The following is a 72,089-nucleotide window of genomic DNA, read 5'->3' as shown; positions in this document are numbered from 1 at the left end:
ATTCATCTGTTTCACCTTAGACTGGCCTTCAGCAGCAGCTGCCTTGAAACCGCTATCCCATTCCGTTAATCTTGCGTTGATTGCCTCTATTTTCTTGTCGACATATGAACGAATGTTTGGTTTGTGCTTCATGCCATGAAAATGAATACTCTGCACACGTACGAATTTATCCATAGCCCGCAATATACCCAATCATTTGCGTAATGGTATATTATCTTGTATGCAGGAGCTCCTGGAAGTTTTGGCTGTATCGACTCTCATTCAATTTCCTCGTTTTATCAATAAACAGAAAGCTGTAGTGTGAGTTATTCCAGCAATCCCCACATAAGGTAACGAATTCGTTGAATGACATGCTTGTTCCCAAATGCACTTAGTAAATATGTTATGAACTCATATTGCTCTGCACGAAAGCGATAATGAGGTTCGAATTATCCCTCACCAACTGCGTCAGAATCCTGGAGTATGTCTGGCTCAAATAAAAAACATCGACTTTCATATGGTGCCCGAAACAGGAATATTTCCCTATCTCAACCTGCCTTTTCGCTGCGATATCATCGAATACGAATATGATGTTGGCTTTACTTTTTCAGGCTGTAAAATATCGCTGAACGTCTGGTTCCTTCCTTCATTGACGCCATACAAAATTTCGTGCGGAAGCTGATATCTGGGGTGAAATAATGTTTTTGAAAATCAATACAAGTGCTTATAGCGTTTCCCATCATTGTGTATTAACACTGACAGAGCAACACGTCCGTCTGCAATCTGAATGCGCGACAAATACAGCACATATGTTATCAGGAAGTAATGCTACGTTGTTTTTTATCTTCTGCTTTCCACTGTCATAGGAGGACGAATCGGTTATTACGTACAGTGTCTGTTAACAGTCAAGTGTACTCATCTAAAATCGTATGAGTGTGCATGTTGTCTATATCCAAGCACTTTTAAACAGGTACCGGTGCATAAATTGCGCAGTAGTACAACTATCATTATTTTGAAGATACTCTAGCGTGGGTCAACCAATAAACAACATCCGTATATCATTAATGCCCAGTTTCTAGTCTTGTCTATGGGATAAAAAAAGTAAGTCATAGATACGTTTACTCAAACAAGGACTGACAATTTAAATAAAAGGAGTTCGGCAGAAGTACGCCTCACCATACATTTTAGAAATTGATCCTATTATAACTGTGACCCTTCGTTGACATCTTATTGAACAGTGACTCCTCATAGAAATCTTACTTAGGCAGAAATAAGCCAAAAGCCCTGAATAGCATTAATCATACAATGTTTATCGGTACACATGCGACAGCTTGCGTACCTAATATGTTGCAAAACGCCAAGTATAAAAATGGGTTCCGGTGCTCATAATTCGTTGTTCTATTGGGGATGAAAAGTAGAGTCAAGTATTTTGGAGACCCGTTGGATTATGGGTCATTTGTATACCCAACAGAAGGATAGTCTTAGCGTCACTATCCTAATGTACAGGGTGAAAGGATGAATATTACACAAATCCTCCTGCTTCGGCAAGTGGAGCAAATCGATTAGTTCTTTTTTCATTTCATGAGATCCGTGGTGGGCTTGATAGAACTTATGGAGGCACATTAGTTTCTCGGAAAACAATAGGTTTTTTCCTATATTTTCGCTGTCACCGACGGACCAAAATCGAGCGGTAGATTACAATACGGTAGTGCAGAGCAAACTTGAAATTTTTACGATATCTTCCTAAGATCCCGATCTCGAAAAAACTTAAAAAAAATTTCTTGATATTTTTATCCATTGTCAAGTTACAGAGGTTCAAGTTATCCCACTTCTACACTTAAAATCTGGTGTGAGGTAAAATCTAAATAATAAATAACCACAGCAAATTGTCCAAATTTTAACGGTTTATTCCCTAAGCATTTACCTAGGAGAGCCATCTCCCCGTTTACAAACGTCTTTATCCGTTATCGAGAAGCAGTACAAAACTTCTTTATGCATACCAAAACCGAGTTGCTGATTCCGAGAAGGCTACGTACGGCAAACGACTGTAATTTTTACGATGCATTCTTAAGATACCGATCTATAACAAGCTTTAAAATTTTCTTAGTGTTTTTGTCTGTTTCAGAGAGAGACAGGTTCACATTTACTCTACTTGCACACCGAAAGTACGTACGTAAAATCCGATGTGAAGCGAAAACGTAGCTTATAAAGTTACGTAGCATGGGGCAATATGCTGTAAAGTGTTTCCTTTGCCATCTGGGAACCCTATGCTGTACTACTAAAGCACATACAAAGGTTTTTTGCGTGTAAAATACGGCATGAGCGGTAAAATTACTTTTTCGCTATTCCAGTTTCACGTGAGTTAACTATGTAAACTTTACTGACCAGTACATTTCTCTTCAGAAGAGTTACATAGAAAGGTGCGAAAGGGAAAATTAGGAAACCAGAAGAAAACCGTCCCATCTGAGCACAAGAAAGACAAATGAGTTCCTGTTTATTTAAAATTCCCTAACTCAAAAGTGGGGTACCAGCAGCCTCATTCTGTCTTCCTGAACGCATTCACAATTTTTATCAAAAATTTTAGCGTGCGAACATATCTGCGCTTTTCTACGATGAGAGAGAAGATGAAAATGGCGGAGGTAATGAGACGGAAAAGTAATAAATACTGGAAGGTGGTAGCAGACAGTGGCTGTATTACAGAACGTGCGCATGAGACAATGACAGTTTGAGAGAACGAGAGGAACGCAGTGGTAGTGGAACATAGTTGAAAGTGGTGACGGAACAATGCTAAGAAAAGAGTGGAGACAGTGCTAGTGTGGAGGAGTAAAGAGAAAGGAGAAGGGGGAGAGAGTGAGAACCAGTTATAATGAGAGACATATTGTATGACAGTAGGAACTAGGAAGTGAGAGATAGTAACGGTGAAAAGAGACAGCGGCAGTGCGATTGAAGAGCGACATTATGAGCAGTGAGAGAGAAAAAAAGGGGGACTGTGGCAGAAAGAGGAGACTGTAGTAGTAGCATCGATCGAAGGGGACTGTGGCTGTCACCCAAGAAACAATAAGAGAGAGAGACGCACAAAGAGATAATTGCAATCTTTTAAATAAACATGAAAATTTTTGTGCTCCGATAGTAGTATTTTTCTGCTGGTTTGTTATTACTTCAGAAATTGTTAGTCTAACTGAGGCAATGAAAATGAAATTTTGAAATAAATATCTGATTTGTTGGAACAATTTCCATGCCAAATCCTCACATAGATTAATACAGCTCGAACCAGCTCCTATGCTTAATATAGTTAGAATCTGCTCGATTACTGAATCTGCAGCATAAACTGACAGAGAAATATTACCAATCTGATGAATTAATGAAACAACTGAAACGTCCCCTTAGTAAAATCAGTGAATTACTGTGCTGATAAACCCCTTACGTTATTTGATTTTCAAGCAACTGAGCAAAACTGAACGTACACAGACATTTCTCTCTTTACTTATTCTGATCGTCACTAAACTGACACACTATATTTTTAGCGCAACGCAATCTGACTTTCAATAATCCCTACAAAAGAATGGCCCTGACTAACAATAACCTATGCCTTTCATGAATCACTTACCTCACAAAAATTTTCATTACTCGAACTACTGCAATACAGCGAGCGCCAATACTGCCAGGTAAATAAAAGATTCTAACTACTAAAGTCACTAACTACTGATAGGCATAGTTAGCAAATGAAAGATTTTGATAAAGAACAAACAATGTATTTACCTTAAGAGTGTTGAAAAGTCATTTTATATATATATATATATATATATATATATATATATATATATGACCTATATATATATATATATATATATATATATATATATATATATATATATATATATATATATATATATAGGTCATCACAGAGCAGACCACTGTAGTCCTGTTAGAGATTACTGTATTGGTGGGCCACCAGAGGTGCAGAGCCACTGCAGTCCTTGTAGAAGTAATGGTATTGGTGGGTCATCAAAGGTGCAGACCCACTGTAGTCCTTGTAAAGACAGCCAGCAGCCATCTGTTGGTGCAGTCTGTCGTTTTCATACAGAGCGCTACGTGGCGTTACCAACATAAAAACCTAAATAGCCTACTTACACAACAATTTCCTACCTGCCGGTCGTGAGTTAAGCTCGGAACGCCAACTAATCAGAATGTTGAGTATTGATCTGAGTTTAATTGTCACTATGTTGCACGGTTCATAAGAAAAACTGATGTGACTGACGCTCGAACAACAGGGACTTACATGCATCGAGAACAGAAAATAGTGCATTGAGAATGGCTAACTACTAGCCGAAATCTGGATTTGCGTAATAAAATCTAAAAAGGGACGACTGATTGCCGCACTCTATAATTTATAAGCCACATAACGGTCGCTGAGTGCACCCACTTTCGAAATGAAAGGTAACCTGATAAAAACTAATCATTTAATCATCATCATCATCATCATTGAAGACTGATTATGCCTTTCAGCGTTCAGTCTGGAGCATAGCTCTCTTATAAAATTCCTCCATGAGCCCCTATTCAGTGCTAACATTGGTGCCTCTTCTGATGTTAAATCTATTACTTCAAAATCATTCTTAACCGAATCCAGGTACCTTCTCCTTGGTCTGCCCCGACTCCTCCTACCCTCTACTGCTGAACCCATGAGTCTCTTGGGTAACCTTGCTTCTCCCATGCGTGTAACATGACCCCACCATCTAAGCCTGTTCGCCCTGACTGCTACATCTATAGAGTTCATTCCCAGTTTTTCTTTGATTTCCTCATTGTGGACACCCTCCTGCCATTGTTCCCATCTACTAGTTCCTGCAATCATCCTAGGTACTTTCATGTCCGTAACCTCAACCTTGTTGATAAGGTAACCTGAATCCACCCAGCTTTCGCTCCCATACAACAAATTTGGTCGAAAGATTGAACGGTGCACAGATAACTTAGTCTTGGTACTGACTTCCTTCTTGCAGAAGAGAGTAGATCGTAGCTGAGCGCTCACTGCATTAGCTTTGCTACACCTCGCTTCCAGTTCTTTCACTATGTTACCATCCTGTGAGAATATGCATCCTAAGTACTTGAAACCGTCCACCTGTTCTTACTTTGTTCCTCCTATTTGGCACTCAATCCGTTTATATTTCTTTCCCACTGACATTACTTTCGTTTTGGAGATGCTAATCTTCATACCATAGTCCTTACATTTCTGATCTAGCTCTGAAATATTACTTTGCAAACTTTCAATCGAATCTGCCATCACAACTAAGTCATCCGCATATGCAAGACTGCTTATTTTGTGTTCACATATCTTAATCTCACCCAGCCAGTCTATTGTTTTCAACATATGATTCATAAATAATATGAACAACAGTGGAGACAGGTTGCAGCCTTGTCTTACCCCTGAAACTACTCTGAACCATGAACTCAATTTACCGTCAACTCTAACTGCTGCCTGACTATCCATGTAAAGACCTTTAATTGCTTGCAAAAGTTTGCCTCCTATTCCATAATCTCGTAGAACACACAACAACTTCCTCCTAGGAACCCGGTCATATGCCTTTTCTAGATCTATAAAGCATAGATACAATTCCCTGTTCCACTCATAACATTTCTCCATTATTTGCCGTAAGCTAAAGATCTGGTCCTGACAACCTCTAAGAGGCCTAAACCCACACTGATTTTCACGCAATTGGTCCTCAACTAATACTCGCACTATCCTTTCAACAATACCTGACAAGATTTTCCAACAACGCTGATTAGAGAGATACCTCTGTAGTTGTTACAATCTTTTCTGTTTCCATGTTTAAAGATTGGTGTGATTACTGCTTTAGTCCAGTCTGATGGAACCTATCCCGACTCCCAGGCCATTTCAATTATCCTGTGTAGCCATTTAAGACCTGACATTCCACTGTATTTGATGAGTTCCGGCTTAATTTCATCAACTCCAGCTGATTTATTGCACTGCAATCTATTGACCATTTTCTCCACTTCCTCAAATGTGATCCTATTTCCATCGTCATTCCTATCCCATTCTACCTCGAAATCTGAAACATTATTGATCGTATTTTCACCTACATTGAGCAACTCTTCAAAATATTCCCTCCATCTGCCCAAGCCATCCACAGGATTCACCAGTAGTTTTCCTGACCTGTCCAAATTACTTGTCATTTCCTTCTTACCCCCCCTTTGGAAGACTGCTAATTACACTCCAGAATGGTTTTCCAGCAGCTTGACTCATAGTCTCCAACCTGTTTCCAAAGTCTTCCCAAGATTTCTTCTTGGATGCTGCAATTAATCCACCTCTACATAATAAAACAATCGCTGAGAAAACAATAACATCTTACCCCGCATCGGTGAGCAGAATAAAAATAGAGAAACGACATGTGCTTGTCGTCATCACTTCTAAAAACATAGCACTATCTAAAATATAACAGCGTAGCCAATTTCAATACCAAAATAATGCACTCTTTCTCTTCAGCTGAGCGGCAGCAGAAATCATCATACAACAGCATGGCCTCTTCCAGATACGCGCTGCCTATCCATACAAACTCACGTACAACAATTCAGCGCCGACGCTCACAATAACATGCAGTACCACTTACACTCCTGGAAATGGAAAAAAGAACACATTGACACCGGTGTGTCAGACCCACCATACTTGCTCCGGACACTGCGAGAGGGCTGTACAAGCAATGATCACACGCACGGCACAGCGGACACACCAGGAACCGCGGTGTTGGCCGTCGAATGGCGCTAGCTGCGCAGCATTTGTGCGCCGCCGCCGTCAGTGTCAGCCAGTTTGCCGTGGCATACGGAGCTCCATCGCAGTCTTTAACACTGGTAGCATGCCGCGACAGCGTGGACGTGAACCGTATGTGCAGTTGACGGACTTTGAGCGAGGGCGTATAGTGGGCATGCGGGAGGCCGGGTGGACGTACCGCCGAATTGCTCAACACGTGGGGCGTGAGGTCTCCACAGTACATCGATGTTGTCGCCAGTGGTCGGCGGAAGGTGCACGTGCCCGTCGACCTGGGACCGGACCGCAGCGACGCACGGATGCACGCCAAGACCGTAGGATCCTACGCAGTGCCGTAGGGGACCGCACCGCCACTTCCCAGCAAATTAGGGACACTGTTGCTCCTGGGGTATCGGCGAGGACCATTCGCAACCGTCTCCATGAAGCTGGGCTACGGTCCCGCACACCGTTAGGCCGTCTTCCGCTCACGCCCCAACATCGTGCAGCCCGCCTCCAGTGGTGTCGCGACAGGCGTGAATGGAGGGACGAATGAAGACGTGTCGTCTTCAGCGATGAGAGTCGCTTCTGCCTTGGTGCCAATGATGGTCGTATGCGTGTTTGGCGCCGTGCAAGTGAGCGCCACAATCAGGACTGCATACGACCGAGGCACACAGGGCCAACAGCCGGCATCATGGTGTGGGGAGCGATCTCCTACACTGGCCGTACACCACTGGTGATCGTCGAGGGGACACTGAATAGTGCACGGTACATCCAAACCGTCATCGAACCCATCGTTCTACCATTCCTAGACCGGCAAGGGAACTTGCTGTTCCAACAGGACAATGCACGTCCGCATGTATCCCGTGCCACCCAACGTGCTCTAGAAGGTGTAAGTCAACTACCCTGGCCAGCAAGATCTCCGGATCTGTCCCCCATTGAGCATGTTTGGGACTGGATGAAGCGTCGTCTCACGCGGTCTGCACGTCCAGCACGAACGCTGGTCCAACTGAGGCGCCAGGTGGAAATGGCATGACAAGCCGTTCCACAGGACTACATCCACCATCTCTACGATCGTCTCCATGGGAGAATAGCAGCCTGCATTGCTGTGAAAGGTGGATATACACTGTACTAGTGCCGACATTGTGCATGCTCTGTTGCCTGTGTCTATGTGCCTGTGGTTCTGTCAGTGTGATCATGTGATGTATCTGACCCCAGGAATGTGTCAATAAAGTTTCCCCTTCCTGGGACAATGAATTCACGGTGTTCTTATTTTAATTTCCAGGAGTGTAGGACTTCCCACGTCTGACCACAGCAGACAGACGGACTGCGTAAAATTGCCTCTTCTTCTTCCTTTCAAATTGTACGTGTTCACTTAGCACGACCCGCCCTGGACGTTCATAGACCCAATTACAGACCCCAAAGAACACACGTAAAACTTAAGTGCTTCCCATGTAGCAGAGATACATATCAAAACAGGTAAACATGCGATCGTAAAATAAAGGCAAAGAGATCTCCTAGAACCAACGCGAAAAATTCAAATGAAGGTTGGTTGAAGAAACAGACACCTTACAGCTACAAGACCAATGTGATTGGGCTGTTTCGTCCACTCGGTCGTGACGACGACTACACAGTCACATTAGCATTCAGGGAATTTTGTACAAAACATACGTAGCTCTTAAACTTATGTTTATAAATTAACATTTACATACTGCAAGGCATATGAGAAGACTTAAATAAAATCACAGTTCTGCGTCCATATCTGCCACACTGGGTTCATATATTTCTACATTCCACAATGTCTCATAGAATCAGTTGACCTGCAGCTGCCACCGTAGTTGACACTCTGCTGCATGTAGTATTGCGTATCTTATACACATTAGATTTTTAAATGTCTGCTGTTGTTGATGTGAGCATTCTCGGTAGTTAAATATTTTAATCGTTCCAGGCAAGCCTCCTACTGTGAATATATGACCTCCAAGTATTACCCAGAAGTGTCCACATTTCTATGGTACAAAGCAGAAATCATCTAGTCGAACCCACACACTCGCGAGTAATATCACTCTGGCATCACTAAATAGCAAATCTTCTAAAACCACCAGATAGAACTTTCTGTCCAATATCATACCCACACTGAAGAGTTTCCAGCTGTCATTGTTGAAACTGTAGCTACCGTTAAACAACATAATTAACGTGTCATGCGACTTCATCTCACCTGCTATGCGCCTTGGCATCTTCCCCTTTGACGATTCTCTTATGGCTGGATGAACTATTTATCGATTACTGCTAAAATATATATTATTAGCAACCGTTCTTGCAACTTCTAAGAAGTATATTACCTTTTGTTTCGGTATAAAAGGGGTATACGCTGAGCTTTATTGGTAGGTCATCCGCAGAAATACATGAGGTTATGATCCTACGCAGAGAGGTGGTGCTATTTGTTAACCCATCTGAGGGCAGTGGACGTGTATTTCAATATACGACCGCTGACGCATCTTTGAATACAGCTATTACATCGCTCTTAGGGAAAAACAGTGACAGCAAATCTTTTTGATATACTCAAGAAATCGGCTTAACCAAGATGTTCTGGATATTCCCGAGTATGTTATGAAGCTTTAGCTGGAGAACTATGGTGTCTAAGAAAAATACAAAGATCATGCTATTGCCTGTTACCTGTTTAAATCGTTGAAAACAAAAAATATCTGTAAAGTGCTTTTGGAAATTTATAGGAAACGTACTGAAAGACATCGCGCTTTGAATGCTGTAGACTATTATTTATTTGTTCCATAGCTTATACCTTTCCTGAATGATACCGTAATTTTTGAAAGGGCCTTACTCCAAATTTTGACAAAACGAGTTAAGAACGGTACCAGATACACTGATACACCTTTCTGCATGAAAAGGACTTTTTTCCAGGTATTGTAAATGTGTTTTTGCGACTTCAGTACAGCGACGTCAGTTTTGAAACTGCTTTACTCCTTGAATAATATGCCCTTTCAATGGAGATCATCTAATCAAATGCCTAATGCACTATGCGTTACGTTTAGCTTTCGTTGTTCCACTTCTAAACTGTTTGCATAACATGAAAAATGATGAATCTGTAATGCATGTATACCATAAAGACATTATGAAGAAAGGAGCAAATGAAATGTGCTTCTTCCGATTTGATCATGTGAAAGAAAATGTACCAGAAAATGACAAAGAACTGAGTTTGTTTTCTGACGGTTGCATTAGGCAAAATAAGAATCACTGTAAGATTTTAATATGTCCATCTTTGGTAATCACTAAACATTTTGATAAAGTGGAACAGTGTTTTCCCATTCGTCGACATTCGTATAACGTACAAGACACGAAATGTTCCCATGGTGAAATAGGTAGCCAGCGGAGTTCATAGACTTTACATGGTGACGTAATACTGTAAAATCATTCCAAGTGCTTCCAAAGATCGTAAGCTCACCACAAAACTAGCGGAAACTAAACATACTCACAACTTCTCTAAATTGTAGCCAACATACCCTAAAAACTGTTGTCGAAGAAAGCAAACAAAGGCATGATCCAAACTGCCAGAAATTCAGAGGTCAACGATGTTCCTTCATGTATTTTGAACATAATACAAATAAGTTACAGCTAGGTATTGCGGCATAATTCGATCTTTTATTTCTGGAAATGTCCGTTGTTTTTCATTCTGAAAAGGCTTACACTGGACCAGTGGGTACAGTGGCTATTAACAGGTACAAAATGCACCATCTTCGACCTTTACTTTATTATAGTCAGCATGTAACGGCCTGTATGTAACATTGTTGCTGCTACTGCTGCAGATGATCATCAATGAAACCATTCTGTATGTACTTTGACTAAAGTTACAACACTATGAAATGGAATACATAACAAAGAAACAACATAAAACACTACTAAAAAGGTAACTTGACCATACATCTGAATTACTTCCTCAAGCAAAGCATCTTATTCCAATACTTTTGGACTTCTTCAAACAGATTTCAAAACCTAGCAACTGCAGTAATGGCAAAATATCCATTTTATTCCGTTCCTTAAATACTGGAAAGCATACATTAACCCATAGAACGTTTTCCCTCGTTCCTGAAAACTTAAGATTTCGGTGTAAGATCCTTTTAGAAATGATTGTATCATATGCTATTTCCCACAGATTTCCCTTAATGGCTCAATAGTTTGAATATGATGTGTTTCTTTCTACGTATGTGCCCCGCTATAAACAGTATGACGTGCCTGCACGATGCCTGTTTGATTAACCTCTTCCTGCCGGCCGCTGTGGTCTAGCGGTTCTAGGCGCTCAGTCCGGAACCGCGCGACCGCTACGGGCGCAGGCTCGAATCCTGCCTCGGGCATGGATGTGTGTGATGTCCTTATGTTAGTTAGGTTTAAGTAGTTCTAAGTCTAGGGGACTGATGACCTGATATGTTAACTCCCATAGTGCTCAGAGCCATTTGAACCATTTTAGAATCACTTTCAGTCACGTTGTCTGCGTTGGCACTGACAGTACTCCTGTGGGAAAGTAGTTAAGAGTTTGTGAGCTGTTGGATTTCCAATGGTGGCTGCTGCAGTTGCAGCGGTACTGGATAGTCGGAAGCCATGTGGGCAGCTGCTGCTGTGGCCGTGTGGGCAATAGTATATTGATCATTTGAGTTTCCTCATCCAGCAGTTCCGCTTCACAGAATCAGAGGTGCGCACTCTCCTGGAAAATAACGAATATAAGAATAAACTATTATATTTATAAGTGACAACATTAACAGTAATACTATTAATAGATATTTACTTTCAAATCTATCAGTCTTGTTCTTGTTATTACGCCTGATGGCACTGGCTGGCTTCTACTAATGCTTCATGGTAATCCTTCCACTATGACACACGAAATTCGAATAAGGGGGCTTGGGCAACTGGGTTAATAATATGATAATGGAGAGTGCAACGGAGAACTCGATTCCCACTGTTACAGGGTTCCTAGTCTCCCAGAAGGGTGCGTTGGGGAGAGGGGCGAATTGGCAGGACGAGAATAGCTCTGGGTGACCATGAATATAACTCGCACAGCTGCCATTGATTGCTTGGGGGAACAGGGGGAGGGGGCTGAGGAATGATCTTGAATATAAGTAGCCCAAGTTCGTAAAGTGACACCAGAAGTGACGCTGAGATATGATAGTTGGTGGCAAGAATACATCCTTGACAACTATTGAAGTTATCCACATATACGTGAAAAAGGGAGAAAAAGAAAGATCTGAGAATAGCAATAATCTGGAATGTTCATAAGGAAAGAGTATCGTTATTGAAGGTGATATTTTGATTAACTGCTGTGATAATATCAGATATCAGCTTGTCAGTGCCTTACGTTTAGGCCACAACAGTCAACTGCAATTACCTTTATAAGTGACACGTGATAAGGAAGCATATAGATTAAGAGATGCTGAAGAGCTCATCATTGCTAAGATAGCGAACTGAGTTCGGCGAAATGATAAAACTTTAATGCGTTCTTCAAGAGATATTTCCTGTGCTGAAAATCCCCTCTCGTGATGGAATATTGCGTCGCAAGTATTTTTAAATATTATCTTTGTCAGATACTACAGAATCTGATTTTCTCGTATCTTAGTTCACTTCGTTGTTCAGTGTACTACGATCAGATTAGCAAAACTCCTTTAACAGTCGAGTAAATCGGTCGTGCGTGCCTTTCTAGAAACTGAAAGACATTTGCAAGAAGAGGCCCTTGCCAAGAGGAACTTGTCCGAATATCGGTTGGAAACTTGGCTGTTTTTCCATCCTCTCGCATTTAATTACCTTTCATTGGCGCTCTGGAAAGCAGTAGAAGCTCGAAGTTAAAACTGTAGCTCCTGACGTGGGTGGTTTATGTTCCTGAATGATTTTTCATCCTATAATAACGCATTTATTGTATTACTGACTCAGTACAGTGATTTGTAAGGACAGCACAGTTGCAAACTATCTTCACATCAATCAGTAGGAAATTCCGATTTAGGAGAAATTTCTTATTTCCACTTACTGGAAACTGCTGCGGACACACTTTGCCACAGTGTTTGTGGTGTCATGTGAGATTCTGGTGATTTCCTCTGATGTTTCTTATTGGGTAATCCATATACCAAGGAGGACTCTTTAATGGTTCGTAATAAGACTATGAAACGGTGCTCATTTTTGGGAACTTATTATTTAACTACATTGATAGTAAACGGTAAGTTAATAAGCATATACTAAGCCCCATAGGGTCAAAGCAGTATAGTATCTGTATACCTATAATGGCTCAAATGCAGACCTACAGACAATCAGTTTCAACAATGGATAACAATAGTAGAGCTCCATTTTAATCTTCTTGCACGGACTTATATTCACTAAATATCTAAACAAGAATACACTGGCCAACAAAAAAAGTTGAACATAGACAACACATTGTCGGAAGCCAATGCAACTTTGTATATGTACAGGCCCTCGGTGGGTTTGTAAATCGTTAGAGATGCAGTTCTGTGTGTAGAGTAGAACATTCGCGTTCAGAATTTTTACCATACCTGGTAGGAAAACGAAGTGGTGTGAACAGCGTAACATACTGAAACTTCCAGACAGATTACAACTGCGTGTCGGACCGAGGCTCGAACTCGGGATCTTTTCCTTTCGCGGATGAGTGCTCGACCGACTGAGCTACCCAAGCATGGCTCACGACCCGCCCTCACAGCTTCAATTCTGCAGTACCTCGTCTCCTTCCAAAGCTGTGAGGACGGGCCGCGAGTCGTGCTTGGATAGCTCAGTCGGTAGAGCACTTACCCGCGAAAGGAAAAAATCCCGAGTTCGAGTCTAGGTTCGACGCAGAGTTTTAATCTTCCATGAAGTTTCATATCAGCGTACACTCCATGCAGAGTGAAAATCTCATTCTGGAAACTTCCCCCAGGCTGTGGCAAAACCATGTCTCCGCAATATCGTTTCTTCCAGGAGTGCTAGTTCTGCACGGTTCGAAGAACTTCTTTGAATTTTGGAAGGTAGGAGACGAGCACTAGCGGAATAGAAGCTGTGAGGACTAGTCGCGAGGTGTGCTTCGGTAGCTCAGTAGGTAGAGTAATTGCCGCGAAAGACAAAAAGGTCTCGAGTTCGAGTCTCAGTCTGGCACACACTTTTAATCTGTCAGGAAGTTTCATGTCAGCGTACACTCCACTGCAAAGCGAAAATCTCATTAAGCGTAACATACTGAGTGACTACTATAAAGGAAACGGAGATGCCGCATACTCGTGTGCGACAGTGTTACCACTACCTGAACGATTTTGAAAAGAGCTTCATTGTGGGTCTCCATTTGGATCGCTAATCGAATCGTGTAGCATCCAGTTTTTTGGGCTTCCGATGTGACAGGCCCGATGCTTGATAGCATAGAAACGTGAGCGTAGGCATACTCTTTATCAAGGTTCAGATCGACTGCGTCTGACTCACATGGGAGGATCGCTATACTGTACACAAAGCGCATCGTAAACACTTCTTCTCTGCACCCGTGCCGGCCGATATGGCCGAGCGGTTCTAGGCGCTACAGTCTGGAACAGCGCGACCGCTACGGTCGCAGGTTCGAATCCTGCCTCGGGCATGGATGTGTGTGATGTCTTTAGGTTAGTTAGGTTTAAGTAGTTCTAAGTTTTAGGGGACTGATGACCTCAGAAGTAAAGTCCCATAGTGCTCAGAGCCATTTGACCCATTCTGCACCCGCCATCCAAGGACAGGAAATGAACTCCCTGCAACATTCTGTGTCATCCCACACCATTGGTAGTGGTCGAGCAGCTGTCAGATTAGGAAGTTACCGTCCCATACTTATGCTGCCGTTTACATCACAACACAAGCAGCTGAGTGTGGAGCGGTGCCGTGACCAGGACGTATGGGCTGCTGATGAATGAAGTCACACAGAGTTCAGCGATGAAATGCAGTTCCTCATTGCCTCGAATGACTACCGTCGTCCAGTATAGCGGTGAAATGGCAAAGGATCCTATTCTTCTAATGTTATACGGAGGAACAACTTGTTACTGCTGGCGTCATAGTCTGTGGGCCATGACTCCAGCTGAAGGCTGGAAGTGACTGAGGAGAATGTGTTGACTAAATTGTATGTCACAGGCATCTTGAATTTTCATGTGTTATCTCTCGTGGGACAGTATCGTGGTGCGAGGACACTTGGCATGTGTCTCTATGAACTGTCTGCGTGATCTTGAATACTTTCGTGGACATCAAAATACCCAGATCTGTCTCCAATAGAACACCTGGGACGTCGAAACCTTCCCACTTCCAGTGTCCAGGATATGAAGGAACACTTACAATAGTAGTGGGCCAGCCTGACACAGGATAGGATACATCAGCTTTGTGACACCGTTCACTTCCGAATCACTGCTGTATCCTGGCCAGATGGGTTGCTATGCCATACTGAGAAGTGGGCACATATTGCCAACCTTTATAAATTTAATTTTATTGTGTAATCACTGCTAATATCACATATCCTCTGAACATGTGAAGTTTCATATCATCTCCTGGTTTCCTTCCGTGTGTTTCACTTCTTTTGTCAGGCAGTGTGGTTTGGAAGCAATCTCCTTCATCACAAAGTAATTTAAGGTGATTTATTGATTTTCATACAGTTATTAACTGAAAACTGTTTTTCAATGTATTAACCCTTGAAATGCCAAGGCATTTTCAGTGACGTGTATTACCTATGCTCACCATGAAAATACAATTATTAAGTGTTGTTACCTTACATTAATAACGTACTTTTACAGAGGTACTGGTGTGTAACTATGGTCCAGAACCTGAAAATATTTTTAAGGGCACTCTTAGACATACCAGTGTACTACTGTGAGGATGGGGGAGGGAGAGGTGTACCTTATGACCAGCACAAAAAATATTTCCAAAAACGCAATTTCCTTACTGTGGGTGACCTTTACTCACAACATCCTCTCTAAAGAGATATTCATGTGTAAAGATAGTCATATGTAAATATGGTCCTGCAGGTTAAAATATTGAATACAACATCCTCATCACATTTACTACTAAAACTTACATTTCTCGGTTAAGATTATTCGAAAAATTTGAATCAGCTATGGAATCTGGTAGAAGACTTCATTAAAAATAATAACTATTTTTAATTACCGGACTAGATTACAATGTCTTCAGAAGGCGGGCATAGAGTATCCCTCCCCCCTGGTACTGAGAAGGTTAATATAAATCGGCTGTGTATTTACTACTGTGACGCTAGCTGTTACAAATGTTAGGTCCTAGAGTATATATGTTAGACAATTTTAGGTGTGATATGTGACAACATACAAGCAAAATTCGGATACGAAATTGGAAATTTTTGGTAAGGCCTTAAGTGGCCAGACTGCTGAGGTCATCGGTCCCTAAGCTTACACACTACTTAATCTAACTTAAACTAACTTACGCTAAGGATGACACACACACCCATGCCCGAGGAGGGACTCGAACCTCCGACAGGGGCAGCTGCCCAGATCGGATATGAAAGAAACGATTGCCGTACTACGAAAAGAGTAAATTGTTTCACTTCTCAAATCACCAACAGGAATTTGCTATCTACTGCTTCTTCTAGACCTATGTTTCTCTTGCATTACTTCTAACCTGACGCACTCAGCTTGCACGGCCTCATCGCCTTGGTCTCTTCTTGTTGCTTGGAAACCAGCAGAGTGTTGTCTTGGTCCATCTGCCTGTCTGTTCGCTTGGCTGAATTTCATTTCCGTTGCATTCATAATTACACCTCGCACTCTACTCTGTTCCCTAAACTTTTGTTGTTTTCGTCTCCCTCTGGGTAATCCAGAACATGCACCTCTAATTACTCGTTAGGGAACAGAAAATTTTACAGGATTTTCGTATCGAATGTCCACATCTCGTTCATGTAAGTTCAATCTAATGATACACGCTGCTTGTGTCCTATGTTTTTCGGACTCCTCGGAATCTTTGTTTTGATTTTATGTAGCGCACCAAAGCCAAAGCCACATTTACATTTATTTCGTTTGAGCCCACCAAAACGTTATCTACAATTTCTTGTTGAAAGTCACGACCATTAACACAAATAAAATTCTTCGCCTCTGGATTGGTCAAGAAAAATTTACTAACAGTGACTATGCAACGATAATTCATTGTCTCCCTCAATTATTTCCGCAGCGGCTTCTGGTAGCCATTTTAATATAAAAATAATGTTGTTAGTTAGGATATACGTAAAGTGTAAAATATAACACTTTAAATCGCAAACCTTTGCCCTTCTCTCTGTTACACTGCGCATTTTGGTCTCTGTGGATCAGTCATCACAGTTCATTTACATTTCATATCTACCTTACTGCTGAGTGAGATAACATCATAGAAAAATGCATTGCAGTTTCTGCTGAAGTTCTAAAAATCATGTATCGATAAAATGAAAGACCAGAAAGAAAAATGACCATGTGTGAGAAACTGAACTAAAAAATTTGGAAGTAGCGTTCCTTGACGTTACGTTCATGCCCAGTTTTGAGAAGTGCAGTCCATAATTGCACATAACTAAGTCGAAGTCGCACTTATTTATATGTCGACGAAAACACTTTGGAGATATTGAAAAATTCCTTCCGTCTGTGGCGCGGGGCGGACAGGGATTCAACCTCCGCACTGCTACAGTGTTAAATGTCTACGTAAGGGTCGCACCGTCGCTTTGACCCGCGATCCATGGTTAAGAATGTCACCACTCCTATATGAAGCCCAGGTGCCCTGCGAAACCGAATTACTTTCATAAGACTCCAGACCACTAGACTACAAAACGAGCACCCAGTCAAGGCAGTACAAAGTCTCCAACTGTTCTCTAGGAATCCCGCAAAATGCGGTAACGGTCTGAAGTCAGACAACAGGAGGACACACACAAAAACACAACAGTTCAAGTTTCCACTGGAAGAACGGTACTTATTGCCTTCAATTAGTCCTAGCAAGACCACCTCCTACATCAGACAACACTTCCAGACAGGGGCCGCTTCCTGCAGGCCACGTATACGCACGCTAAATTGCAGTACTTGCCTTGAAAGCTGGCACATAACAAAACCAGTATGCACAATCGTTCCCGGTAATAAACTTGACAACTATAATACGTTGAAACAGCTTTCTTGTAAGTGATTGAAAACTATTTTGCAAATGTTGTAAATCGATACGCTGAAAATATCAGGGATCTTGCACAGTAAAGAAAGATGTAACGTGAGTGATGCAAAACCTGTGGAGTACCAGAGACCGCAGCTGAATTACATTTCTTTAGTGAATACCTGTTTTTGTTAAAACGAAAATTTATTAGTTCACCGCTTTCACGGGGGTAAAAGACAAAACAACGATTCCTAAACACTACATGCGAAATATTTTGTTAAGCCTTTTAAAAATAATGAAATCCTTTTATATCCACAATGTCTGTTTTTACGCAAAGTAAGAATCCACATTTTATGATTGCGGCGTAATCCAAACAATATGTGTCGTAGTGTATTAGAAAACGTTGATTATAGAGAAAGCTCCTGTAGTTGGTTGGATATTAATATTCCGTCGTCTTAAAATCTTTATTCTTTTACCTAGTTTTACTTCTAAGCACCAACATTCAACCAAACTTTTAACTCACGGTAGTATCTCTGCAAGGACTGTGAAATAGTACAATTTTACAACTGAGATTTTCGTCGGTTTGCCTAATCGGTAGGCTGCAAAAGAATACTCTTGAGTTATATGGAGTTCACTGCTTATGTTTCTACAAAATCTGATCTGAGACAAAATCTCGTGAAGAACGAGAACCTTTACGGATGTAGAATGAGTCACGATTTACATCAACAACAGATAAGGGAGCTGTAGACCTTAATCTGTTCCGGTATTAACATTTATCTACCTACCACTGTATTGATTAGTATTATTCGTGCCTACACTAGCTAAATTTAACTAAGAAAATCAAAAAGCAAGCTGCTACATTGAACGAAGATGCTGCCTTCACAGTTATACTAAACAGTTGTTGATTATCTCCTACTGATAGTTTGATATTTACTTTCTTACGCCTGTCATTATCAAACAAAATATCTGATTCAATCTGTAAATTACTATTTGACATATAGCTTTACAAAGTACACTCTTGCCATGTGATAGAACTTTTTAACCCTTTTATCCAGATCTTCAGATAATTTATAAAAAGCGTGGGTGATTAAGTGATTTTTTTCGTTTACATTGGTAGGAAGTCCCTATGCATAACTCCATCCTGAACACAGCACAACAAGCCATAGTGTACATGAAGATTACTTTGTATCTCTTGTCTCAAGATTGTGTACATCACAATTCACCTGAAGCTTGTTTTTGTTGGCTGCAACAAAAACTATTAAGAAGTACATGTATTCGGGAGTATGTGAAGAGATCCAAGAGTTTTAAAAAGCATTCTCCTCAGTTTATGGTTATCTGCTTTACAGGATGATTTTGCAGTTCAATTTCGGAGAAAGAACACTTGATTCATTTTAAGTATCCTCCCTCATAGGATAATTCCTTATCATGTAAACAGCCTCAGTTTAACAGGACCATTGTCAGTTTCATAGAAATGCATTAACTTCCTTAGGATCTGCAGCAGGCTAGGTGGTATGTGTTAGAGAATAAAGAGTCAGGGACAATGGTTTCTGGTTACTGAAACTTTTACTGTTGCTGGCATTTTGAAAAAAAAAAAGTTCAATAGCTTCCTTAGGACAGCGATGAACACAACAGAGAAATGAAAGAACTATTGTTAATAATAGAAGCATTTAATTTATGAATATTGGTGTCATACAAAAACAGCATTTATGCAAAACTTATATCCTTGTACTGCGGAAATTTATTACTGTATCACTTAACACACATCTTTTAGAATCGATTTAATTAATTCAGTTTTTGCTGCAGTAGAAATATTGTATGAGGGGGAAGAAGAAAAAAAATTGTTCAGTTATCTTAAAAATTAAAATATAACACGGTTGCATACTGAAACAGATATAAGGCATTAATTTCTCACTTGTCGGAAACAGAATTTAAGGAAAATAAAAAGAAAGTTTGCAAAATGGCACTCAATTTCATTAATTTATTTCACACAAACAAAAATAAAAACTACATTTCAGTTGTAGGTGACTTGACTTCTGGACCTCTAGGTGCCACCACACATTTACATAATTCTATTTGCAAAACACTCGCAAAATCACTGATCACTGAACATAACTATTTTTGTGTGGACACTTCTAATGAGAGCATGGTGTAGCTTCTTGCTGTGGAGTCTCACTGCATCATGTTACCTTATTTTGAAATGCTCAATGAGTACAGCTTTTTCTCAGTTGATGACTGCTGTTATCAAGAGGACGACTGTTTGAAATATGGTTATTCAGCAGAAGGAAAACATCATCCCTTATATCCTGTATAACTGAGGCAACAAAGTTCTTAAAAGGGTTTTTCACATTAAAAATAGACATTTGTTTAATAGTTTCTGGCCCATATTGCACAGATAAACATGATCATTGGATATAATAGGCAAGCCACCTCTGTTTTTCTTTTCAAGGTACCAGTACTAGAACATGGTGAAATTTGCTGAACGTGGCACTCCAGATTTTGTTCAGTTTCCTAGCTAAACACAAAGTGTTAGAACGTGGATGATGTATGAATCGTAGTCGTTATTTATTACAATGGCAGAGCAATTAGCACTAATAGTTGAACCAATCTGAAAGAGTATGGAAAATCTCTTGGAAGCAGCATCAGACTGTTGGATTGATATTCTGCTCCTCCAGGACTAATCACAGCATTGAAAGACGCTTGCAGCAGGTCTTGACTGAGTTTATATGCCAGCACTAAAGTCCTTCGCGGTGCAGATCTGCTTCTGATAGTGTCATACACAATAAAGACAATTAGTTATACCTATACCACCTGTTCTTGGTTGGTGAAGCATTATAGTTCCCTCAGCAGATCCTTTTAACGTAAACTGGCAGTCTTTTACTTGCTTCACATACCGCCATCATAAGCGGCAAAAGACGTAAAATATATATTTGCGTAAAAACCGGGCATTATGGTTATAAATGGATTTAATTTATTATAAAATTATCACAAAACATTTCACACGTTTTGGTGAGGAATCGCTAGAAAAGTAATGTTGCCCGCCAAACTGATATTTTGTCTTCCACTCACAGTGCACAAAAAACAGGTATTCAGTGAAGAACTGTAATTCTGTTGCTTGCAGACGAAACTGTCAGTACGTTTCACCTGACCACATGTAAAAACGATACCCATCCCATTAATGTTAGGAATTTCAGACAAATCTGGCTGACTGCACTCTTACATGTGTAACAGCAACAAGGCAAACTATTTTACTGCAAAAATCTCTGCGTCATTCCAGCTATAAAAGAAAAAAACTTCAACTACCAACAACACTCCGCACAGTGCGTAGTAACAGAAACTCGGCTTCCTGCCCTGAGTCACATACCTTACATGTTTGGTTCGGTGTAATGACGTCACGTGCAGTCAATATTATCTATGGTAGCGAAGTCTCTGTAGTTACATCTGAAAGAGGTTGAGCTCCATGTGACTGCGAGAAAAGCGCAAGTATATCAGTGTAGACGTCGAAGGAATGTTGACTACGTAAGTAGCAAGGCTCTGTTGATGCAATTAGCTACTGTACAATGTACGTTAAGGGGCTCCGGAAAGGCTCAAAATCATGAAAAGTTCAATTTTTACTTTTTTGCGTTTTCTGAATCTACAGACTATTACCTTTTAATAGATATATAATTTATTCAATTCCGAAGACTACAACTATTTTTAACTATTTTTAAATTTTTTTTTGAAATGTGTTCTACATGGGCGTGACCCACTGTGGCGCTGTTAAACTGCTGTCAAATGGTGTTATTATTAACGTCCGTGTTCATCAGGTACATTTTAGTGATGTGAGATAAAGTATGTGTTGTGGCTAACCTGTGATGGTTCAATATATATCGCTGGTGTGATTGTCGATTGTTTCATGTTTATTTACTCTGTCGTTATCTCGAAAATATTCGTAATTAATTATGTTTCTTGAGTCTCTGTTTTGTTGAAGTATAATAATGAGTAAAAGTAAAGTTATTAGAAATCCTCGAAGGCCTTTAAGAAAAGGAGAAATGTTGGAAAGCCAAAGGTATGTGTTATTACTGTAAACAATAAAGACGATAACCAAGTGAGTGAACCTAACCTCTCAAGTACACCTGCCCATAGCAGTCAAAGTGGGAAAGAAAATACTTCACAGAAGAAGCTTGGTTCAATGAGTGAAAACTATGAATGTTTTATGGGCGAATCGGATGTCAATGAAATATTTGATATGTCGGTTCTCAAAGGAATTTTTTCAAACTGTGTAAGATGTATTAATTGTAGTGAAGTTGGTCTGGAACTCTCCATAATAAAGCACGTAGGACTTGCTAGTGAAATACAACTGAAATGTGATAAGTGTTCATACATGACCACCTTTTGGAAAAGTGTTACAGTAACTGCAACTGAAGAAAATGGTAGCAAAATCTACCAACACAACATTAGATTTGTTTATTCCTTGCGTTCAGTTGGTAAGGGTGCTACTGCAGGTGCAATTTTCTGTGGCATCATGAATCTTCCAAATCCCCCAACCAAGTTTACGACCTATAATAAATTAATAGGGTCTAAAGTAGAAGATGTCTGTATAGAATCTATGAAGAACGCTGTGGAAGAGGCAGTAATGGAAAATAATGGTAACAGAGATTTGACTGCAGCGTTCGATGGTACCTGGCATAAACGGGGACACACATCTCTTCATGGTGTAGTATCTGCCACCAGTATGTATACAGGGAAAGTTTTAGATGTAGCAGTAATATCAAAGTATTGTAGATGTCCACAAAAATATAAAGGTACACATGAAAATAATTGCAAAGCTAACTATAGTGGCAGTAGTGGAGGAATGGAAGTGGCTGGTGTTGCCAGTATATTCCAGCGTTCTGAGGCGTGTGATAAAGTGCGATATGTTAATTACCTTGGTGACGGTGATTCTAAAAGTTTCAAACATGTTCAAGGACTGAAGCCCTATGGTGATGATGTTGTAGTGCAGAAATTTGAGTGTATTGGACACGTACAGAAGCGAATGGGAACAAGACTTCGGCGACTGAAAGCTTCGTACAAAAAACAAAAACTCAGTGATGGTAAAGGGTTGGATGGGAAGGGAAGGTTAACTGACAGTGTAATTGACAAAATACAGAACTATTATGGAATGGCTATTAGGCAAACTACACAAAGTGTCGACGAAATGAAGAAGGCTGTTTGGGCTCTTTTTTTTTTATACTTCTTCAACCGATGAAAATCCCCAACATAGCTTGTGTCCCAAAGAAGAAGACAGTTGGTGTAAATATAACAAAGGATTGCTAACTGGTGAAGTGTACACTCATAAGCATAGTCTGCCTCATGCAATAATGGAGGTGATAAAACCTATTTTCAGAGACTTAGCAGCACCTGAACTGTTGAAAAAGTGTATTCACGGAAAACCTCAAAACCCCAATGAAAGTGTAAATAGTGTTATATGGTCGAGAATCCCCAAGACTGTATTTGTTGGAATAGAAACACTTCACTTTGGTGTGTATGATGCTGCTGCGACTTTCAATGATGGTAACTTGTAAGGTGCAAAGTATTTAGAAATATGGGAATGAAGATAGGTTCTAACATGGTACGAGCAATGCTTGCTTTAGACAAGGAACGCCTTCGGGCTGCAGACAGGGCTGTAAAGAGTCTAGAAATACAAGCAAGAGTAAACAGGAGGAGGAACAAGAGGAAGCTGGAGGAGGAGTTTGCAGAGGATGAAGATAATCCACCCTATGGACCTGGAATGCACTAAAAAGTTAATCCAATCTTTGTCGCTCGATTCCCAAAACTTTTATTTTCTCATACTAATTACATGTTTTCTAAGGATCTTCCAAACATATTTGTTTCAAACTTTCAGTAAATGTTACACAGTACCTTCTGCATAATTTAACACGCCTTTTTCCAAAAAACTGTATATTTTTGAATATATAAATAAAAAATTGCAAAAAAATGTTGTGAATTTTCATTACAATTGAAAAAAAATCATCATTAATAACTGAACTAAAATTTTGTAAAATCCCTGTGTTAAGTTGTAGCCCATATTCCAATAAATAATCTGTAAAAAGTTCAATTTCCTACCTCCAATACTTTGTGAGGAAAGATGTAATTTATAAGCGTTATTTTAACATTGCAAGTATAGGGCGTTCCGGAGCCCCTTAAAAGAAAATATCTTTAAAGAAATTATTGTGGGAAGAGTACTATTGGGCCAAATCATATTAAAAGTTATCCACAATGAGAAAATGAAACTTTAATGCTACTCCCGTGATAGTCACAAGGAACAGGCAAAAGAAAACGAGATAGAAGGAAAATAGCAAGTAAACTGTTTATTATTTAAAAGTAATTTGACAAAAAATGTTAAAGCATTTATCCCGCTGTGAGACAAGACTGTCTATGCCTTCAGGCAAAAGTGTTTGCGGTTGTCTACGAGACCGTGATTGTACACGCAGCAAATGGACGCCCACATATTGCCAAGGTTGTATCCAGTACACAACTGAAGTTTCCCTTGGACGCTCTTACACATACTCCATACAGTCCCGGTCTCTCCTAACGCGATTTCCATATTTTGGTGCCCTGAAGAAAGACGATAGCCGTCGATATGCTTCGGACGAAGAGATGCACGCCTGGGTACCATCATGGTTCTGTAGGAAACCGCAAACATTTTTCCATGAAGGCATTGTCCGTTCTGTCACACAGTGGGGTAAGTGTATTAAAAGGTATGGCTAGTGCTTTTGAAGTAACAAACAGTTAACTCATATTTTTCCGTCTGTCTCGTTTTAGTTTGACTGTCCCTTATAATACCAAGAAGCATTATGATATGTGACACACCGGCAACATCAGCAACAAAGGCTCCGCGTGGCAAGCACGTATTTATTATGACTATTCGCAAAGGGCAGAGTGCGAGATCTTGGTGAGACCAGTTCCTTATCAAGTAGACACGACGGCAGTCATCGAAAAGTTCAGCATTGTACCAGATTGGTATTGTTCATATGAAAATGTAGTGGGAACTTAAATGGAAATCTATGCATGAAAGGTGACGCGTTTCTAGCGTAAACTTTATAGGGAATGGTATGCACCTGGTTTACAAAAATGACTTTACGACAGTTATGTGGCTACTATTTTATGCCTAGCGTGGAGACAATGTAAATAAGAAAAATGCCGAGGATTTCGACCTTTTCCTCGACTTTATTTCTCTTCGACACAAAACGTTACAGAAACATTCGCTACCAACAGAGAACATTCCTTTCTGTCCTACGAGTACTCAGACACAACAGTCCCTATTTCTAAATTATTTTTTCCATAGCAGAAAGACAGTTGTGGTATGAGTTCCCTCAGAACGTGAGAGCAGATTCTTATTTATATATTCAAAACTTTGCAAATGAATCTGTTTCTAAGCAACAGTGAACAACGAAAGAGGCCATATTACAAGTAAGTGTTTTACTTCCCTCTACCCACCCAAAAAATACTGTCTCAGTTCTCAAAGTTACGGAACCTCAGACATTTATTTACTTTCACCGGGTGATTGTCATGTGCAGCAGCTTTTGACCAAGTTAAGGGTGAATTAGACTTGTTGAGAACGGGAAGATTCCTTGCTGTGTCTTAGTATTCTGGACCTAGCAAACTGCTTTACAATTCTCCCATAATCGGTTTCTTCCCGCATTCAGTATCTCTCTATTTAAAACACACTTCCTCTCATCTTCCTTTTCCCGAACAATATCCGGCATTCTTACACGGTATGCATGTTAATTACTGGATCTGACACTGTTAGTGGTAGAGGGTGGTCAAAAGCCGCTTCTGTCACCTCACATTCCCAGCCGAACCGGAATTGGCGTATCCCACCTGTGTCCGTCTATTGATAGTGAAAGTGTGCGAACGATTGCCATATGTTTGCAGTGTGTGAAACTGAGAACGAAAGTGGCTACCAGCACAGCATCCACCCAGCTGAATGTGGGAAATAGCCTAAAACGTCATAGATGATATTTCATAAACATGTTGCTCCACTGTGAAGAACACTATGTGACGGAAGCATCCGGACACCCCCAAAAACATACGTTTTCATATTAGGTACATTGTGCTGCCACCTACTGCCAGGTATTCCATATCACCGACCTCAGTAATCATTACACATCGTGAGAGAGCAGAACGGGGCGCTCTGCGGAACTCACGGACTTCGAACGTGGTCAGGTGATTGGGTGTCACTTGTGTCATACGTCTGTACGCGATATTTCCACACCCCTAAACATCCCTAGGTCCATTGTTTCCGATGTGATAGTGCAGCGGAAACGTGAAGGGACACGTGCAGCACTAAAGCGTACAGGCCGACCTCGTCTGTTGACACACACACCGCCGACAGTTGTAGAGAGTCGTAATATTAACAGGCACACATCTATCGAGACCATTAGACAGGAATTCCAAACTGCATCACGATCCACTGCAAGTACTATGACAGTTAAGCGGGAGGTGACAAAACTTGGATTTCATGGTCGAGCGGCTCCTCAGGAGCCACACACCACGCCGGTAAATGCCAAACGACGCCTCGCTTGGTGTAAGGAGCATAAACATTTGACGATTGGACAGTGGAAAAATGTTGCGTGGAGTGTCGAATCACGGAATACAATGTGGCGATCCGATGGCAGGGTGTGGTTATGGCGAATGCCAGGTGAACGTAATCTGCCAGCGTGTGTAGTGCCAACAGTAAAATTCGGAGGCGGTCTTGTTGTAGTATGGTCGTGTTTCTCATGTTGGTGGCTTGCACCCCTCGTTGCTTTTGAGTGGCACTACCTCGGCACAGGCCTACGTTGATTTTTAAGCACCTTCTTGCTTCCCACTGTTGAAGAGCAATTCGGGGAAGGCGATTTCATCTTTCAACACGATCGAGCACCTGTTCATAACGCGCAGCCTTTGGCGGAGTGTTTACACTACAATAACATCCCTGTAATGGATTGGTCAGCATATAGTCCTGACCTGAATCCTAAGGAACACCTTTGGGATGTTTTGGAACGCTGACTTCGTGCCAGGCTTCACCGATCGAAGAATGGGCTGCCATTCCCCAAGAACCCTTCCAGCACCTGATTGGACGTATGCCAGTGAGAGTGGAAGCTGTCATCGAGGCTAAGGGTGGGTCGACACCAAATTGAATTCCAGCTTTACCGACAGAGAGCGCCACGAACTTGTAAATAATTTTCAGCCAGGTGTCGAGATACTTTTGATCACATAGCGTGCTTTGCGTTCGGCTATTTAAGCGGTTGCTGTGGGGTGGAGAGAGTGACTAACAAATGGTTCTGGCAAAAGTTTGAAACCTATACTTACTTTCAGAATTACGGCCCACATTTTCGCGCGTGATCAATTTATGGGACTGATATCGTACTAGGATGCTTTTTTCTCTTTAAAATATGAGGTCAATTAGGTGACGTTTCCTTGTATGTCCAAACAAACTACACACCAAGCTGTGACTGATACACAACCAGCTACGGACAGCGAAAGATCCATCAAGCTACTTTGCTTGCTCCTTCCTCAACTTCGTGCCGTGACCATCTACCTTGATAAAGCAATGGTAGTCAGACTGCGACCCACGGACCGCATACGACCCGAATCAACCGCTCGTGCGGCCCAGGACAAATACACTCCTGGAAATTGAAATAAGAACACCGTGAATTCATTGTCCCAGGAAGGGGAAACTTTATTGACACATTCCTGGGGTCAGATACATCACATGATCACACTGACAGAACCACAGGCACATAGACACAGGCAACAGAGCATGCACAATGTCGGCACTAGTACAGTGTATATCCACCTTTCGCAGCAATGCAGGCTGCTATTCTCCCATGGAGACGATCGTAGAGATGCTGGATGTAGTCCTGTGGAACGGCTTGCCATGCCATTTCCACCTGGCGCCTCAATTGGACCAGCGTTCGTGCTGGACGTGCAGACCGCGTGAGACGACGCTTCATCCAGTCCCAAACATGCTCAATGGGGGACAAATCCGGAGATCTTGCTGGCCAGGGTAGTTGACTTACACCTTCTAGAGCACGTTGGGTGGCACGGGATACATGCGGACGTGCATTGTCCTGTTGGAACAGCAAGTTCCCTTGCCGGTCTAGGAATGGTAGAACGATGGGTTCGATGACGGTTTGGATGTACCGTGCACTATTCAGTGTCCCCTCGACGATCACCAGTGGTGTACGGCCAGTGTAGGAGATCGCTCCCCACACCATGATGCCGGCTGTTGGCCCTGTGTGCCTCGGTCGTATGCAGTCCTGATTGTGGCGCTCACCTGCACGGCGCCAAACACGCATACGACCATCATTGGCACCAAGGCAGAAGCGACTCTCATCGCTGAAGACGACACGTCTCCATTCGTCCCTCCATTCACGCCTGTCGCGACACCACTGGAGGCGGGCTGCACGATGTTGGGGCGTGAGCGGAAGACGGCCTAACGGTGTGCGGGACCGTAGCCCAGCTTCATGGAGACGGTTGCGAATGGTCCTCGCCGATACCCCAGGAGCAACAGTGTCCCTAATTTGCTGGGAAGTGGCGGTGCGGTCCCCTACGGCACTGCGTAGGATCCTACGGTCTTGGCGTGCATCCGTGCGTCGCTGCGGTCCGGTCCCAGGTCGACGGGCACGTGCACCTTCCGCCGACCACTGGCGACAACATCGATGTACTGTGGAGACCTCACGCCCCACGTGTTGAGCAATTCGGCGGTACGTCCACCTGGCCTCCCGCATGCCCACTATACGCCCTCGCTCAAAGTCCGTCAACTGCACATACGGTTCACGTCCACGCTGTCGCGGCATGCTACCTGTGTTAAAGACTGCGATGGAGCTCCGTATGCCACGGCAAACTGGCTGACACTGACGGCGGCGGTGCACAAATGATGCGCAGCTAGCGCCATTCGACGGCCAACACCGCGGTTCCTGGTGTGTCCGCTGTGCCGTGCGTGTGATCATTGCTTGTACAGCCCTCTCGCAGTGTCCGGAGCAAGTATGGTGGGTCTGACACACCGGTGTCAATGTGTTCTTTTTTCCATTTCCAGGAGTGTAGTAACCAACAGACTCATAAAAAATCCTCCACTAACGTTAAAAGCGTCTTAAGAGTGTACTTGCAGTTTTCTTGCCCAATAATAACAAAAATACGGTATCGTGGGCTTCGTGACTGTGGGCTTGGCGACCCGAGACGTCAGCGTAGTGTTTCCGACCACAGATACCGTAGCCGTGAGTTTTCCGACAGTCAAAGGAATTTGCAACAGTGGGGAAGACTCTTCTGGCCGTTTTGGAATGTCAGTATACTGTCACATTTTAGCAAGTCTTAGGACTCGGTATGCAGATAGTACATAGGCATGTTTAAATGGGATTTTTTAATTTTTTATTTTAATCTTCTTTTCCCCACAACATTACTGCAGCAAATGATTCATCTCCTTATGAATTTTAATTTCTCTCTCAGTTTTTTGCAAGAAAGCCGGAGAAGTTCAGCATCATCTTCGAATCCTTATAAATTCATATGTCCTTTGGCATTTGTCAATATCTCTGCACGTTTTCTTTTTTTTTTCTTTTTTTTAAAAGGTAAGGCAATGGCATCTTTTCATAATTTGAAATTTGCCGCTTACTGCTCCCTCCTTCTGCTCATTTAGCAGAAAGTATATGCACAGATGTTTTTGATTTACTGAGGCATTTAGTTTCCTATATCAACCTGCGACAGCATTTGTGGCACTGTGCTGCTGGTTAAAAGCTTCCGACATTTCAATTTGTATGCTAGGATTTTCCATTCATTAATTTCCCATACACTCTGCAAATTTCATCACCTTTTATCTACAGGAATTTCCTCAATTATTACCAGCAGCGCTTCGTCAACACTGTTTTATGGAAGATGTACCACTGCAGAACACATACGGCAAAACAGTCGGGCTTCTTCACTCTCTCTGTATTCCTCCGTTAATCCCAGTTCTTGTATTTCCTTTCAAAGATATTGGATGAAGTCAAAACGGCAACCAGAAAAGGATGTTTCGTAGAACACTGTTTCCATAGCTTGAAATGTAGCCATATCGAAGTCTAGCACTGCAATTCTCAGCGACCACCCAGGTATTTATTTTTAATCAAGAAAAATGTCATTCATACGTATTTTAACTTTTCTGTGTGAATAAGCAAATAAAACTGGAAATGACTTCGTCTATTCTTCTGTGCCTCCCATGTCAAACTGTACAGTGCACAGTTGTTGGAACCGTTTCGAACAGCAGTCAAATGTCTCGTCCGTAATAATAACAGTTCCTTTTTCACACTGAATTTTATCTTCTCCTTCGCATCACCAGGATTCTTTTATCAGTAACGGACCCATCATATGTTTTCAAGGAAAACCATCACCTTCACTTAACTGCAAAATTTTTTCGCTCATTTGAATCGCCGAACTAATGCCCAATGCTAATACCTTTCCTTCTTGCTTTGCAGAATGGAGTCTTCGAGCTCTCTTAATCTCTCTACAAACATGAATTCGTTGCTTAGTTTGCTAATCTGTTCCGTCAGGTGGTCAAGAATGTTGCTGTTCAGCCATGATCTTTTTTTTTGGCAATTTTGAAACGGCATCACATTTTCTGTGCTGTCAGTAGCGATGACTGTCCTTGAGAGGACACTGTTCTCGTCCTTTCCACTACACACAATACATAAGGCTCAGGCAGTTTAGTCCTATGAAACTATACGGAAGGGACGACTGTCGGTGAGGACCGTGTCTGACAGTTTCAACACATCTGCTGTTGGTTAACAAATGGCCTAAGTGAGCTGTGCGGGAGGCTCTAATCGGAAAAAAACAATGGTGGAAAACTGTTTGCTAGGAAATACAAGTTGACTCTTACACAGATTACAGCAACCAGCTACTTTTTACAATGCTATTTATTTATTTAAATAGCGCCTTTATCTGTTTCGAACCGATAGGTTCATCTTCAGACTGCTAGTTCACGTCTTACATTACTTTTCGTGTTTTGCCGGCCACCGTGGCCTTGCGGTTCTAGGCGCTGCAGTCCGGAACCACCGGACTGCTACGGTCGCAGGTTCGAATACTGCCTCGGGTATGGATGTGTGTGATGTCCTTAGGTTAGTTCGGTTTAAGTAGTTCTAGGGGATTGATGACCTAAGATGTTAAGTCCCATAGTGCTCAGAGCCATTTGAACCTTTTTTTTTTCGTATTTTGTTTCCCCACACGACAAAACTTCCTTAGGGTGGTGGTGCCAATGAAGAATCAGCGCCATTACGTTCCAGTACAGGTTGTTTATCACCTTGCAGCATCTACTTTATGTGCATATATACACACAAAAAAGTGTGTTACACTGTTTTCGCTGCTGCAAGATAATAAACAATGGAAAGTAAAGGCGCGGATTCTTCATTGGCACCAGCACCCCAAGGAAGTCTCGGCATGTGGAGAAACAAAACGCGAAAAATAATGTAAAACGTGAACTAGCCGTCTGAAGATGAACCTATTGTTTCGAAACCGTCAACAGCGCTGTTTAAATAAATAAATAGCATTGTAAAAAGTGGCAGGTTGCTGTAATCTTCTGTGTAAGAGTCAACCTATATTTTGTGCACAGCCACAGGCTCAAAATGTCAGTTTTGGACAAAATTGCTTGGTAGGAAACCGTGTGATACCTGCAGCACCTAAAAATTGCTGGAAACCCACGTAGCTAAAAGTGCCTACAGGGACATTGATATTTTAAAATTTTCTTAATCTTAATTGAAGTTGCTGAAGACCGTGATTTAAGTGAAGTGAGCCGCTTACCTCAGGGGCAGACGAAGAGAGACAAGTATCGCGGTTACTGCCGTGTTAAGAGTTGGAGGATGTGAGAGGAGTAATATTTTATTGTACGTCATCCTATATTGAGAACTCACGGGCGTATTCGACTCGTACCATTCAGCTGCTATGATATTAATTTCAACTGGAACTAACCTGGAATCGCTAAGGGACATTACAGACATGGTAATCTTCGAATACGGTACATATTTATAGCAAGGAATAAGATATTAATTTAGGCTTTTGTAATACAACGCAAAGATTAAAATAAAAATTTTCATTCAAAACAGTTAGCAAATATTAGTGACCGTGTATCAGACTGCATAATGTTATTTTTATTAAATAATTAATCATCCGCTCACAAAGAAAACACAAAACAGTTTGTCAGCCAATTAGAGTGTCAGAAGTTTTTGGTTGCTCTAAGGTGCCAGCAGTCTGAAACAAAGAACAGTCGACGCAAAGTCTTCCTAATGGTGGCGACTTTTAACGATCAGTACCTGTCGGGCCAGTGGATAACTCACCGCAGCCTAACTATAACTAATCTATTAATCTATGCAGAGTACCAATTAATGATAAGATCGATACATATGCAGCAGGAGGTGTTGACACACACTGCCAGTAAGGCTCTTGAACAAAATAGCTTTGATCACCGCTGATGTAAAGACCATCTACATGTTAGTCTATGATTATGAAAGACATAAGTTCTTACAAGTTTTAAATATTCCAAATGAATACATTGAACAATGGCACTTAAATATCATTTCATTATACTCAAATGTTGCCATATAATATACTTAAATACACATGTTGCGGAATGGCAATATCTAGTCAACCGGGCAAATAGATTGTCTCTTTCTGGTTCCCCCATACATTTTCAGCCTAGAACATTACAGATGCCAATTCGCACATTTCCTATTAAATAAACGAAAAACATTAAAAACAGTAGACTGAAGAATGTTGCACCTTGTAACGCTTTTTGTGTGGTATCGATCTCTACACTGTACACTCATCCCGGTAACCGAAGAAAAAATGTCAGCAGACATAGTAGCAGTAAGTCTGGTTGACAAGTTTACACTATTATGCAAAATGCGCTCGTAGCTTGAATAATAATATTACCAGTAATATCTGACATGACGACAGGGGCGTACAGACGCCAAAGGTGAAGTTCCATTATTCATATAATGACAATCACTGATAAACCACAATCGCTACTATGATCGAAACTACATAATAAAACAATACCAACCGACAGCGAAATGTACTGATAGTGTGTCTCTGTTAAACAATGGCTTGTAAACAACCTCTAAGGCCACCAAAACATGGAAACAACATAAACTTACATGTGACACAAAATTTACGAAATTCATAGAATGAAAACTAGTGCTGAAGTTTATAACCCATTATAAAGCTCAGGGACGGAGAATCCGGTAAAACTAACACTTTCCTTTAAACTTGCTGGACTGAGCATTATTCGACATGAGTACGAATTTTATTACGTTGTAAGTAACTTATTTAAAATACAACTGATTTATGCCTTTGTAATACTCAGAACTATACATATATTGTTTCCTCAAGGATGTTTTCACAGTCTAAGGCGCTGCAGTCATGGACTGTGCGGCTTGTCCCGGCGGAGGTTCGAGTCCTCCCTCGGGCATGAGTGTGTGTGTTTGTCCTTAGGATAATTTAGATGAAGTAGTGAGTAAGCTTAGGGACTGATGACCTTAGCAGTTAAGTCCCATAAGATTTCACCCTCATTTGAACATTTTTTTGTTTCAACAGAATCAACAAACGTGAAAAACAGAAGGCAGTTTAAAGAAGACGATACTGAAAAACCTAAGTACAAACTTTATTAACATTAATGTAGGAATTCAGCCATCCTGCGTCATCGGGTCTTCGTCGTCCTTAAATCATGTCAATTGTGGGCACACAGGTTATCTAGACAGGAGTGCATAGCGAATATTACAACCTTGAGGGTAGTGTACCCGGCAACACCTAGTTTCCTGGTCGGTACTTCCGTATACAGATCGATTTTTGAACCACATGAAGGAATAAGCACTAAAGGCCGCCAAAAGCAGTTTCTGCCATTTTCTAGTGTTGTTGTCGTTTTGTTGTTAGAAATGAGGTTTTGTTTTGTGCATCATTGGTAAATATTTCGCATACTGCACATTTAAGTACGGTATAATATATTAGAACTATTTGGGATTTAATACTAGTTCTTTGGATACAGATTTTATGATGAGTAAAATGCTACATACACTCCTGGAAATTGAAATAAGAACACCGTGAATTCATTGTCCCAGGAAGGGGAAACTTTATTGACACATTCCTGGGGTCAGATACATCACATGATCACACTGACAGAACCACAGGCACATAGACACAGGCAACAGAGCATGCACAATGTCGGCACTAGTACAGTGTATGTCCACCTTTCGCAGCAATGCAGGCTGCTATTCTCCCATGGAGACGATCGTAGAGATGCTGGATGTAGTCCTGTGGAACGGCTTGCCATGCCATTTCCACCTGGCGCCTCAGTTGGACCAGCGTTCGTGCTGGACGTGCAGACCGCGTGAGACGACGCTTCATCCAGTCCCAAACATGCTCAATGGGGGACAGATCCGGAGATCTTGCTGGCCAGGGTAGTTGACTTACACCTTCTAGAGCACGTTGGGTGGCACGGGATACATGCGGACGTGCATTGTCCTGTTGGAACAGCAAGTTCCCTTACCGGTCTAGGAATGGTAGAACGATGGGTTCGATGACGGTTTGGATGTACCGTGCGCTATTCAGTGTCCCCTCGACGATCACCAGTGGTGTACGGCCAGTGAAGGAGATCGCTCCCCACACCATGATGCCGGGTGTTGGCCCTGTGTGCCTCGGTCGTATGCAGTCCTGATTGCGGCGCTCACCTGCACGGCGCCAAACACGCATACGACCATCATTGGCACCAAGGCAGAAGCGACTCTCATCGCTGAAGACGACACGTCTCCATTCGTCCCTCCATTCACGCCTGTCGCGACACCACTGGAGGCGGGCTGCACGATGTTGGGGCGTGAGCGGAAGACGGCCTAACGGTGTGCGGGACCGTAGCCCAGCTTCATGGAGACGGTTGCGAATGGTCCTCGCCGATACCCCAGGAGCAACAGTGTCCCTAATTTGCTGGGAAGTGGCGGTGCGGTCCCCTACGGCACTGCGTAGGATCCTACGGTCTTGGCGTGCATCCGTGCGTCGCTGCGGTCCGGTCCCAGGTCGACGGGCACGTGCACCTTCCGCCGACCACTGGCGACAACATCGATGTACTGTGGAGACCTCACGCCCCACGTGTTGAGCAATTCGGCGGTACGTCCACCCGGCCTCCCGCATGCCCACTATACGCCCTCGCTCAAAGTCCGTCAACTGCACATATGGTTCACGTCCACGCTGTCGCGGCATGCTACCTGTGTTAAAGACTGCGATGGAGCTCCGTATGCCACGGCAAACTGGCTGACACTGACGGCGGCGGTGCACAAATGATGCGCAGCTAGCGCCATTCGACGGCCAACACCGCGGTTCCTGGTGTGTCCGCTGTGCCGTGCGTGTGATCATTGCTTGTACAGCCCTCTCGCAGTGTCCGGAGCAAGTATGGTGGGTCTAACACACCGGTGTCAATGTGTTCTTTTTTCCATTTCCAGGAGTGTATTTTTAGCACTATCGACAGGGTATGTAAATAAAGTTTCAAGACTGATTTTTTACTGAGTGGCGGTGCGCGCGCAGACCAGTCTCACCACTTCCAGCAGGTGGTGGGGAGTGTTGGCTAAGAGAGCCGGAAGCATTGGCATTCACTGACGAAACGCTGGAGTGAAAACTTCACGAGTGCAGGGAGTGTGTTTCGAAACGTCGTCGAGAAATCGGAGCGTCCAAGGTGCATCGCCTCTTGGAGCAGCGGTGTTCGATAAAATTTTGTGTAAAACTGAACAAGACCGGTACAGAAACGTTCAAAATGATTCAAGTGGCCTGTAAAGAATATGTCATGTAAGGTGTCATGGTTTTCATGTGGCACAAGAGATTCAATGATGACTGCGAAGAGTTGGAGGACGATGAACGCTCTGGAAGACCTTCAGTGAGCAGAACTGACGAAAATCTGGCCAATCAGCATCAGAATATTTACTATTAAAAACATTCTTGATCACGATTTATTTATTAAGGTGACCAGTTTCGACCACTACTGCGGTCATCTTCAGACCATTGAGTAGGAACCTCTTTCTGCTGGAGTTGTGTAACACATTGGTCACTGTCACTCCCATAATGTATTCAAAAGCATCAGAATGTTTGCAGATAAAGTGGGTTGAGGGATCGAGGCCACCGGAAGACGAAAGATGAGTGGGTGCTCCACCATGACAGTGCGACCGTTTACTTTCACTGAAATTTTGCCCCGGTTTAACGTGCCATAGCAACCCTATAGTCCCGACCTTACCCCCAGTGACTTCTTTTTGTTCCCCCAGATGGAGAGAGACCTGAAAGGGAAGCAGTTTGACACCATCGCAGCGGTCCAAAATGCTTCGACGTGGGTTCTGGACAGCATTCCAGGGAGCTTACCAGCAGTGGAAACTCATTGCCAGCGGTGTGTGGATACCAAAGCACCTATTTTGGAGAATTGTAGTCCGCTGAAAGTATTCAATAAATTTTGTGTTCTGAGACCAGTCTTGAAACTTTATTTACACACCCTGCGTATGACATATGGACAGTTAAGTCATATTTCGTCCGTCGTGCACCTCGAAACAGACTAAGGTCTTTTAGCGCGGATACTTACAAATGAACTGAGTTTCTTTCGTGTTTTAACTTTTTTACATGTCTTTAAAGTGGAAATTTTACCTTGTTTTCAATAGAATCTATTTAAAAATGTATTTACGCTGTAACTGCTTTTCGATAATACTCCTCCTGCTTAATTTGATTTCATTTAATGATTATTTACGTGTAGCAGAGCAGTAATATAAATATAGTAGAGGAATAATGTGACACCTTGAGTATTAAATGCAGTATTGACAACATTTTCTCGATTTCAATAAGTAAATTTCAATCTAATATTTGTTGATAGGGACATGACTGTGTTACATATGTTTCACACTTGAAAAACTCTTTTCTGGAATAATTTGAGGAAAAGATTGCAACACATAAAAAGTGAATGCCATTATTTCAGAACAGAATAAGAAAATACTTTATACTTCTATTACAGGGCTGTCTAGTGGAGCATAACACAACTCTGTCCCTTACATTCATGCAGAGAGTGCCGAGCGCTGTAGCCGCGCGGTCTGCGGCGTCTTGTCCCGGTCCGCGCGGCTCCCTCCGTCCGAGTCCTCCCTCGGGCATGGGTGTGTGTGTGTCGTCCTTAGCGTAAGTCAGTTTAAGTTAGATCAAATAGTGTGTAAGCTTAGGGACCGATGCCCTCAGCAGTTTGGTCCCATAAGACCTAACCCCCACCACATACAGAGGGTAAGCTCTTCCTGTAATTGCGAGGAACTCTACGTTTTGGCACTCAGTAATATTATTTCTTGATTCTGCTATTTGTTGTTCATGTAAACGTCAATAGCTTCATAATATTTTTGTATAAATATGGTACAACTTTTATTGAACTTATCTCTTTGTTGCGGTTTCAGTGCTGTCACATGACCTTCTGTAGCTAGTCTGGAAGCGATTCTAGTGTTTCTAGTGAATATATGTAACTTTAGTTTTTTGATGAAGACAGAATCTCGCCATGTTAATCAGCGTCCACAACCACGCGGAGGTTCAGCCCCACCCCTGGCCACCGCCACACTCAGTTCGCTGCAGTCCCTCACAGTCTTCAAAACATTCCTCTAAATTTATCCAACAGAGCTTTGACGGGACAACGTCTGCTTTTTTTTATCATCTCTGACGCCCTTTAACTTATTACAAACCTAGTAATATCCCACCAATGAACCAAACCTGTCATCCGACTTGCCTACTATTGAGCCTATGTGATTATTCCATTTTATATTCCTACAAATTTTACACCCACGTATTTGTGTGACTTGATAGATTTTAAATGTGAGTAATTTATATTTTAACTAGAGGAGACTACACCTCTTGGTTGTTTAAAGCACATAATTTCATATTTTGGTACCATGAAACCAAGATGATTTATTTGCATCACTTTGACATCTTATCACGATTTGGCTGAATATTTGTGAAGCTTTTCTCATACAGTACTTCAATACAACAACTGCATCATCTGTAAAAACTCTGAACTTATTATCGGTACAGTCTGTTTAAAAAGACATGAATCTTCCCGTCAATCCAGACGTGTTCTCAGAGGAGGATTTCATTCCAATGAATGAATCGCCTGTGGACGTATAGAACGCTGAAAGAAAAGACCGAACAAACCCAATGATGAATCTGGTTGCAGCGGAGCGGTGGCCTCAATTTTACGCATTTCTGTAATATCTACGATGACAAGAAAACCATTAGAATCAAGCAAGGCCTAAACAACGTTCGGAAATTCTAACGTCAATTCTAAGGAAAATGATTTTGGAAAACGCGAAAGTGAGGAATAACACTCGGAAACGTTCTGCTAAAGCAGCAGAAAAGGAAGTTTTAAAGGGTAAGTAACAGAATAAGAACATATAACGACAGCATCAGGCCGAAAAATTCTGAGAGATCAGATTATCAGTCGCCTTTATGACCTCAAGCGATTAACAGCAAAAAGAGAGATGTATTGTGATAGCAAGGAGAGTTAGGATAAAATTGACTAATTCCTTCAGCAGTTTGTGAGGTTATGTTCACCAACAAAATCACAAACAACGTTTATTTACGATAAATATGTAACTCTTGTGGAAAGAGGAAACTAAATGCAACACGATATGTTACTTACAGTATGTGCTACGAAAACTATTAATCAAATATGCCAGTTTACTATGGAATATATTATGCACAATGCTCGCAACTTTTTAAACGAGGGTACTGATGCCAAACGTTCTCAAATGCACTAGTTAAGTTTACAATTGACGATATAAAACGAATTTACTGTGGCGCTTCCAAATGTTCGAAAATACGCAATATATCACAATACATACGAGTCTTGACACAATCATTGAAAGACTACATTAAAGTTGTACCGGCAATAAAATATTAGAATCTGAAATTGTTAATCGGACCCATCTGGCACTTGCAGTCTCGTACAAAGGAAAAGTCGGGAGTCGGTTTATGAACGTAAATAAACGTCCGAAATGCGCAGATCTTTTTGCTTAGCTGAATTTGAGGCACCTTGCGCATTACAATGCCAAGTGACATTTACGTTCCCCATAGCCATGTGTGGTTCTATATTCTTTCAATATTATTGTCTGAAATTATTTTCCTTCTTAAGCTCTTCGATACATTCCTTCCACCTATTAGCTTTCTCTTCTTTACCTAGTACTGGAGTGCCATATGTCCTCTTAATAATCACATCGATTCTACTATTTTCCACAAAAGTCTCTCTAACTGTCCTACAAGTGACATTTACGTTCCCCATAGCCATGTGTGGTTCTATAGCTTTGGCTCTGCTCCTCGAGCTACTCATTCGTTTTCATTTTGCATTTTCTGTGCTTCTCATTTTGTCGACGTGTGTGTTCGCTTTTGCTGCTTATCCATATCCCATTTTTTTATTTCTTAACTTTTTAGCATTTTATTCAGGTTTTAACTGCAATTCCAACCAATAAACTATGACCACGGATATGTTTTTCAGTTTGAAATTCCTATTCTGGATATGTGTCTTACCTTTTTAAAAAACTGTTTTTCGGTGTCTGCAGCTCTTTTGTACGTGTACAGTCTTCTTTCACGATTCTTAATCCAAGTGTTAGCAATGATAAAATTATGCACTGTACGAAATTCTACCAAGCGGCTTCCTTCGTCCGTGTTTTTTCCAGCCTAGTCTCCTACTACTTCCCCCTCACTTCCTTTACTTTCTACCGAACTCCATTGCTCCAACACAATTATTTTTTCGTAGCCACATAAATGCAGTATAGAGAAGAAGCTGTGTAGAAGATACGCATCAGTGCAGAATGATTATTTAATAAATATTTATTATTAGTATCTTACGTCCACTGCGGTTTTTGTGTGTTTTTTACAGACAGATAGTCTGTCAATCATATTTACAAAGTAATTTATTGTGTTTACCAATTCTAGAATATTATCTTATCAAATTACATGCAATTACACGGCAACCAACGCTAATGTAAAAATGCATAGGCTACTGGACTTCTAATCTCTCCGATGCTAATTGATGATGCTATTGTTCGCTAAGTTTTTTAAAATCAGGTGATACAGATAAGTTACCCATGTGCAAAAAATGTGATGCGATTCTATTAATTTAATGTCTTTCACGTGACTACCTGATAGTAATTGTGAGTACCCCGGAGCTAAGTACCTTTCAGCGTAAATACTCTAGACGTGTGACGATAAGAGCTGCCTATATAGGCGGATCCGAGTAAGGGGAATGCACATAAGTTGTACAGTACTGTTCATCACCTGAGGGAATGCGTAAAGGTGAGTTGACGCTTTCTAGTAATAATTTCGCTTGGCCGGCCGGAGTGGCCGTGCGGTTCTAGACGCTACAGTCTGGAACCCAGCGACCGCTACGGTCGCAGGTGCGAATCCTGCCTCGGGCATGGATGTGTGTGATGTCCTTAGGTTAGTTAGGTTTAATTAGTTCTAAGTTCTAGGCGCCTGATGACCTCAGAAGTTAAGTCGCGTAGTGCTCAGAGCCATTTGAACCATTTGAATAATTTCGCTTGGTCTTACACGTCGATATTTTTTTTTTTGTTTCCTCTGACGTTCACAAGTTTGTGTGGTCAGACACACCGTCCTTGTTCTCCACTTACTTCAGTGGACTACCAGTGTGGATGAGTGGTCACGTGTTTGTCTGCTTCATGTTGCTAGGATGACTAGTGCACTGTACTATGAACAAGCACGTTATGCAGTTGTAGACGTCAACTAACGGTGCCGCATTTTTTTTTTTTTCAGCTTCGTGTGTTACGTCACTGCTGCTGCTGGGGGCGCTGGTGGCCTACGCCGCTGCCGCGGCCAGCCTCAGCACCCGCTACGACCAGACCAGCGGCCGCCTCGTCGTCCTGCTGACAGAAGGTGAGCCGGCAGGCGGCTCGTCACCCTCCTGGTGCCGAGCTGATGTCGGATCGTTGTCATTCGCAATAATATTCGCACACACCTGCATGCGTTCCCTATCGCGAGGTGATGGGACAAAATTGTTGAAGGTTTCCAGGGAGGTACGAAGATGAGGGTTTCACGTCCCATCAACACTTAGGTCATTCGAAGAAAGAACGGAAAATTAGAGGTTAACTTCCCGTCGACAACGAGGTCATTAGAGACGGAGTAGAAGCTCGGACTGGTTAACAATGGGGAAGGAAACCGGCTGTGCTCTTTCAAAGGAATCATCCGGTCATTTATCTTAAGTCATTTAGGTCGTCAGAAGACGAAGCGCGAGGAAGGATAAATTCTTTGTGTTCGTTCTACAGTAACCGCCCCATTGTTTGCCTTGAGCTCTAGAAAAAGCATGGAAAACAAATCAGCGTGGCTGGAGAGGTTTTCTAACCGCCATCCTCTAGTTTCTTTATCAAGCCCATTTGCTCGATGTGAGGGTTTCAAATGCACATCAAGCAAGAATGGTCTTCCGTCACTGGCAACTTGCAGACGACATGGTTGTGATGGCAGAGAGTGCAACAGACATGGAACAAATGCTAGAGAGTCTAAACACAAAATTAGAAGAATATGGAATGAAAATTAACAGGAAGAAAACGAAAAGCATGGTAATTGGAGGAAAGGGGAGAAAATGCCGTATGAAAATAGCGGGAGAGGAAATAGAGCAAGTGAATAACTTCAATTACTTGGGAAGTGTAATAATGGATGATACGTATTGCTCATCAGAAATTAGGAAAAGAATTGGAATGGCAAAAGAAGGATTCAAGAGAAAACAGGAATTACTTTGTGGACCACTAAACAAAGATCTGAGGAAAAGACTTACCAAATGTTACATCTGGAGCGTTGCACTATACGGTGCGGAAACCTGAACATTGACGAAGGAAGATGAAAGAAGATTGGAGGCAGTAGAGATGTGGATATGGAGAAGAATGGAAAAAGTGAAATGGGAAGACCGAGTAAGGAATGAAGAAGTATTAAGAAGAGTTGGAGAAGAAAGAAACATGCTGCAGGTCATCAGAAAGAGAAAACGGAACTGGATTGGACATTGTTTGAGGAGGGACTGTTTATAGAAGGAAGGAATAGAACGAATGGTGGAGGGAAAAAGGGGAAGAGGAAAAAGAAGATATCAAATGCTGGACAATATCAAAGGAGGTAAATATTCAGAAATGAAAAGACTGGCTATGGGCAGACAAAAGTGGAAGAGGCCTAACCCATGACAAGACCTGCCGTAAGGCAGAATACCATACTACTACTACTGGCAACTTTCAGTGTTTCCTCCACGGCTATAGGAAACAGTCATTGTACCAGAGTGTGGTTTGGTCGACTTAGTACCTAACATTAAGAGAGAAAAGGCTGCAAAAATTATCTGCATGCAAACTACCTGACAACATATTGCGTACAACGATTCTACATCCGTTACCAGGTATCGTTGATGAACCTGCGTAAAAGACATCAGAAAAGGGCGATAACTAGTCGTCTGTCCCAGTGGTAGACATGTTAACGCTACTACTTTAGACTCGGTGTTTGGGAGAATTGGGATTTCCCATTCTTGATAGCTTCACTGGAGTGAATTTAGCATTTATTTGGAAAGACACGATGAAGAAACTGATTTGGGAATACTCCTAAACATTCATCAGTTACACTCTACTGTTAATTTTATCTTCACCAGAAATGTGGAGAGCGATTTAGGTAGAGTATTTTTATGAGGCGACATATCAATACACTGAAGATTTGCATAGTCGTAAAAAGCCTGTTTGAAAGTTGTGCACAACAGCCACAAAAATAAAGTGCTTGATCACAATGAAATATAGAGCAACGTACGTCTGTTTAAAGATGCCAATCCCAAATTTACCTTATTCATAGAAAATTTCCATCGAATTCTAAAGATATTTTCCGTAAATAAAATAACCTCAAAGCCAAATTACTAAATTTTTGTTGTGCATCTGCCCTGAGTAACATACAGAGTATAATTCGATTAGTTTTCTCACTGGCTTAGTTCTTACTGCACCGATTTAAAAGAATGATATGCTACCTCTACATCCATTCTCTGAAAACAAATGTGAAGTGCATGGTAGAGGTCACTTTTCTTTGTACCACTTATTAGCATATTAACCGTAACATCATAGATTTTGCCCAGTGCAGTGATACTGGACAAGATTAAATATTCATTACATTTTCACTTTTGTGTCACAAAGAAACCAACACATATTCAGGAAATATCGATCTAGTGAACGTAACTAGATCTTTTTTCTCACGGAGTTCTATCCACAGGGGCTATAAAATTGATTCCATAGTTTTGGATTTCCACAATCTGCTAAACCGTTCCTCACAAGCGACTTCTAATCAAACTGTGTGCATATGGAGTATCGTCTCAGTTGTGCGAAAGGTTTTGTCATTTGCTGTCAGAAAGGTCACAGTTCCTAGCATCTGAAGGAGACTCAACGAGAAAAACTGAAATATTACTTGGCGTTCCCCAAGGAAGTTTTGCAGGCTCTCTGCTCTTCCTAACCGACGTTAATTACGTAGGGGACAATCTGAACAGCCACCTTAGACTGATTTCAGATAATGCTGACAGTTACCTTACCTTAAAGTCATCAGATGATCAAAACCAATTGCAAAATGGTTTAGGCAAGATATCTGTATGGTGTGAAAAGTAGCAGTGAACTCAAAATAATCGAGAAAAATTTGAAGTCATCCACATGAGTACTTAAAGAAATTTCGGTTGCACGATAAATCATAAATCTAAGGCTCTAAATTCAATTAAATACTTAGCGATTACAATTGCGAATAACTTAAATTGGAATGATCACATAGATAATGTTTTGAGAAAAGTGAACGAAAGACTGGGATTTATTGACAGAACATTTATAAAATGCATCAGATCTTCTAAAGAGACAGCGACACTACGCTTGTCCGCCCTCTTGTGGAGTATTACTGAGCGATGTGGGATCTGCATTAGATACTACTGACGGAAGACAGCGAAAACGTTCAAGGAATGGCAACTCATTTTCTATTATCGCGAAATAGGGGAAAGAGTATAACTGAAATTACATGAAAATTGGGGTGGCCATCATTAACATAAAGGTGATCTTCTCGTGAAGCTTAATTCACCGACTTCCTCCTCAGAGTGTGAAAACATTTTGTTCGTGCCCACCTACCTAGGGAGCAATTGACATTACAATAAAATAAGAGAAATCAGAGGTCTCCAGAAAATATTTAAGTGTTCGTTTTTCCAGATCGCTGTTAGGGACTGGAACGGTAGACAAATAACTTGGAGGTGGTTCGTTAACCCTCTGCTAGGCAAATAATTAAGAACTGCAGAGAAATCATGTAGATGTAGATGTATCTGCTTTCAGTTTGCAATTAAAATGGCTTTGTCTAGAGAAAATGTACTTTTCCAATCACTAACTAGAAAATAAAATATCTAAATGACAACATTCGTACCAAGTAGCATTTCCCATAACTCATGTAAAGCATTTGACCATGCTAGTCAGAAACATTTTAAAGAAGAGAATGGGTTCTGGTATTAAGTATGCAGTGGAGAATTGGCTTCGCTTACTAACCCAACAGACTACAGAAGTGTTCATTTAGACACACACACACACGCACACACACACACACACACACACACACACACACACACAAAGAGAGCTTATGAATCTGCTGTTTCAGAATTTGTCGAGTGAAGATAATCGATCATATGTCGATCAGGCAAGGTTTCTGCATGGAGAGCAGTCACAGAAACTTTAAACAGGAGAAGGTTGTGTACTTCCGCGAGTATTCCACTGATGATGGCCAGAAGACTCCGCACCGAAATATCTAGGCACCGTGTTTCTGATATCAAGCAAATCACCCGAAATTTCATGGAACTATCTACACCCAAAAGGTCACAACCCAGATACAGCTGAGTGCTTGGTCAGTGCACGATGCTAAAGAAGCACATTAAAAGTTAATAAAATTTTGACACTTTTTCTGCATCCTAACTCATCGTCGTTTAAATCAGCCAATAAAGTAATCTGAAAAGTAACGAACTGTAGGTATTCACGGGCAGAAAGTTTCAAACGAGGCTCTGAGATCGTATGTTGGCATTATAGAAGAGCCAGCATTAACCCTGTGTTACATACACATTCTTATATCGATGGCACGTGTTCAATATCTGGGTGGTGTAGTGAACAGAAACTGAGAGGCATTATGTTTCCTATTCCATTGCTGAATTGACGGCCATGAAATTTTTACCGCCAAAAATTGAACCGAATAACTTTAAGTGGATCACAGCAGTATTTGTGCGATTTAGTAGCTTCAAGCAAGCACTAAAGGAATACTCGACGCGTTATACTGTGCGATGTTGGAACCGGTAGTTACCTCCGAATTAGAGGATTGCAAGTGGAGCAAATAAGTTTTAATGATCACAGACCTTAATTTCTTATTCTTTTCACGCGAGTGACTGTAGTAAGAAATGGGTCTAGATAACCTGTAGGTGTTGTGGCACCAACGGCTGACATCTAGTGTTTGGGAACTGTTATGTTTCAGCTCTCTTATTAATAACGAAAGTACCTCTCTCGTACCTTCCATTCGATGCAGGGCATTTGTATGATAGGGGAATGGGACTTTCGAAAAATAAGCAAGCTTCACGCTCAAGTGTGATGTGCAGTGTATCTCCCTTGTGACAGGACCACCCCTCTGCTTGTACTAGGAACTGAATATTGCCCTGCGTATGGCATCATTGCAGAATGACAGATTTACATAAAGGATGTATGCAATGTCACTAACAAGTAAACATTACCAATTTAACGTCAAATTTTAAGGACAAGAAGTACACTTGCAAGGTGTCTGCCCCAGAACTCGTTCCCACCCGAAAATTTGCATCATAATCCTGTCATGACCTTTTGAAGGTAGAGCTTTTAAATATGAGCGTGCACATGTTCTTTGTGACTCGCGCCGCCCTGTTACAGGCGCTTTATGCCCGAGCGCGAAGTACTGCGCAACCGAGTAAGATGTTTGCGAGGTACTGTCTTGACATTGGCAACATTATTTTTTCACTGTGTCAAAATGCACGGTTTCTAACCTATAGCTGGTGTCAGAGATCTATTTGGCTGTGACGTTTTTATGTTGCGATTCTCTAATGCAGTGTAAATTCATGAAACGAATGAGGGTGTCATTAAAGAAGTAGCGTAGCGATATCCAATTATTTACATAACTGGTGTGTGTTATTTTTCTTCTATTTTAAAGCTGTCACACTTAAAATGAACTACCTTTGCAACAGGGACATTATCATTAAACGTAACTGGCATGGTTAAATTGTTAATTGAAACTCATTAACCGCATTTCATAACAATTCTTAACTTGCTTAGGTTGACTTATTTAGATTTTCATCGACTTTCAATACGAGAACACTATTAAAATAATATTGGTTGTCTGTGTGCATCATATCACATTGACACGTTACATACGTCTATTGCCTATACGTTGCCTATTTCTCGCGCAGTATCACAATGAGGTGACAAAAGTCACGCGATAGCGATACGCACATATAAATATGGCGGCAGTATAAAGTAAAGTATAAAGGGCCAGTGCATTAGTGGAGATGCCATTTATAATCAGCTGATTTGAGTGATAAGGCGCCCGACGTGGTTACGGCCATAAGATGCGAATTGACAGATTGAATGCGGAATGGAAGCTGGAACTAGACGCGTGGGACATTCCATTTTGGAAATCGTCAGGAAATTCAATACTCCGAGGTTCAGTGTCAACAGTGTGTCGAGAATAACAAATTTCAGGTATCAGCTCTCCCCATGGACAACGAAGCGTCGTTTGCGTAGTTGTAAGTGCTAACAGACAAGTATCACTGTGTGAAATAACCACATAAACCAACGTGGAACGTATGACGAATGTATCCACTCGCTCAGTGGGGTGAAACCTCGCGTTACTGGTCTACGGCGGTAGACGACCAACGCGATTGCCGTAGTTTACAGCACGACATGGCTTTCAGCGCCTGTCCTAGTCTTCTGGCCGTATTGATTGGACCATAGACGACTGAAAAACTGGAGCCTTAGATGATTCCCGATTTCAGATGGTAAGAACTGATGGTAGGGGTCGCGTGTGGCACAGACCCCATGAAGTCATGGGCCGAAGTTCTCTACAAAGCACTGCGCAAACTGGCGATGGTTCCATAATAGATAGGCTGTGTTTAGCGGAAATGGACTGGGTCTTCTGTTCCAACTTAACCAATCATTGACTAGAAGTGCTTATGTTCGGCTACTTGGAGGCCATATGTAGCCATTCATGCCCTTCATGTTACCAAACAATGATGGAATTTTTACAGAAGACAATGCACCATGTTACCGTACCACAACTGTTTGCGATTAGTTTGAAAAACATTCTGGACAAATCGAGCGAATGATTCGGCGACCCAGATTGCCCGACGTGAAACCTATCGACCATTAATGGGATATAACTTAGAGATCAGCTCGTGCATAAAATCTTGCACAGGCAACACATTCGCAGTTATGAGCGGCCGTAGAGGCAGCATGGCTCAGTATTTCTGCAGCTGAGTTCCAGTGGCTTGTTGAGTCCATGTCACGTCGAGTTGCAACACTATGTCAGGCAAAAGGAGATCCGCCATGATATTAGGAGGTATTACTTTTCCCACCCCAGTGTCCATGTGTTCTGCAATAAGATTTCAAAACGTTTTAGACAAATGAGTCCGCCTCTCTCCTCCTGTTCCTTCATCTTCAACATCAAATGAATAAGAGGGCTCTGGTTGCGACTCCACTACACACTATTTTACGCTCAGGCTCAAAGCCGGTGCAGTGGGGTGGTCCGAATGACAAAGAACAGGTGGCGCGAATGTTTATAAAATCTATTCATTCGAAGGGTCATAACTCCGTACCATCAGAATTACTGCCGAAATATTCACGAGGGATCGATTGGTAGAACTGATATCTTGGAAGTGTAAGTTGTCCTCTTGAAAATACTGGCTCAAGCTGGTGATGCTGCCTCGTAGGACTTTATGCTCTCAAGAAGTGGTCATTGCTTTGCAGATACCATCCCAATATTTTGTAGTGAACAACACCATGAGAATCGAAATATGTAAGATTACCTTGACTATCAGGATCTGGAGTCCTTAGTAGCCAATACAGCGCCTTTATGTGCTCAAATGAAGCAGTATCCGATTTCTATTTCCCGGAATTAAGGTTAAGTGATGACGATATCAAAAAACTTGCACTCATCACATTTTTTATTGTAAACTTGAACTGAGCATATCGGTGGCGACGCGCCTGTTCCAGACGGCAAGGAGGAGGAGGTGGGCTACGTCACGGTGCCGAGCGACGGGTCCACCCCCACGGCGTGTGATGATGGCCGCTCCGACGAGGACTGCCTGCAGTTCACCGACTCCAGCATGGCCGTCCGCCACAGGACTCTGGACGACCGCTGCCTCAACATCAAGGTATCTGCTAAGTCTTCCACGAGGTCCATCAGAGGCTGCCTCAACCACCGAGGCGCCCACATCTACGGTGGAATCCAGAAGGCCCAGCAGACCTGGCCCGCAGAGTCCGACGTGTTCGACCACTTCTCCTACGTCCCCAAGAAGGACGGGAAAGTCGGCATCGCCGTCCGCTACTGGCTGTTCTCAGACGGCAGGTTTGTCCACGTTCCGCCGTACGTACCGCTTTTCATAGAACAAAATACGAACGACTCTAAGGATGCGCTGTGTTTCATTGCGGAGAACGCCGATCCCTACCCCACACGAAGACAAGGAAACGTTTTGGAATTCAACCTGTGCACGTACGATAACGTGAAGCAGGCGCACGAGTACGCAATCGAGAACTTCCTCGGCAAGCCGGAAGCAATCCCAGACGAGCGCATGGCCACGCACCCCGTCTGGTCGACGTGGGCCCGCCACAAGAAGGACATCGACGACGCGACGGTGAGGCAGATCGCCGCAGACATCATCGCCCACGGCTTCAACGAGAGCCAGCTGCAGGTGGACGACTACTGGGAGAGCTGCTACGGCAGTCTCACCTTCGACACAGACAAGTTCCCCGACGTGAAGACGATGGTCGACGACCTCCACAAGCTGGGCTACCGAGTCACCCTGTGGGTGCACCCGTTCGTGAACCAGGACTGCGAGCCCTACTACTCGCAGGCACTGGCCAGCGGATACTTCGTCACCAGCTCCAACGGCACGGTCGACACCCAGTGGTGGAGAGGTGTGGGCGGCGTCATCGACTTCACCAACTCCGAGGCAGCAGCCTGGTGGGCGTGCAGAGTCTGGGTGAGTACTTCAGCCTTGGAATATCTCTTCTCAGGGATATCTATTCTAAAGCGCTGCTCTGTAGAGAATGTGAGCATTCTAAATAAGGATGTTTAACTTTTGAAAAATCTCAAAACACCAAATAGAGTGGCCAAATTGGAGTTTCGCCGATTAGACGATCCCTATCAAAGAAGGCAATAACGTGTCGCACACGAACGAGAAGATCAAGAGAAATGCTTTTCGCTTACCACTATGTTATCGAGAAATGCATTGTATAACTAGGCAAACACGCGGAATAGCTCCTCTTGTTTCTGAGACAGCTCTAGACTTCTAGCAAAATATTCACATCCAGAAACATTGATGTGCGCCAAGCCGTAACAGGTCTCACATTCATGGTACTTTGAGAATGAAGCAGAAACTCCTTTAACAATCAAACGCGGTGACTTTTCTGAAATGTTTCGTTCTGATGAAAAGGAAAGAAATAAGACTGCTACACTTTGCACTGTGTCGATCAATTCGTTCTTCGTCATACATGACACTTCATATAATTACTATTCAAAATTAGAGAGAGAAATAAAAATAAAATATCTTGTTTGGCATTTACTACTTCAGTATGTCAATCAGTTGAGCTAGCATGCACCAAATTTTCGTCCTGCTGTAAAATAGGAGTATCTTGTTGCTTCTCCGAGTTTATTATTTCATTATTTTGAATTTGAGACACATTAAGCTGACTTAGTAAAAATATACGTTCTTCTGAGATAAATCTTATATTGCTCCGAAAGGATGTTGACAGCATTACAGTCTTAACTATAGGGAATTATTCTTCCTGTTTGGACACTCAAACTGTATTACTCGACGGAATTCGATCTAAGCCCCTGTCTTTCACAGGTAAAGACCTTACCAGATGAGCATCTAGGCATTCCCATCAGCCGCAGCCCATCTGGATCATTTTGTTGATGCCAGCACTTTACACAAAGCCAAGGGTCCATGTTGGAGTCCAGCGCTGAGTAAATATTGTTCCGAGTACATCTCTTTGGCTTGCACCCTGTCAAAGGGATCGATTTTTTTTATTTTCCGACACAAGCACAATTATCTTTACAGATGAACCGTTTCACCACCTTCAGATCCAGTTGATGCGCAAGTAGACCATATGAATGACAACTTATGGTCCTCTTGTATAGCAGTTGGATCTCAAGATGACGATACCAGTCAGTTGGGAGGACAACGGTTCAATCCCGCGTCCGGCCATCCTGATTCATGTTTTCAGTGATTTCCCTAAATCGCTTCAGGCAAATGCCGGGATGGTTCCTTTGAAAGGGCGCGGCTGACTTCCTTCCCCATCCTTCGCTAATTAATCCGATGAGACCGATGACCTCGCAGTTTGGTCTCCTCCCCCGAAATCAACCACCCAACCAAACCGGTCATCTGAAAAGATAATTGTGATTGTACAAAATTGTTAAGGCTTTCATGGCCCCTTGTTGACGAATTTCCTGTTAGCTTCTGTGTCAGGTTCTTCGGCCAACGTGTGTTTGATGATTTCTGACGTTGCCCCAGAACGAGTAGCTGGCATTGTCAAACCCGACAATCAGTTTGTCAATTGTGATTGTGTCTAAAAATTTAAAAAAAGAGCATTGTAACTGTTTTAGCAATCTTAGTCTTCTCCAGGAGATGTTAAAATGTCAGAATTTGTACAAAGAAAACTATTCAACGCTACTGGTGCATGAAACAGTGCACTGGATCACAGAAACTACATATGTATACGAGCACTCATCTTGAGCTATAGCGCCATCCTGAAGATTAATTAATTGTCACTTCATCTAGCCTGTCGCATTATTTCTCTGGTGGGCTTCGTTTTACCGTAACATATTCAAAAGACCTGTGCGTAGTGGGAAGGGAACGCAAATGGTTGCGCTTTTTTTCTGAAAATTACCCCTCAAACTCATAGTCTAGTGGCTACTCTCGTGGCTTCTAGATCGCGGTGTCACGGGTTCGATTCTCGGCTGGGTCAGAGGTTTTCCTTGCTAGGTGACTGGGTGTCAGTTTTGGCTTATATATTTCATCACATCTTCATTGATGCGCAAGTCGTCGAAGTGATGTCAAAAAGAAGACTTAATCCAGGTGGTCGACGAAATCATTTTTAATTTTAGTGCAAATTATGCCCAGTACCAGAGTAAGAACATCATTTCAGTCAACAATAACACCGAATTGCATCCCATTTCTGGTACACTACTAGATCACAACACTGCAGCCACAAACACGTGATAATAAGTTCGGAATCAACAGGCTCAATCACTATCGATAAAAATATACGATTTTTTTTCTCTTGCTACTGCCCCGTGATATTTAGATAGATACAGAACTAAATTTTAGCGGTACTTTAACACTTCCTCGATGACAAATCATTTTGCACTAGTTTCATTGATCAAAGCTAGTTGACGTTAGCGATCGTCTTCAGCTCACGAGAGCTGTTAGAAAACGGCACATCTGCAGCATGCCTCAATACATGTCTGAGGCGGCGTGGAAACGAGGATCGTAGGCACGGTGATTCAGAGGCTCTGTGCAGTATCGCAGCCGTGCTTCACGCTACTCTACCTTGTACTTTGTGGTCACAAACAGGACCCTCTGAGGCCGGGTTAGTACTTATACATTCCGGCTTACCTTGACCGTTGAGTGAAGAGTTTTCCCATGTAATGCTCTTAATTCCGTATGATTCCGCTGAAGGCGAAAGCGGTACGGTCACTGTACAGATTTTTTGTAGAAACATGCTGTAACACAAGCACTACTCTTTGGCCTATGCTGCACTTCCTCTTTGGGCCGAGTCCATTTTCTTCGAAAACTTGTGTTCCCTTCACTCTTTATATCATGCTCTCGTCTCCGAAGAAGCTACCACGCCATCGTTCCCCGTCACTGCAAACCACGCTGCGTCACGCCTCCATGAAACAAATTTTGTGCCACATTTCTGTAGTACTCGTAGTGATTAATCGAATCACCAGCTACAAACTCTGCCATTATGACGATACTCCTTCCTACGGCGTCATAGCTGGCTTTCATATAGGTTACATTTATGAAAACTGGCGGAATTGATCCTGACGACTACAATTATTCAACAGTTGGCATTCAAGATGAAACTGAGACTTATTGAGATTATTAATTACAGAGAAATTTGTTTACAGAGGAGCGTTCTGAGGAGTATTGTTTACATTCATTCTCTACCAGTTTCTGTCTTGAACAAGTGATAATCCTTCAAGGTGAAAGGTTAATGTTTTGATGTTATTGATTTACTTATATGTAAAATCAGTGTAACATGCGAACCGTTAGGAATATATAATGGACAGTGGACAAAAAATTATACTCAATTTACTACAAATTATAAGCGTAATGCTTAGCTTGTGGAGGCAGATAAGTGTTTCTGATTCCATTAAATGCCCTGCACGTAGTCATTGGATCCACTGCTCGTCGACTTTGCTCATAGGGATGAAAATTACAAGTGCTCAAATTTTTAGTTATTCAGTTTCTAGCGCGAGACATCTGGGGTGAAAGTACAGTTAAAACTCACACAACATGCATAGCACTGCCTGTTTCAGGCTTACGAAAACATGATACAAGTAGTAAGCGAGAAAAATGGTAATACATTTTTGGAAAGTAATTCACATTTGGACGCGATAGATCTTCAGTTCACTATATTTTCATGAAAAAGAAGGACGGTTATTGAATATAGTGTTCTGATAGTCGAAGATAAGGCTCAATAGAAAGTTTCATGTAAATGAACGAATGATGAAAGACCGGATAGATTCCTCGTCCATGTGGGAAGAAGCTCAAACCCACTCGCAAAACACTGAGTTCTGGTTCGCATGAGTCATCAGTAAAATGAATGAATATCTTCTTCGTCCTTGCCTTGACCGTGCGACTGCAAGGTCAGCGATTTCCTAACGATTAAAGCAATGTTAGTGACAGTATGTGGCTGGACACCTTTCCTGAAGCCATCTCTTCCCCCTGGGACGAATATCGTGTGGCCAGTCTGTCTGGGTCTAGGCTCCAAGCCAGCAAACAGAGCACAGCCCCGCCTGCTTCATACCCTCGTGAGTCTATCGGGACCGACCGACCATCTTGTCATCCCGTCATCCTTAGCCCAGGGCGTCATTGAATACGGTATGGAGGGGCTTGGGGTCAGCACACTGAACTCCCGGCCATCTCAATTGGCACCATGATGCTGGGTGCACATTGTACCTGTCCTGTCACCAAGGAAAAAAATCCGTGGAAGTACTGGTCTAAAGCCCATGTTCAAGTGTGAGATCGTTTTCTAGATCGTTGCGAGTCTGGACATGGGAACCAGCTCGCTCTTAAACTAATAGGACGTGGGACACAATTTAGGAGCAACATCTACTTTGGCTGGCACCTATGTCGTTATTCTGCCAAGCAGCTGCGAACCATGCCTGGCGCGCCCCGCTGAATCACGGAAGCCACTTGTTAACGAGCTTGACTATCCAGGTAGGTCAACAAAATGAATGAGTATACCATACCTAATGAAACCAGAGTGAAATTAACGCATAATGTAGAAGAGAATCTCACCGATTTAAGCAGCATCTGATTCCATTTATATCTGCGTACACTGGTCAGGTAAGGTTAACCATCACAATTTCTGCAGGAACTGCCCTTCCAAATTTTCGTAGGCCAAGAAGAGACTGTCCAGCGCTTGAAAGTACTTCACAAAACTTTACCGTGACCCCGCAATGTGTCACACCACAGATAGTCGTGCAAGGTGTATATTCTAACGACAACTGTATGCGCCTTTTGGAGTCTCTGTGTACAAAATGGAAATGGGCGTTTGGCGTCATTTGCCGGGAGGATCCTTGCAGGGGAAGTGCGGCCGCCTTGGCGTAAGTCTTATTACATTCGACGCCACATTGGGCGACCTGCGCGCCGGATGGGGATGAAATGATGCTGAAGACAACACAACATCCAGTCCCTGAGCGGAGCCGGGAATCGAACCCGGACCCGTAGGTCGTCAATCTGTCAAGCTGACCACTCAGCTATCGGGGCGGACGTCTCTGTGTATAGAAACTACGCTAATCAACAATACGAGGCGAAACAGCCACCATGTTTCAAAATTGAGGTCAGAAGATCTGCAGCATTTGGAAAACAGGATATGTGTATGTGTAGAATGGAAATTTATATCGGGCTTAGAGTCGTTTCTCGATTACTCAGCGGCGAAAGTATCATCACCTTCCGTTCTTTTTTTTCCGCCATCTGTTTCTGCTAGCGTTATATTTAACGCCTACTCGTCGACCAGTGACTCCCGTTTACTGATACTGCCTTTTGTTTCCAGGCACTGCACAAGGCGACCGGTATCGACTCGTTCAAGTTCGACGCCGGAGAGACCAGCTGGCTGCCGTACGAGTCGACCATCGAGCCCCTCGAGCTGAACCCGGTGCGCTTCACCGACGACTACGTGAAGACGGTGTCCCAGTTCGGCCCCCTGATCGAGGTGCGCTCCAGCGTGCGCAGCCAGCAGCAGCCCGTCTTCTTCCGCATGTTCGACAAGCACAGCAGCTGGAGCGCCCAGAACGGCCTGCGCACGCTCATCCCCTCGCTGCTGCACATGAACGTGGTCGGCCACCCGTTCGTGCTGCCCGACATGATAGGCGGCAACGTCAACAGCGGCAACGGGCCCGACAAGGAGCTCTACATCCGCTGGTTGGAGGCCACCGTCTTCATGCCGGCGCTGCAGATGTCCATCGCGCCGTGGGACTTTGACGACGAGGTGCGTCCAGTCCCAGCGTCGCTCAACTATCAAACTTTCGAGGCGTTCAACGATTCGTTGGCCCTGTAAAGACCAGAGATATAGTGGTCATGTTTGTCTTTTTATACCAGTGATATCCTTCCATTATCATCGTTAAAATTTAAATCCGATGACGCATACTGTGAACCAAGCGTGGGCCTGACCTATAGCAATCACAATTTAGAATGACTACCTAGTTCACGATGTAGCGTGCAACTCAAGCGATAGCTTAAGTTTGCCCACTGGAATGTACGAGAAACACTGCATGCTTTCGTCAATTATTATTTCTGAATACCTTTCACTGTGTAGCTACAGGACAGCCATTATTAATCACTCACGCATTTACTGCATATTTATTTGAATTCACACTGGTGAGATTGAGGTTTCTGGATTACGAAAATCTGCCGTTAGTTTGTGCCAGTGGGTCCAGAATTAGGACAGTAACTCTGTTTTACTAACTTTGTAATGACTTAGAATTAATTTTTAATCCATTTACCTCTCTCGATGCTTTCGATAGATCTCTGGTAATCAATATTCTGAGATGACAATAGTCGTTATTCACCCATCCATTCATTCCGAAGACAGCTACTGTCTTTATCGCCATGTACACGAACTATTCCGTGAATTCCTTCTCTTTCAAGCTTTTTCATAATCACTCGCCGCGCGGTCTAAGACGCTGCAGTCATGGAGTGTGCGGCTGGTCCCGGCGGAGGTTCGAATCCTCCCTCGGGAATGGGTTCAAATGGTTCAAATGGCTCTGAGCACTATGGGACTCAACTTCTGAGGTCATTAGTCCCCTAGAACTTAGAACTAGTTAAACCTAACTAACCTAAGGACATCACAAACATCCATGCCCGAGGCAGGATTCGAACCTGCGACCGTAGCGGTCTTGCGGTTCCAGACTGCAGCGCCTTTAACCGCACGGCCACTTCGGCCGGCTCGGGAATGGGTGTGTGTGTGTTTGTCCTTAGGATAATTTAGGTTAAGCAGTGTGTAAGCATAGGGACTGATGACCTTAGCAGTTAAGATTTCACACAATTTGGAACATTTTTTTCATAATCACTCCTACAGTTAATGTTTGTGATTTGATAAGACCAGAGAACCTTCACGCGTTTCTGGTATCATTACATAGTAGCAAATGAGTTACTTTAGCATTTGCTGTGCGAATTTAGCTATTGATAGCATACATAAGAGCTTCTTATAGCTCAGATACAAGGCACCTAGACAGACTACAAATCTACGAAAATATGTTTTGGCATATCTTGCCTCTCTTGAACTATTTCTATAGATTTTGGTGCTACTTACGAGGGGTAATAGGTGTCAGTAGGTCAAGTCTCGAAAATCGAAGCCAGAAACTAGATTATGTTGCAGTACGCATTAGCAGACCATTCCTTGCCTATTGTCGTTAGCTCTGGGAAGCGTCTCAGGTTTCAAAAATTGTCATGAAAAGCAGAAAGTTCAGTATCTTTACTTACTATTAGTCACTGTGTCGAGAGCAGGCCTTCAAAGCCTAAAGTGAGTAAACGAATTCAGCACGCAGTGAGAACTACCCAACGCCATGTAGAAACGATAAAGGACAGAGATATTTGCTTTTCCATTCATACCAAAGTTACGGACAAACGTTCAGGGCGAGAAACGTAACTTATTATCAAAAGACAGCTACTGGCAAACATCAGAAAGCAAAATGTTTACAATAGCAAAAATGTTGCTGTTTGTTTTAGGAACATGTTCCATCTATCTCTTTAGACAAGTGCTACAACTTTTGCGGCTGTCTGCAACTGCTCTGTAGAAACCGCTAAACAATGAGAATTCTGCTGTGAGTTCAAACCGTACAACGGCTTTAACGGAAAACTTTCCCCAAGAACTGGCTTAAACTGAATAGTCCGATTCATTCCACAGTTAATCTTAAGTAAGCTTTCGCTTGATATTTTGAGATTGCCGATTCGCAAACAGTGGAAAAGCAAGTTCTGCTTTCGTACACAAGCATCGTCTCACTCAGTGTCTGAACGCAGCACAGATAGCCTATAGATGGAAAGTGTGTTAATGTGCTGCACCTTCACCACAATTGCCCTTTCTTTGTATGCGCAGATCCCTCATGCCGTAACTAACTCATCTCATGGTCCACCAAACGTTGCTCCAAGTAGACCAGACTGAATCTGGTTCAGCAGATTTTTACAGAGAAAATTCTATTCACACAGAATCACTCTGCAGAGGAATGTGATATAATATACAATTTTCTGGCAGATCGGAACAGTTTGCCATACTGAGACAGGATCTTTGTTTTTCGTGGGCAAGTGCACTACCGACTGAGCTACGCAAGCAGGACTGACAACATGTTCTCACAGATTTACTTCCTCCAGTACTTCATCACTTACCTTCCAATACCCCTTTTTCCAAGAGCGGCAGCCCTAAAAGTTTCGCAGGAGACCTTCTGTGAAGTGTAGAATGTAGATCAGGTGCTGACGGAATTAAACCTGTGACGACGGGTCGTGACTCGTGCTTGGGTAGCTCAGTCGGTGGGGCAGCTTCTCTGTATCTCATTTCTTGTGTGTGTAGTTGCGACTCTGAATAAGCTGTAGTATAAGACAAAATGAGAGGATTTGCTACTAAAGAATCTATCTTACATGTACGGGACATGACTGCACATCTGCATATTCACTAGCCCACTCTCTCCATCGATAACAGTTTTGAGAAAACGTGTGTGGAATGGGGGAAGGGTGTTGCTTGTGATACAGCTACGAGTTGGTTGTAAAGGAGAACTGCAGAAGTTTAATGATAAAGGATATTTTTCTTTCGAATATTATAATAATTACACTAGTTTTGGAGAAATTTAAGTCTGATAATCTAGAACTGCGAATATTGTTCTGTAGCAGAAAATTTAGGGTTTCATGGTTTAATTTTATCTTGTTCTTTGAACACTTGATGAATGTGTGGAGATAACCTCGACATATCATTGTCCCTGTCTACACTGAGGAGTTTTCTTTCACGACGACAGCCCACATGTCTCTGCTGTACCTGATGTGTGCGACTGTGTGTGTGTTACAGACGGTTGAGATCGCCCGCAACATGACGTCGCTGCACGTGCAGTACGCGCCGCGCATCGTGGAGCTGATGCAGCAGACTGTGCAGGACGGCAGCCCCGTCAACCTGCCCATCTGGTGGCTCGACCCCACCGACGACACGGCGCTCACCGTCGACTCAGGTACGGCCTACGCCTCTCTCCTTCTCATCCACTGACTGAGGTTTCCGGCTCTCTTCTCCTTTCTTCCTTCATCTCGTTGTCTCTTTCTCTAAATATGGTTTACTTTGCATTACCTGTCCGGTAATTGATGTTCTAAACCTGATACTGCCTCTGACTTGTGGAAGAGTGCAACTTAGGCATTTCTGTCCGATAAAAATTGAACAGAAAGAAGATGTACACACAACTCATTGTAAAAGTCACATAAATAATTTGATATGTTATCTGTAACAAAAACGATAGCAAACAACGAATAGAACATAATTAACATAGATAACGAACACAAAAAATAAGTCTGTACTACTTCTAGACTTACTTCAATTATCAATTTTACTGTGTCTCACATCCCAGTACTCCAGTCAATATACCGCTCTTACGTACCATGTAAAGTGCCTCTCCAAATAAGAAGTGAAAGTGACTCACAATTCACAAAATTTGGGGGTTCTATCCAAGAAGAATTAATTATTTAATAGCTCTTGTAGAGACTATACACAAATCAAAACCATCACTTTAGTACATACTGAGTGAATCGTAATTTGCTATATAATATTCTTAGATGGTCTGGTTTCACAATAAATTCTAACTAGTGACGAGCCACCTGAGGAGGTTCAATGTCACAGCACGTACGTAGATTCTGTTACACGAAACTTAAAGGGCGGGAAAAACTGAGACACGTACTCACTCCATTGGTACTACAGACGACTATCGCTCGTTCTCATCTAATGGATAATATTGTGTGATTAACGAAATACGTTAAACTAACTTGATTTTGAAGCTATCTAGAAGTCTTACCACTTTCCATGCCATGTTGTAGAAGAACAGGAGTGTCTGATGCGTGAATACTATTCATATTCTATCTTCGACATAAATATTAAGCTGTGTACCGCTTTGGGGCTTTAATTGCTGTCTGATATTTACAAATATATTTATAGGAGTAAGAGTACCGTCGATTCCAACTACATAATCAAACAACTTTCTTCCATAGAGCACTATAGCTTTTCTTGCACTTTATGTAGTTTAAGCATGTCTGTAGCGTTGTCTTCTTCTTTATTCTGTTCTTCAAGTATGAACCTCTTTTACTATTGATGCCATTCACATTCATTGTTTCAATAGACTCTGTGCCTCACAATCACTTAGGGCCATAGGAATGCCCATGTTTTTTGAATTTTACTCATAATTTCACTCCTTAAATTATTTAATAAATTTCTGTAATCTGTACGATTAATCTAACTTATTCTTCATATTTTATTTGTAATTTTATCTGTTTTTGAAGATACACATTTGGTCCAATAGGAATGAATAAATTTTCCACTGTATCAGTTTCTTTCAAATACTATTTTACTCTTAATTGGTTCTGACCCTTTAAATATCAAGGTTTCAATTTTTTTCATCGAAATACTAAGACAGTACTCTGACGTTGCTACCAAATGGATTACAAGAAAAGTACACTGTTCTTCATTGTCAGTAAAAATTAATTATATATTCAGCACAAGGGAAGTGGTAGGTGTAGTTATTGATATTTTGTGTTAATTACTATCATTCATTAAAAAAATAAAGTGCTGTCATCGAAAAGTAACAGTTTTAAAATAACGCAAAAATTGAAGTTTACGAATCTCTGTAAATGTTTCTAATTAATTTTTCGCATTGCTCCAGTTATCCACTTGCCCACAATTCACCACAAATTTTCAATGTGTAGCCTTGCCTCTAATAAATACAGATTTTCATTCTTGATCTAAATCTGTTCGACCTTGCTTGATTTATGTATCTACATTTCGATTTTGACTATACTGTTCATTATTATTTGGCACAATTTATTGTTCGTTCTTCTTTGCAATTGAGTATCCTGTTTCTTCGTTCAAGATTTTTTGTTCTGTTTCATACGTCTCTGACATCTACAAAAAGAAAGAGTTGGTTTCACTCCAACACTTTTCATATTGTTCAACTTTTCATTAATGTTTTCTGCCCATTTTCATTATTCTCTCAAATGTCTGATTTCTTTTCCTCTGTCGCTATTTATTTACTGAGTTTTCTTTTAACAAGTAGACATTCTTTGGATTTCTAAATGAGTTTTTCAGCGATTGTCCTTCTATGTCTACATATTTCAGTACCAAGAAGTAATTTGAATATACTTAAGCATGTTTGAAGACCCCTTGATCCTTAAAAAGATCTTGCCTGATTCTTTAATTATTTACAGGATGACAGCTATCCTCTGGTAGAGTACATACTCTTGTGGACCTGTTCGTTATTTTCATTAACTATCTTTTATGTGGTTACAGTGCAATTTCCCATTACTGTATTTCCAGTTACTACAGTCATGTCACCTCCAGCGTCATTTTTATTTTACAGTTTGTTGGTGCTTAGTAAACTATTACTAATATATTTATCATCATCCCATCATCATTCTTCTTTCGCATATAAATATACTGTCTTTAATTTATCTCACTATACTTTGAATTTCATTTATACAATGTTCCAAGATATTTATTTTCAATCATTAGGGGATCAACATATGATTTAATCACAGAAAGTATGTTATTATAATGACATCCTACATCTAGACGAAAATACAAAGAGAATTGGCGAGTCAAATTTGCAGGATTCTGTTAAAATCATTTGGAACATTACACAGCAAGTACAAATGTGAAAAATCTGGTCTGTTTGTGGACTTTTCACGCATTAGGTTCATCGTTCAAGAGAGAACGGAATTTATTAATCATTTATACAGAACTGAAAAACTGCCATGTCTCGAAAAGTGTCCTCATTATTAAGTAATGGTAGTAAACTAAACAGTGTAGCATTTGTTGATCTGCTACACCAATCACCTTTTCGCCAATTAAGGAGTTAAAAGGGATAATGAAACTTCATCTTCACATATTTTGTGTCTTCATTATGAATTGCATGGACTGGTGCTACCACCACGTTTACTTACGGGCTACTAATTGGCTGTCATGAGCTGCTAAGAACTTACATGTCTCGTTGCATCATTAGAGTCAGCATGGTAGGTTGCCTGATTTTTACCTGACTGTGTGCTCTCTGTGTGCAGAGTTCCTGCTGGGAGAGGATATCCTTGTGGCACCGGTGGTGACTCACAGCGCAACAACACGTGACATTTACCTGCCCAAGGGCAGCTGGAGGGATGAGGTGGACCCTGCACACCCTGTCACAGAGGGCCCCACCTGGCTTCGCAAATATCCTGCTCCACTCAACACTCTGCCCTACTTCACCAGGGTCAGCTCTTCGTAAGGCTTGCTGAATGAAAGTGCTTACTGTACAGTCACCATACAAAGGAAATGAAATGATCTATAAAATGTAAAAAATGTACATTTCAGAATATAAATAAAGCAATACAAATCACTTTTATGTCAGTTATGTCACCTACATAGTCACATCACCTGTTAGCTGCAAAATAGGTGTATCTGAACCATACTGTATGCCCTACTTTTATCATACTGTCTTTGTTCTTCACTTTCAGTGTTTTATGTATGCCACAGATCTTAAATGAACTGTTTCACTCTAACGCTTTCTCCATTTCCATGATATTTTTTTTCAAGGAATGTGTTTCATATAGTGATAGCTATGTAAATGTTAAGCTTCCTATTTCCTTTTTTAAACTCAGATTGCATATAAATATGTATCCTTAAGCATGCCCTGAATGAAATGGTCTCTTCTGTATAAACATAAAATGACATGATATGAAAACTCTTCCTAAATACAATTTCTTTAAGGAACAAAACTAGAGAGGAGTAGAGGAAGATTGCTTTGTCAAATGTATAATAATGGGCATATGTCAACATGACTGAATTCCGCAAATGTAATAATTTGTAGTAAGCTCATGGTCCGGCATCAATACTGTAAAAGTAATCAACCTTATATCCAAACTACGTGCAGTGAGCATGAGCTCAGCCTGTCAATTTACCTGTTCTACTTATAAATCTTAAATTTGAAGACGCAAAGGAATTACGTCATGCATAAAGCGATGAATTGGCAGCTCTCTGCATCTTCATCTGCTGACTTATCAGTAAAACAGGCAAAGCAATAGACAAAAAATGTTGCTTGATACAGTTTTGAGAAAAGTAATTACTGATTGTAGTAATGGCTCAGAAAAATATGGTCCCGCTCCTATAAACAGAAGAACTACAACATTACATGAGACTGCATCATGTCAACTGCAAAGGGCATATGCATTTATAAAGATACTGAAATCTTAATGCAGTGACAAAGCATCACTAACAAACTCCAGAATTTTTGATTCGCGGAAATATATAGGCTGTTAGCGCAAAATTACGGCCGTTTTGATGCAATCAGCATCCATCCATCAACCTTGTGGAGCAATAAATCATCACAAATGATATATATACAGAAAAACGTCCTTGTCTCTTAGAATGTACTGAAAAATTCTCACTAAACAACGTGAGATGAATTCAGCTATCCTAGTATTTGAATGGACTATTGCACACAAACCTCAAAAACTGACCATCTCACCAAACACCGAACGTAGATTTGAACATAGGAAGTGATTGTTAAAGCTCTGGAAATGCTGTAAATACAACTGCACCATACCTTAGAATACAGAACCGAAACTCGACAAACATTTTTAGCATGAGAACTGGGAATGAGCTTCAGAAAATTGATTTGAATCTTAATTACATTTCTCAGGCACAGCAATCTCTCTTTAGATCATCACATGCAGACAAGATCCCCAAAACATATGGCGTCATACTACCTGCAGGAGCTGTTTGTGAGTTTAAGCGCCGGCCTGGGTGGCCAAGCGGTTCTAGGTGCTACAGTCTGGAACCGCGCGACCGCTACGATCGCAGGTTCGAATCCTGCCTCGGGCATGGATGTGTGTGGTGTCCTTAGGTTAGTTAGGTTTAATTAGTTCTAAGTTCTAGGGGACTGATGACCTAAGAAGTTAAGTCCCATAGTGCTCAGAGCAATTTGAACCGTTTTTTTGCGTTTAAGCAAAACATTCCTAGCGGACCACATAACATGATAGCTACTGACTGGGCGCCATACCTGTTCGACAGAGAGTTTCGTCATGTACTCCTTTTGATTTTATCAAAGACAGTTACGCTATCAGAGAATGATACTTGATAAAGAAACTACGCAGATAATTTTCATCATACTCCTCTCACATTTTCGAGCAGGTTTGGAATATCGTTTGCTGGAAGTACAGCAGAAGACCTCAATAAATGATCATTCAGTTTTCCACGATCAGAGCTAAATTAAATAGGGCCTATAGTCTACTGCACAAATAGACACATTGTCGTCCTAATATAAATACATAAAACATAATACTAGTAACTGGTTATTATATGATGCTGGCACAAATGTATGGCATGAAAATGTGAAAGAAATGTTTTCATGTATGTAATAGGGTACTCAAAATCAGTAAGGGCACAATGTTGACACAAAATATGCAAAAGAATCATATTGCAAGTAGAATATGATAATTAAAATCAGAAGACATAATGGTGGAACAAAATATGCATCAATAAATGATTGTGTAAACTTACGGAAGGAACAAATGATGTCAGCTGCATTGGGACTTTGTGCAGAACCAGCAGCGATGAGTGAAAATGTTTACCCAACAGGGGCTCAAAGCTGGGATCTCCTGCTTACTAGGCAACTGCGTTGACCACTGTGCCATCCAGCTAGAGTGTTTATCGGAAATGCGTGGACTGCCTTGGTATGTTACCCAGCCGACTCACATTTCCATCTAGCACAACCAAGCTGCAGTCGACACCCTCCATACGCGTTGATTTTAGTTTACAGCTGGAAGTTTGGACATGTCCAAAAGAACAGACGCCAGGTGGGATCCGCAGTTATGATATGTATTATGTCAATATAATGGGGGAAGGGAGAAAGGAAAGGAAAGGGGAGGAACTAATGATTTCTCCTGCAGTGGGACATTGAGCGCAATCAATGGTGGCGAGTGAAAGTATATGACAGACGAGTACTGCAACCTCGTTTCTCCTGATTACTAGAAAGTTTCGTTAACCACTGTGCCAATCAGACACATTCATCACAAATGTGTGGACTATCTCGGCATGCTCTCTGGTAGTTTGATATTCCTACCTAGCACCACCCAGCTGCAGTCGCTGTACTGGTCCTCCATGCTCGCTACTTTGAGATACCTGCAGGGGGTGAAACATAAATGTCTATTGGCACTGAATGGCGAGGACTCATCGCCCATCAAGGCGAATCAGTTATATGAATGCATGGTTCTGTTCACTTTGACATATGTGATAGACACTCCATCCAGCTGGTGCACTCATTAACACATCTGCTAGAAAGCAGGAGATACTATATTCGAGCCCTGGTTTGCCACAAATCTTCATTCGTCGCCACTGATTCCGCATATAGACCCGATGCACCTGATTTCACTAGTTCCTTTCCTGTCCCTTATCCCCTCTTCCCTAGAACTTACATACTATGTATCACTGCTGCAGATCCCGGGTGATGTCTGTGCTTTCGAGCATATCTGAAACAGTCTCCATGTATTTATATAATATTTTTTGCCTTACCTGAATGTGTGTTAGAAAGTAGTATATGTTAAATTACAGGTTCTGATACATCATCGATTAGACAATTATTGTTACTTTGCTGTTTTCCATTAAGAGAGAGGTGATTAATTAGTTTTGCCACATGATTAGCTTAACAGTTTCGTGCAGCGCACACAAATGAGGCTTTAAAGAGATTTTTCGAATGACTTGCTTCTCATCCTTCAAGCACTAATTATGCCATATTGCAAAATGGATGGTACGATATAACTGCATTGTACTTGATTGTGAAAGCTTGACAGTATCAATGGTAGGCAGTAATGTGGCTTTTGTCTCAGCCTAATATGTCGTCTGCCATGGATATATAATATGCTTGCAGTAGATTAACCTCTTTGAGTCACCTCTCATTGCAGTCCACACAAATACGTGACAGCTAGCAACTCACCCTGTCTGGAAGTTGCCTCTTAGATGAGTGCCATTCTACCAGATCATAGCATGTGACAAGCATTCCTCCAGATGAAAAACCTATGAACTGGTTTCGGTAAGTTGTCAGTTCAGACTTTGATCCATTCTCATATGCATCCTCATGCTAGCTGAAGGTTGAAAGACATCCACTCATGCCTTGACATGAAATATTCCATAAAATAAATACAAAATTAACATAGTTGTGTCCAAGACAAAAATGTGGATAATCACATCAAAGATGGGACATTTCCTCTTAACAGTGGTGGGAGAAATTTTTCATCACATAGACAACAACATAAAATTTGCTTTAACACAACTTTCAACATTGATATGAGTCCATGAAAACATCTTGCCATAAAAAACTGTACATATGCGCAATGAGTCATAAACGTCTATACATAACTTTTAATTTTTTAAGCAGAAGGATACAGGTCTGTAAGGAGGTGTCAAAACTGTTAATTTGTGTATCTCATACTTGAAAACTATCTTTTCGTTATGTATGACTTAATTGTGGGCTACCTGTGACCATTCTTAACTGCAGTATCGTCATTCTTCAATTATAATTTCTTAACCAAGTTTCGAATCTGCTATTTTTTGTCAAAGTAAATGTAACTATAATTACTATACTTATTAGATGGGATGGATTCTATTTCATGGAATACAAAGCCACAGAGTTTTGCTCCATTGGTACAAATTTTCCTACGTGAAGTTGTGAATGTTTGACTTGTAAATTTATCATAATCTATGGCACAATCTATATGTAAATAATTGCAACTAAAATGAACTGAACCCTGCAACGTCGCATTATTTTCAAGGGGCATGTGCGCATTCTGGTCGATCAGGTCGATCCCATGTTACAACGTTTTGTTCCCCAATGGTGTTCCTAGAGGACAGGGCCATCGTACACACAGTTCATATGGTCGAGGACGGATTTTGTCAGCATGAGGATGAATATTTTGCATTTCTCTGGCCACCACAGTGACAATATCTCAACTTATTGAGTCTTTGTGGTCTAATACCGAGACAAGTATGCGTAATAACTATGCCACCTCCATCATTCTTACCAGAACTTGCCACTATCTTGCAGGAAGACTGGTATAACATTCCCTTGAAAACAATACAATGCCAGCAATTACTCACTGGGAGACGACTGGAAGCTATTTTGAAAGCCAATGCTTTTCCCACAACGTGTCAGTCTTGATAACGTGTTTTTGGTGTTTCGGTATTTTTGTCCACCCATTGTAGGGGTTTTATTTGTAACATGAACTAGTTTTCCAACTACTGCAGGATCATCTTCAGATGGGGGTGTCGGAGAAAGATATTATCTAGAGCAAAATATCATCTAGAGTAGGTGTGGCGGTATCTCCAAAAATAACTAAAATTTCAGCGCAAGTTAATGAAATGTGTTCGAAGCGAAATGGAGTTCTTTCCGCCAACATACTCTTTAGGCAGATTGTACAAAAACACATTCATATACACATTATGTAATGAATACTGAATGTAAATAAATGAGAGCGAGAATACTAGTTATTACACTTTGCCAAACCGCATTATTTCATGTGATGCATTAAGATACTTTGTGCATGTGTGTATATGCTATCTAAAATGTATACTATCTGAATGGGTTCCTTATCGATACCAAGATGGTATGTGATGCAAATACCCAAAATATCTCTTCTTTTCGTACACGTTTCTTTAATTTAGGCCTAAATTTCCGTTATTTCCGCATAAACCGCGAACTTAAATTACAGATGCAGATCGTTAACGAAAGGCGGTATAATTAAGTAGAATAACGTTGAATAAACGCATGGCAAAGTGAAACTTAAAGGCAACGATTGGATGGACAGGAAATGAAATAGATAACAGGAAAACTGGCCCGGAGAATATTAAATAATGTGAATGGAGTATGTTAAACTAGCTTTCATATTTCTATGAGAAGGTTGGCTTACAGGCAGTGAATAATTTACGCCAGTGAGACAAGGCATTTCTAAGCTAAAACCATTCATAAGCACCGAGTTGTTCAGTGAGTAGTTGGGTGAGGACATTTAATAATCATCAGAAGAGGTAAGGAAACAAACCATTGTGTCAAGCAGCAGATTGGAGCGGGAGAAGTAACTACGATCGCATTGAGATTGATATGGAGGTGAACTTTAATTGTAGCCAGGCAGATGAGTGCTACGTGGCCCCTCTACTGGATCCCAGACATGGCAATGACATAATGTAGGGTCGTTAGATAACGTCATTATAATTGCAGGACCCGTTTGGGCACTTACGAGTAAAGAGTGATTCACGAAGATATGCAAATATTTTAACATGTTACTCTACAAGTAAAACTAAAGGAAAAATTTCATATAAACATAGGTCAAAACATTCCAGGGTGTAATAAATTATTTTTTGTCGTTTAATTATCTATTATACAGGGATATAAGTATATTGTTGATCCTAGAGTCGATGATTGTATTTAGTTCTACTTTTATAGGAAACGAAGCAAGTTCCTTACAGTCCAATTTACTTCCCACTCCATCTGTACGACGCATGTAAGAGCGCCACATTTATATCTTTAAGCTAATTGTGAATAATAATCTTACTATTGACTTAAAATGACTTATACTTATTGAATATGTACCTGAAATATCGGTAACTGCATGTACAAGTTTGTTGCGTGTTTCAGCAACTTAATTCCGCTGGGAAGCTTAACTTTGCTGATGTGACGATTGCTCGCCAATGTCACAGTATCATATGTTTAGTTACATCCTTTCTCTTAGAACCTGTAATCTAAATTGTTTATTATTATTCTTACTGTGTACTGCAACATATTTTATCGCATTATGCCCGCATCTCGTGGTCCTGCGGTAGCGTTCTCGCTTCCCACGCCCGGGTTCCCGGGTTCGATTCCCGGCGGGGTCAGGGATTTTCTCTGCCTCGTGATGGCTGGGTGTTGTGTGCTGTCCTTAGGTTAGTTAGGTTTAAGTAGTTCTAAGTTCTAGGGGACTGATGACCATAGATGTTAAGTCCCATAGTGCTCAGAGCCATTTTATCGCATTATGCTACAGTCAACAACCACCCAACTTATCGCTCTCCTACAGCAATCTCTGAACCTGGTTTCATCACAATGGGTAAAATAATAGTAATCCACATAGAATCATTACAGTGAGAATTTTTTCAAACCATATCTTAACTGAAAACTAAAATAGTTAGAACTCTGAGGCACAGTGCAGTCTAGCACTCCATCTTTATTCTGACTACACACACGTTTTCAAGGGAAATATTACACTGGCTCCCTCAAACAGATTCTTCTATAAACTATACGTGTATTATATGTATATCAGATGTTATTGTGTTATTGTAATCTTTCTGTCTTTTTTCATGTTTGAATTGTCAACAATCGGTATTGGAGAATACTGATAATAAGTATATCAAATAGATGCAGATTATAAATAGGAATAGAGGCTCAATAGTGACAAATAAGTTTTATTGGATAAACAAGGAAAATTTCTGACAGACCTCAACATATAAAAACGAGGTAAGGACGACATCGTCTATTACAACAGCTTATGTGTAGAGTGGCTTAAATTGCAGTCAGTAATTATTCAATAGACTTGCTTATAACAGCAGAGTTAGTAATTTCGCAATCTAACAATACGAGTTAATCTTCCATACAAGTTGTCTGAATTCACTGTGGCGAAGTGCTGTTTCAGTTTAGTCAAGTTCTACTGCAATAACATTCGTGCTCAATAAAATTAAGTACTTGAATGTTGAGTTTAACTGAATTACGAGGCAATTCAGTCATACTGTATTATTATAGAAAATATGGGAAAATGAGCCAGCAACACAACACAATAACAAATGTTTTTGCGAGAATCGATTGGATTATATAGTTGTAGGTGACATGAACACTTCAGAATCAGAAATTCATTTGCGCATGTAATGCAAAGTTCTTAATCCTGCATCAAATCCTGTAATTAATACTATGGCTAAGCCAACCACTGGTCAAGTACAAGATTCGTATACCGGACTACTTCAGAGTTAATAGAGAACGTAAGAAATCAAATGCCAAAACAGTCAAATCAAACGTCACCTCAATTATCGTATCAGGTATCCACCTCACACAATGAAATGTTTACTAAAAACAGAATGGCCATTTGCGTAATGAAATGACTACTAAGAGCAGGATGTCAACTACATTTGATGGTTTTTTTTTTTTTTTTTTTTTTTTTTTTTTTTTTTTTTTTTTTTTTTTTGAGAGTGTTGTCGCTTGAAATTTCTGCAAACCGCGATGAGTACAGTGGCGAAATTTGTGCTCAAATAAATTTTTATGCAAAAGTTAACATTACAGTGTAATATCCTCACAAGTGATGTAGCAAATTTGTGATTACAACATGCTAACATAAATTCTGCAGTCACTGCCCTAATGCACATAAGGCATCAAATTAGATTTACAGCCAACCCCTTTTAGTGCAGCCTTCAACCACTGAATTTTTAATCCAGTGCGATATTGCGTAAAAGGTTATCGAGTGCAAAGTGGAACCACCAGAGAATTCAGTAAATGTGATTATACCAGAACCACATGTCCAAGTTACAATACAGATACATAATGTATACCAAGAACAATCTGAAGTAAAACAGGCAGTACCAGATGTGTCCCTCTTTTTCTCACAGACTGTAAAAATGTTTATTCTGCACTACACAATGAAATTCTTACCATCAAATACATCTTTCACCCAAGTACCTAACATCTGTGTGATGATGACCCAGTTCGGGTACATACAAACAGCATGAACTAAAACATAAGTGGCAACAGTAATAGCAGCACGAAACATTTCTATCAGCAGCACATGAAATTGCATACTAAAAAAGAATAATGTCAATTCTGCAACACAGCCGATAACGCAACCTCTACATTATATCTGGCACGTAGAATGTAGCCCATCAAATATCATTTAATGGAACAGAGAGGGTGACAAAAACCAGACGAGTTATCCTCATACGTAGCTCAGACAATATCATGGATATGACGCACGCTCTACTCTGACATAAACAGAATCGATCTTTACGAGATTTTTCATTAAACTGTTCTGTTAATAAGAACAAACGAGGGAGGCACGTCACGAAGTATTGCAAATACTAAATTAGGTGGAATCACTGACGATAAACTGGAGGGGCAACAAGGAGAATCCAGTAAATATGCTACTTTGTAACGATGATACCGATACCAGGGGAGAATTAAACACAAATCATTCAGAATGCAGTAATGAAACTAAAGAGATTGCACATACATGCGGTGGTAGAAGGTATACCAACTGACGCTCCAGTTGCTACAGGTTCTATGGTAAGTATTATGTCAACTAGTTTGTACGCTAAAATACACGGGGTTGCAAAGGTACCTGTATATGCTGCCTACAACTGTAGAGTCCTGCGCGCTATTGGGTTAAATAGCGGAATCTCAGAATTCAGGCATAGGAAGGAGAAAGTGGAGTGATAAAACATCCATTTTTAATCATAAACGGACTAACAGTCGAATGTATTTTTGGCTTCGACATTTTATGACACAAGAACGCACTGATAAGACTTCTCTACAGGTCAATGCTATCTGAATGTCAATACCCGAAGAATCATAATAGATCTGGTAAAGACATAAGTAGACTATTGTAAGTACTGCAAATGGCTGAAGGTAAAGTTAATTAAAATCTAAAAAGCACCCACCTGTAGCACATCTATAGATAGTGATCAAGTTGAAGATACTGACGACAAATAATTATCAAAGTAATTGAGAGTACAACAACTCGTCACAACGAACAGAATTGCATAATACATTATTAAAGTACGTATAGGTATTTAGTAAAAACAACATGGTATCATAAACATCAGTACCATATGGAAGTCTGCCCCCATGATATTTATTGCAACAATGCCTATTCCATCTCATGGTCTAAGAAACCAGTGATTAGTAGATAAATAAAACAGGTGCTCGAGTGTCATAAAATAGCTATCTATGTCACCCAAATGAAATCCGCTAAACAGCTGACGCAGTGCCAAAACCTGGCGGCAATGTCTGTTTACCATACTGTATTAATGGTCAATCAACTATGTATAATGAATTTACTAGTGGCTGGCCTCCTCTTAAAATTATCTGTAACGTCCACTTAGCTTTGGATGTAAGGGCACTTAACAGGGTGATACAGTAAAGAATTTTGTTCCCGTCAGGATATGAAGAATTTCACAAGGATTTAATCATATTTTTGTAAATGAAATATTTATCTTATGTGTACTTATTGAAGATGATGTGTAACTGGTTAACCTTACTATCTACGGGAGCCATGGATCAGATAGAAAAAAATACCTTAACGATAAAGCTACTACTAAGTCAAGGAGACTAACATTTAGGTACTCTAAAGGCGAATAGACCTAAGGACAAGTGTTCAGATGAGAATAGTTGCCACATTTCTGAATATTAAGCCAGAGTAGGAATAATTACAGTTTGAATACTTACAAAATTATGTGTATATATGTAAATACCAGTTAGAAGGATTATCAATTATAAATCACTATTTTTGACTCAACAAAGAGAGGAGGTGCTAATTTATATATGCAAAATATTATAGGTGCTACTCGTAATATCAAAGTTATGCAGTTATTAGGATAAGACAGTAAGAAAGTTCTGAATGAGTACTACGTTGGTCATGCACTAAGTACTAGTAGTTATGTGGTACAACTGTTTATTGCACACGGTAAACGCTAAGCGGACTAACTTTGAGACGCTGGGCAAACTGAACACAGGTTTCCTGCCTAGTGTTCCAGCCGATGATCTTCAGTCAAGAGTCTGGATACCCGGATAGTTAATAACACAGCCGAATGACATCTCCTGTACCATTCCTTTTGCTCCAGCGCTCCTGGTCATCATCTGCAGGATCATATGTCCAATCTTAAAATCCAACGCTTCACAAACTAGAACACTTATCGTCCGTATCACGAGAGAATATTAATCAGGTACACAGCGTAGCCACATTGTGTTAGGTCGCTGTGACTTTAGATACTGAAAGCTATAAAAATAAGCAGAGAATTTTTAATCGACA

General features: G+C 41.4%; 1 protein-coding gene across 1 annotated transcript; it reads left to right on the top strand.

Moving 5' to 3' along the window:
- Positions 1 to 40,007: 40,007 nt before the first annotated feature.
- LOC126198793 (myogenesis-regulating glycosidase-like) lies at positions 40,008 to 61,408 on the top strand. The gene is made up of 6 exons (XM_049935363.1): positions 40,008 to 40,108; positions 40,586 to 40,705; positions 48,064 to 49,052; positions 54,358 to 54,792; positions 57,856 to 58,012; positions 61,092 to 61,408. Exons 1-6 carry the CDS (start codon positions 40,099 to 40,101, stop codon positions 61,289 to 61,291), a joined length of 1,911 nt encoding a protein of 636 aa, XP_049791320.1. The 5' UTR covers positions 40,008 to 40,098; the 3' UTR covers positions 61,292 to 61,408.
- The last annotated feature ends 10,681 nt before the right edge of the window (positions 61,409 to 72,089 follow it).

Source organism: Schistocerca nitens, chromosome 8 (genome assembly GCF_023898315.1).
Source record: "Schistocerca nitens isolate TAMUIC-IGC-003100 chromosome 8, iqSchNite1.1, whole genome shotgun sequence".
NCBI lineage: Eukaryota > Metazoa > Arthropoda > Insecta > Orthoptera > Acrididae > Schistocerca > Schistocerca nitens.
Note: the sequence above shows the minus strand (reverse complement) of the source record. Positions and strands in the feature narration are given on the sequence as shown.

Coding starts and splice junctions, on each gene's coding strand:
- LOC126198793 (XM_049935363.1), top strand. Junction 49,053..54,357: donor GGTGGGCGTGCAGAGTCTGG/GTGAGTACTTCA, acceptor TTTTGTTTCCAG/GCACTGCACAAGGCGACCGG. Junction 58,013..61,091: donor GGCGCTCACCGTCGACTCAG/GTACGGCCTACG, acceptor CTCTGTGTGCAG/AGTTCCTGCTGGGAGAGGAT.